Below are 72089 nucleotides of genomic sequence, written 5' to 3'. Positions count from 1 at the left end.
GACAAACCTCCAAATCCTTCGGTGACTGGGATATCATCATCAGCATCTGCATCGAGTGGAACAAGTGAAACAGAAAGTGGAGAATCTAGTGATGAAGATTATCATTTTATACGCGACAATGAAAATTCTTCTTCCAGTGACAGCAGTGCTAAGTTGACTTCATTTCAAGTGAGCATATTTTAAATTTAAAATATTTTGATATTGAGCTCTTTAAATTGAGTATACAAACTTTTAAAATGTCTCAAGAACAAATTAAACTAAAAAAACTAACATTGTTTTACAACACTAACGACTGTAGTTGTTGTTGTTATTTTTTTTTAACTTAATAATCCAGAACTGAATATCTGGCTTCAGTTTATCTTTTGAGCTATGTAGAACAAATCTTGTGATTTGAGATGTTCTGAAGATGAGAGTTAACTTTCTAAATCTTATATAATCAATCAATCAAATCAAACTTTACTTCAATAAGAATTTTTTTTGTTACAGGGGTTTTATATATCATAATAGTATAGAATAAAACTATTTAATTTTATATATAATAGGACCAACAACCTAGGTTTAAATAATGTTGACAAACTACTTGCTGTGTCAACATAAACACTAATTTTCTTTAACAAATTTAACAATTTAACAACATAAATTTAACAACTAATTTTCTTTAACAAATTTTAAAAAATAATTATACAAACTAAATATTATTTTTAAGCTTTACTTTATGAAAACACAGAAGGTGCATTTGATTCTCATCTTTAAAGTTTCCAATTTATTTAAATTATAATGCAGATGTAACTCATAACTGCCTTTACATGAACAGAATAAATGTAAAGATAAGTCATCAAAGATGCATAATTATATGACATTTATGACATTGACATAATTATGACATAATTATGTCAATGTCATAAATGTCATATAATTGACATAATTGACAATATGACATATGACATAATTATGACATTGGCCCTTTTAGAAAATCATACACACACACACAAATTATTTCTCTGAAAAACACTTTGATTTTCTGGCTTTTAAATAATTTTTATAAACTCTTGTTATCCAAATATGATTTCAATGCTTGTTCTGAATCCACGTTTCAAAACCAGTTTAAGCTTTGCTGTTTTCTTAATTTATAATAGTAACACTTGAAATCAAACCACTGTTGTTTAAATCATGGATTTTTAACACCCTGTAAACTTATAAAGCTAAGTACTAAACAGAGTAGTCAAATATGAATAATTATCTAATGAATTATTACCATATACCCTCAGTTTAAATTACCCCTCAGATTTGAATAAACCTCCATGGCAGTCTCATTTAAGAAAATAAATCCACAGTACTTGAATAAACCCACAAGGGTTTCAAATTACATTTTCTAAGCTATGGATTTTATAAACAACCTATTCAGAATTATAATTGTATAAAGAATTGGATCACATTTCTTGTTGTGTGTTAATTTTTAGAATAATTGTTTTTTCATTTAATGACCTATGTGGCCACTCACACCAATGTGCACAAATACTAATCTTGAAAAAATAAACCCAAAACAAACCCACAAATTAATATAGCCTCAAGACTTGAATAAACCTGTACTCTCAACAAATTTAAAAAACAGGTCCACAGCAGGTCTATTTGAGTATGTACAGTATCATTTTTTTTTGCAATCACTTCCACTGAATCTCTTTAAATTCCATTCAAAAACTTGATTATTAATGATTATTTTACTCTTTAAACAGACAATTATTATATTTATTACTTATAAACAGTTCTAGATGAATTGGATAATGACTTGGCTCATCTATATTCAGAACCTGCATTCTGGCACATCAATTTAGCAAAAACTTACAATACAGAACATAGTCTACAATTGATTTTTCAGAGTAGGAATGAAAAGTAAATTCCATTGGTGAATCTCCTGTTATTCTCCCATTGAGTATAAACAGATTATTTTCATGAAAAAACTTGATTTGTTTCAACACAAAAAAAACCTTTTTAATATCCCAGTATGAACAAATTTAAACAAAATGAATGTTTTCGACCATATGATAAAGACCAAGTTTATGGTCGAAAACGTTCGTTTTGTTTAAATTTGTTCATACTGGGATATTAAAAAGGTTTTTTTGTGTTGATTTATCTTCCCAGGAGTTGTGCGAGAGGTTGCTTGATTTGTTTCAATTTTTCTGTATTAATGTTTTCGTCTTTTGAACTTCTGTCATTATTAATAACAGAATTGTTACTCTTAAGTCCATAGTTTCATCAATTTGAGCATTAAAATCTCCAAAGACTACCTAGAAGCTGGTTATGATTAACTATTGAGTTATCAATTTTTTGTATTTCACTTAAACAGAACTCTCTACTCACCGACACAGGACAATAAACCATAAAAATTTCCATCTAACTCTTTCTAGAAATGTAAAAAAAAACATGTAATGGTCATATTCTAACTCCATACAATTTTCTTCTTTTAATAGTCATCAAAGCTTTTGCAATACCAATAATTTCCATTAGTTTTTTAGCAGAGAACTGTAGAGTTTATTTTGCAACATTGAATACTCCAACAACTAAGCCACTTTATCATATCATGTGCTGTAACTTATCAACTTTTAGTAAATCATAGCTAGTAGTAGATGGTAGATAGAATGATAGATGGTGGAGTGGTTAAGGTGGCAGCAGCATACTGCTTTGGGTACCTAGGATCAAATCTGAATGGATCAAAAACCCCAGGAATTTTTTTGGTATGGTCTGTCCAGATATACCAAGCTTCATCTTCACCACCCAGCTGCCCCATTGTGGGTCTGGCCAAACCCATAATGAGATTGCTAAAGAAGAGACTCTCTTAGTGCCCACAGGACAGGAAGAGTTAAAAAAAAAAAAAAACTTCAAGTAAACATTTAATACCACCACCTAAAATACAGTAGTCTTCTTTGCTGGTATGATGTTAAATGTTTATCTAAATTCTAATAAATATTTAACCCAATTAAAAGTAGGATCTATCAATAATTCTCTTCTGTTATAATTATTTTCATCATTTTGTTGTTCTCTGTTAGAGTTACACGAATTACTTTTCATATTTCCATTAACTCTACTTGTCCTTACAGATTTTGAGTAAAAAGTAATCCATCACAATAACTTGGTTTGTATTTAGATTATATGAAAACATCTGTTTATTCTTCATAAAATAATTTTTAAGATATGCTCGATTTTCACTCAACTTTTCTTTACACACTGTTGGGAGTAATTTCTGTCTACACAACCTTAATCTTTTACACATATCTGCTATAAGTATTGTTGATAAAAACTCTCCCTCCCTCAGTCCAGTTAATTTTTTTTTACAAAAGCACACTCAAAATTGCATTTTGGAGTATTTGGACTTCACTGAAAATTTTACTATTGACTTGATGTCTTTAGTTAGATTAACAATACTGTCTACCAAGAAATTTGTAAACTCTAGCATTGATTTTATGAATTGAACTAATTCAGTTAAATAATTTGATGAAGTAAAAGGATATTACAATATTTTTATAAAAAATGTTTATTATTCTATCTAGCTCAAATTCTAATATATCGTTTACTTAATTGTAGTACTTGGACATAATTTCCATATTATCTAACCATTTAGATAAGTTTTTTAATTCTTCACAAACAATTCATTTTGATCTCTTAATGACTGAATTTCAATTGAATTGATTTTATTTCTACATTTAAATGTGGAAATTATTGTGTATTAATTTAGACAATGACTTTAGAGAGTATTCAACCTTTGGCTCACCTCCTGTCTTCTTTTCTCACATAGAGGTAAAACAATCCTTTCAACTGTCTTGGTTATTTAATCTTTGAAAAAAAAATCAATTCTTTATAGATTCCATATCTGACATTTCTATCTTTTCCATCAATTTTTTCTGATGTTTATTTAGTCTACCTTGTCCCCTTCTTTGCATATTGGAAGATACCAAATATGCAACCAACTTCACAGAGGCTATTCAGTTCTGTTCCATCTTGAATTAGTAACATTTTAATTAATTTTAAACTTAAGTCATAAGTGGATTATCAACACGAGTCAACTCTTATTTAATATTTCCGTGTCAAAATATTGACTTTTGCATCCCATCTCATCACAAAAAGCTGCCAACACAATGACATCTAGTAACTCCCCAAATGCTATGTATAAATAAATTTTTTTTTTATTACAGTTGTTCATTAAATCAATTAACTTTTAATTTTGATAGTATTCTTTCTACTATTTTTATATGAATTATTCCACAACAAGCTACTTAATTCAACTAAAATATGATGCAATCAAAATTAACAAAAAAAAATATCAGTTTAGTAAACAAGTGAAGATCAGTTTTATATATAGAATTTTTGATGATATTAATTGAAATTTGTTTTAAATATGTTGAAATCTTATAGATATTGCTACTACAATTTCATAACACTGTGTTGTGATAAAACTACAATTAAACTTTGGAACATTTTGAAAAATATGATTAGAAATCATTTGACATGTTCAATTATTATTGTATACTGGCACAATGAAGTGACTTTTCTTCAGTCTTTCAATCTTTATTCAGTCTAACTGAATAAAGATTGAAACTTGCCTAGTGTTGAAGAAAAGTCACTTCATTGTGCCAGTATACAATACATAAATACAACATGGTTTCGACAACAACAATGTTCAATTATTAATAAAATTACTATTGATGATTTCACTTTATTTTTTTTAAATTAATGCTTGAGAGGAAAAAAGATTATCATATTTATTAATGTTTTTGATTTAGAATAAAAACAAAATATTTGTTTCAATTTATTATTTAGAGCTAATAATAAATTGTGAATAAATTTCAAACATGCAATTTTTTTTTATTTATAGTCACTGTTTCCTACTATGAAAGAAACTTATGGAACAGAAATTTGCAAACCATCTGATCCAAACATGAATCTCTACAAACAGTAAGAGTTTTTTTTTACTACTTATTTAAGTTTTATTTAATTCTATCAGGAAAAATGTATGATATAGACAAAAGAAAATTGGAAATATATAAGAAAATTGAGAGAGTTCTGATTAAACTATAATATTTTAAATTTAGATTAGTATCATTATATTAATATTGATATATTACCCTATAAATGTTATTGAATTACACTTTTAATAGTATATTTATTAGGAAAGTTATATTTAAACTCAAATATTATTTCATGTTATGTTTTGTTGTAAAGTTTAAACAATGCTAAAATTTTTTAAGGTGATTTTTGGGTGATCTTGTGTTTAAAGAATTAAATTTTGCCTACTGTTAAAGGTGCATTGATTAATTTTGTCATGTAACCACAGTGGCTAGTTTATCCTTCTTTATCTTTGAATAAAAATTTGTATTTAAAATATGCGATTATATTTGAATTAAATTTCTTAATTGTTAGCAAAATTGATGGTGATAAATAAATAAGATGCTAATACAAAACAATATTTCAAACTCCAAAATAAAATTTTTAATGTAAAGAATACTGATTCGTGATTTCAATTAAAACTTTTCTTATAAATAATATAAATACATGGTACTGCTTTGGAGATGAGCTAAAATAAACTCTGAGTGTGTGTGTGTATTTTGGAATGCAATGCATAAAAAATTTTAGAACAGTTAAATTTCTATGCTGTTTCTTGCATTCATTGTTAATTATTTTAAATTTCTTTCCTATGAGCAAAGTTTTACGTTAACTTTTGTAAAAACATGGTTAGTATCTTTAATCAATTCATAAGTATTCTGGAACACAAAAGTGAACAAAAGGTGACTTTATTCAATGGACTTTGCCATCAGTTTTAATTAATTGTTTTTATAATTTCTATACAACTTATCACTTATTTTAGTATTGTGTGTACCAATGATGTGCCGTGACATTTGATGATAGGGAAGCTGTGTTTCTGTAAAAAGCCGATTTCCATGGGCATTCAGTTAATTGCACATCAGTGATGGTCTAGGGTCCATTTGTATTCATTTGTTCAATAAGACAGTAAAAACCGTAGACTTCTCTAAATGCAATTTTAATATTACAATTACATTCTGAATCGCTAGCCACGATATAAGGGCTAAAATTATAAATAAAATAAAAACTTACTTGGTGAAATAAAATGTGTGGTGCATATACATACCTAGTACAAAATATTCTTCAATTGTATGAATATATCAATACTTTTAAAGAAAATTATAATTAAATATGGCTTTGTAAAGAAACGTACATAAAAATAACATAAAATATTCTTTACTTTTTAAATCTTAAAACAATCCACTTAGTCAAATAGCTCCCTACAAGTGGCTAATGGATGGAATCAGAGACGGTCCTGGTAGGTGTGCAGTGCATGCATGCATGCATGCAGGTTGCGAAATTTTGAGGGTGCCGATACTGGTCAATGTCAAATGCCTTTTTTGTCGCATCACTAGTATGTCTGAAAGGATGCGACAGGGTTGTTGTACATTTTAAACGTTTCTCACCATAGCTATAAAAATCTAAATATGTTAACTTAATAGATTGTCCGTGATTTGTTTTCTAACTAATTCATTTTAAGACCAGGTGTTGTCCACGGAAATTTCCAAAATTTAAACTTTTCGGTCACTCTCGTTGAACTGAAAAAATTTCTACCTTTTTTATCTAATATTACAAAGAAATCAGTCCCCACTGTACTCTGCTAGAGATTGGTTTGTTTAAGCTTTTGTTTAAGTAAAATTTCAGCTCTCAGCAGGATATTATTTTGTTCCTAATTCTCTAATCTCTTAATTATTTAACTACTTAAGTAGAAATAAGTTGAAATCAGTTACTTTGTACTTGAATATTTGTAGTCTTGGGAAAAAAGTGGAAAGACAAATTTTTATGACAACAGATACATAAATAAAAAATTTAAGGAAAATAAATTCTAGAGCTTTTTCTGCCCCTTGTGCATCTCTCTCATTCATTAAATTTAATTGTAAATGATGCTACCAAAGTAACAGTTAAATTTTTAACATTGTACTAGAATTGTACACGTTTTTTTCTACATTTCCTTATGGATGGATGGGACATACGAACTCATAATATCACTGGTTTAACATTGAAATCCATAAGTAATATAAGATGGGAGAGCAGAATAAAAATATAAAATATTTTAATGGATTTTTTTAAACTCCTGTCAACTATACAGAATTATCATAAAAACATACCAGTAAACTCCTATCAGTTGGGTTAAGTTATAAATCTACTCATGATTCACATAATGGGGGGAGGGCAGCCAAATATCTAGCATGCAGGCTGTCCTGTATTTGACAATACAGCGCTTCCATTCTGCCACTGATATTCGAATATACAATAACAATCTTATTGTTTTTTCACATGTAGTATAGAAATTTGTAATAAGATACATAATGCAGTTATAATAAAATATTAATTTTAATTAATTCAAAGTNATATGGGTGCACAGAAATCTTGGCAACCTTGTTTTTTTTATCTTGGATATCGGTTTGATACCTTGATTGCTGCTTCTATCTTTTCTTACTTGATTTCCCTGTATCAAGTGACTTTACCCACAGTGAGCAGGAAGGACAAAGATATTTATAAAGCATACGTACAAAGGGGAAAGGTTGGTGCGAATTATCCTTCTCGTAGGAACATCATTCTTTATCATGAATATGCAGCTGTTAAGTAATGAAATTTGACATTTTATTTATTTTGGTAACCACGTATCAGTTTGTGAGTAAATTTAACCAATTTATAAATGTTAATAAAGAAAAGCTGAAAATTTTGGATGTATAAAAGTTTTAAACTAAGTAAATATAAAAGCATTTAATTTATAAATTGCGTTTTTATTAAATTTGTAAACTTAAGTGCAAAGTAGTACTGTACATGGTTCACTTAAAATTTGGTGCATTTACAACAAGGTGGGATACAGGCAACATCTGGTGCACAAGTGGTGACTAACATACAATACAATTATAATTATTCAATAGTTTTATCAAGATAGTCATAACATAACAAAGATATTTTGTTTTTTAAAGATATAATTGTGCCATCCTTTGTCAATTTTAATTAATTCAAAGTATGTTAAAATATGAAAATAATTGCACAATATTGATTTATATTTTAGAAAATACAAGGGAAGCGGCACACCACTGGTATATACATTTTTGTATGACTATTTTATCATAGTTTATTAATTGTAATAATTCTGTGATAAACAGGTACAGTAATTTGGGAAAAATTGCTGGTGTATATGGTTTTGAGTTGAACAGTAATGAACTGCCTAAAAGACTGAGTAAATCAGTGAATTTGTAAGTTTTTTTTATCTCTATTTATGTAATGAAATATATAAAAAGTCTTNCTAGGTCAGTCTGCAAGCAATATTTGCATAAAATGCACTCCTTTGTACAAGTCAGTTCAGTATACAAAAATACATCATTTGTACAATCTCTTCATTTTATGTTTAGTCACCTTGTATGAAATCCAAAGTAAGAAACTTTTGGATTATAACTTGAATAAATTGCTTGAGTGACAAAACAAGATGAGGACCAAATATTAATTGTAGCAATATATGGATCTTATGAATTTTCATTAAAACAAACCTAAACATTTTGGAAATTTGTTTCTGGACACTCAAAGGAGGAATATTACCTGCTTTTATAATTATATAAGATTGTACCAGACTATCTAACGTGGCAGCTTTGTTTTCAACCAACTTTCATTTAATGCAAGCTCCCTCTATAAGTCTGAGCCATACTACATTCACAGGAAATGCTATAACCCATTAAAGTGTTTAGAAACCTTTTTAAAAGATTCAATTCACATGAAAGCCGACTAGTAGTTGTGTGCATCACTTTGATGTCTTTTTAAAGAGAAGTGTGATTGAATTGATTGCTAATGAGCTGCTGTACTCATCTCATCTATGGTAAGTTCTCGAGTATTGACAGATACACTATCTAGACTACACCCTTGAATCATCTCATGGACATGAGCTGTGACTATACAGATCATTTTTATACAATCTAACAATCAACGATTTGCAAGACATTGAATCTTATTAGCTTGCACATAATATATGATTCATATATTATTATTAACATTTAGTATTAAATTTTATTAATACATGCATCAATAAATCTGTATTTTATAAGATAAAAATTATAATTCTGTATTGATTAGGTGGAGCAATATAGCTGTTTTGTATGCAAAAACACAAATTTTTAAAATTGTTTCTGGCATTTGAATTATCATCTCAGTGAATTTTGACCTTAACATAAGCAGTTGTTACATACTTGGGATTATTTTTTAAGCTCAAACAATGTAAATTATAGTTAAAAAAATTTTAGTAGTTGCTTTTGAGGTTATGCTCGAATGTGACAAAATTAATGGATTAACCTAAACCTACTTCATCTGACTATGAACTGATGAAATAGATTAAGATCTTCATATGAAAGGTGTGGAAGTGCAAAAGCAGAGCGAATTGCAAAGTGAACTTCCATTTGTAATGAAAACCTGGTGGTGGCCTTAGTCACCTAGTGACATAATTTTAGGCAAATTTTATTTGCAATTTCTACAGGAATTTTTATATAAAATTTCTGAAAACTGCATTTGTTTGAGTAGTAAAAATTCATATTCAAATTAATCTTGAACTTTTTATTTTTTTTCTCTTGACTTTTGGATAATGCTGCAATTTTATAAGATTAAAAATTTGCTTTAAATTAATGCAAATTACCAAAACTACAATTTGTACTTTAATTTTCAAGTTAGTGTCAGATAGTACAAAACTCAAGTTACTTATTAACCTACATACTATTACCAAACTAAAATTGACTTCCACCGAAATCAGAATGGGGCAAAATTCAAATTTTGATCAACTTTTTATAAATGGACAAAAGTACAGATGACTGGAGATCCAGTCCGTAGATTTGTGTACAATTGAGAGCCACCCATTAGAGAAAAATGGGCACTTTTAGGTTAGAAAATTGATGTATTGAGTTTGAATGAAAATAAAAGCTAGATTAATAATTGAAAAAAAAAAACATATTTATTGAAAAAAAAACAGCGACGTGGAACAGCAAAAACAGATTTGAGCAAAGAATTCTCTACAGAGTGAGTACGGGAGAAAACATCACATTTAAACAAGCTTTGGTCTGCTCTTGGATCTTTGGAATGCAGACCAAATGGTCTTCTATAATAATCACTGGCATATGGATATGTTTTGTATATACACAACGTATATTATATGGGTGCACAGAAATCTTGGCAACCTTGTTTTTTTTATCTTGGATATCGGTTGATACCTTGATTGCTGCTTCTATCTTTTCTTACTTGATTTCCCCCAGAATTTATCATCCTTTCCAGAATCGCTTCCCGTTGTGAAATGTTGTTGGAAGAACGTTGTGCTGACTGCCCCGCTGGCACTTCCTTTCTGATCCTTCGATTTCCAACTTTTGCTTCCTTTCGATCTGCCGTGATTTATCCTACTTTCGTTAGTGACTTCTAACCAACTGGAAGTTGACGTACCTCCTTCGTTTTTCCAAGATCCGTTTCCTCCTCCTCCTCCTCCTCCTCCATCTTTTCTGTTATCTTTATTGGATTTCCAACTTCCGCCTCGTCCTCCATCTTTAGTCCAACTGTCGTCCGATCTGCTTCCTTCGCTTGCTGAACCTTGATCGTCTTCGTACAGATTTGCGTTCAGTTGGTAGTAATTTGGGGTATCTTCGCATTTAAACTTGTTCCACCAATCGCAGACGAAATATTTCTGATTGAAAATCGTTCCGACTGGGCAGAGGAAAGAATCTAAGCGTCCGTCGGCTTGACAAATATGAAACACCTGAAAAATCAAAGTGAAATTATAATTTTGCAAAGAATGATACTTTCGAATTCGATTTAAAGAAAATCTTACTTGACATCGTGCTTCTACGTCTCCGTAATAACCCGGATATTGGTGCTGTTGGCAATCGAAGTCCGTTTTTGGTATGGTATCGAAATTAGGATAATCTTGTCCCGCTTCTCCTGGTATAGCGCTTCCCCATCCTTCGGAAGAATCGTCCTCTTGATCGCTGCCAGCTGCTTCGTTTCCGATATCGTTCCAAGACTTCCCAACGTCTTTGCCTTTATGAGAATTTGTAGCTCCTCTAGAGGAATCGCTCCGTCCAGATGCTTGTGCCCCATTTGATTGCCAACTAGTCGTTGCTGCTGCTCCTCCTCCTCCTCGTTTCCAACTGCTGTCGTTTGAAGTGCCTGATTTAACTCTTCTTCCGCTTTCGTCTCCGCTCGAATGCCAAACGGTTACTCTTCCGTTACCTTTCTTCTGCTTTCTTCCGTTACTAGATCCAGTTTTCCATCTTCCTTCATTTCGACTTCTGCCTCCTTGTTTCCAACTATTTTCGTTCCTGCTTCCGCTTCCTTGTTTCCAACTTCCTTCGCTCTTATCTCCTCCTTGTTGCTTCCAATCGGCCTGCGCATCGCTAGCTCCTGCTTGTTTCCAGCTGTCCCGAGAATCGCTGCCTCTCCCTTGTTTCCAACTGTCTTCATTTTTACTTCTTCCATCTTGTTTCCAACTTCTCCCACCTCCGTTTGCAGCTGTCTGTTTCCAACCGTTGCTGCTTCCTCTTGCTGCATTTTGTTTCCAACCTCTTCCCTTATTCTTTCCATTTACTGCACCTTGCTTCCATCCTCCTCCTCCTCTTCCCGTATCTTGTTTCCAACTTCCTCCATTTCCATCCGAATCTCCTTGTTTCCAACTCTGCCCACTTTCGCTGGCGAATCCTTGCTTCGAACCGTCATCTCCGTTTGTATCCCCCTGCCTCCATCCTCCGTTTTTTCGTTTTCGTCCTTTACTCCAGCTGCTTCCCGCGCTTTCGTCTTGCTTCCAAGCTTGTCCGCTTCCTTTCGAACTACCACCACTTCCCGAAGCCTTCCAATCTTGGCCATTGTTATCGTCGAAGGACATCTGATGCCAAGCGATGCTACTTCCGCCTTTGTTGTTTTGCCACTTCGAACTGCTTCCCGACGAAGTGATTTTCGTTTTACTTCTTTCTTGACTGCCTCCATCTCTACCATTCGATTTCCAGCTCGATCTTCCGTTCGATGTTTGTTTTCCTTCATTTTTTCTCCAGCCGCTTTCACTTTTTCCATTTCTTCCGCTTCCTCTGGCAGCACCATCCGAATCTTTCCATCCGTTCGATTGACCGTATCCATCACCCGATGGTTTCCAATCTGTTCCGCTCTCCGAACGATCTCCTCCATCCCAACTTTTATCATCTTTATCCGATCCCGATTTATCATCCGTATCCCATCCATCGTTTCCTTCCTCTTTCCAGCCATCGTTTTTATCGTCTTTATTCCAACTGCCTCCGCCGCCGCTGCTACTACCACTACCACCACCACCACCACCACTACTACTACTACTACTACTACCGCTGCTGCTGCTTTCGAACCAAGACTTGACTACTCCCACTTGTTTGTTTCCTGTAGCAGAATCGTGACCTCCTTTATCTTTATCACCCGCTTGATTTGCGTCGTCTTGCCACCAATCTTCGTCCGTTCCTCCTTCGGACTTCTTGTCTTCCGTCTGGTGCCAACTTTCGCTCGTCGCGCCCGATTTTCGAGTTTTACTTGATTCTTGCCATTGCCAATTATTTCCGTTTTTATCACTCGACCACCCCCGAGATTTGGCATCTGCGCTTCGCTTGACCTACAAAAAAAAGCAAAGTTTTAAGCACCCACAACACAAAAGAATGCATATTAAAGTGACACACGGTTACACTTTATTTTATCCTTTCGCAAAATGAATTTTAACCCTTTTGAATTTCGTTATAACTATTTCAACAATGGCTTCCAATGATGATGTATAGATTAAGTTACAGTTACTCCAGTTACTAAGTAATTTGCTATAGTTTACTACGTAACAATCATCGAAGTGGGTCAACGAATGTTAATATTTCTCTACTTTCTAGAATATTGTTATTGGGATTTACCCAGTTAGCTCGAAGGGAAATTAAATATAGTTTCTCCGGTATCCACTTGAGAAACTAAACTAGAATTTTAAAAATTTGATAAATCTAGTTTCATTCTATTGTTCGTTTCGACCCGATGCGTTTGGACGAAAGGTGCTATTAAATTTCTATACGAGAGACGATTGCTTACCTTGTCAAGTTCTGCATTGGCCAGACACAATCCTATAAAGAGGGGAAAAAATATATAAAAATTTTTTAATATTTCCATAGAAAAATAATTAGTTTTAATGAATAATTTAATTTTATACCACACTATTTGCATAAAGATGCAGAAAAGCAACTTACCGATAGATTGGAGGTTAAAAATCCATTGTAATTTGCCACCGCTGTGGAAAATTACTAAAGGGGTTGCCCTTTTTATATTATCATGATCAGGATGTTAAATACGTTTATTCAACTTATAAAATTACTTAGTCAATTGAATATTCGCCTGAACGTTTTAAACATATTTCCGTATTTTTGAGCAGGGAAAGTCCCCCCCAATAGTCACGTGCATGGATATAAGTGCTGCGCGATGGCATGTTTTCCTCGTCTTATTTACGTATTTTTCTTTGTATTTTCGTCTTTTATTGCTAAAATTAAGCGAGTAGAAGACGAATACATCGTAAAATAGAAGCAATTTGTAGGAGTCGAGTAGTGAACCCGAACAAAAAAATATGTAAAACTTCAAAATGGCCATTATAAACTTTTTATATACTTTGTTTCCTAATGGAATGGCGCATCGATAAAATCGAACGACCTGACATTTAATGGCAGAAGAAAGGAGTAGATAGAAATCTTCAATTGACAAATTAGGTTAATGCTACGAGAATTAAGTGGTTAAAAATAACTTGCAGACGGTAAGCGTACCTTGTAACGACTTTTCTTATTGGTCTTTCTCTTCCACGAATGTTTTGTCTTTACATTTACGATTGTTTTTGGTATAAAATCGCGTGGCATCTCGTAATTTAAATGATTAAAACCACAAATTATTTAAACGAAAACCTGACACGATCGATCATCGTATAAATTGGGCCGATCGACCAGTTTGTCACCTCACAACAACGGCCATTTTTATTAAAAAAAAAAAAAAGTTAGTTGTTCGGAGGTTTGACTCTTCTGTCTGTTACTGTTTGTAAATGTATACATTTTAAATGGAAATTTCATTTTTCACCATGTTTCCCCAATTTTTAATGCAGATTTGTAGAATGGACAACTCGAACCGTAGACTCGTAAAAAGGGAGAATTTAAATTAGAATTTCTAACTAAATACTTGGAACCCTGCTTCAGGCGCACCCATGCCACTTCCAGCAGCGACGAGGGAGTGCAACGAGCGAGATGTATGTAGGAAGTTCTCGTCTTGGGTAATCCCAGTTGAGGTTTCTATAATACTATTAGTATGGTCACTCGGGGATGTGAAGAGCAGCCACGTCACAAAGTTTCGATGGATATATAAAGTTTAAATTATACGAATAGAATTAACTCGCGGTGAGCAGATGGGAAGGAAGTAGCTAACCGAATACATGATAAAATAATAATAATAATAATAAAAAGCAGAATTATGGGAAATATTTCGAGGACATTTTCTATCTGTTACGATTTTAAAGGAAATGGCGAATAGGCGCCGTAACAATGAAAGGAAAAAAGTTACTCACCCACGACGAAGACCGTTTTCCATCCAAGGCTCCACATCTATCATTAGAAAAAAAGGGATGACATTATTAAGGAGGACGGAACTAGAGTCACTTATAGAATTGATGCAAAGTTTATGGGAACAGATTTAAAATGGACGTTTATCACACGTTCTAGACAATAGCGACGATTAAAATATTTTATATATTTAATTAGATTTTAATCTAGATTGCTTCATAACGAAATCTTTATAGAGGAGGAGGAGGTCAGACCCGAAAGGTGGCGAGTTGCCACCTTTCGGGTCTGACCTCCTCCTCCTCCTTTCGGGTGGCGAGTTGCCACCTTTCGGGACCTCCTCCTCTATTAATATTTGATGTGTTTTATTATTTAGAAAAACCTTTTTTCTAAATAATAAAACACATCAAATATTAATTCCTGTATAACTAATACGTAACATAACCTATTAAATGAAAAATATAATTAATACGTAATATATTAAGTTAAATTGAACACTACGAAACAAATTTTAAGTGTAGAATTCCAGCTTTAAAATCTTCGAACTTAAATTTAGGGAGTTAAACAGACTTCGAAACAAATAGGAAAATGTCACACTCATCTAAAATAATTAGTTTCAGATGAGAATGATTCTGCAAAAGAGATCCACTTCTCAAGCTTAAGTATGTCAATATTAATTTATAGAACAATATCTTTATCTTTTCGTATAAGCTTCGTCTTTGACAGATGGCTCACCAGTGGATAAAACCACTTAACGGTTGTCTCGGGTTCGTGCCCGATCAGAGGTGGCCGCGTGGAGTTTTCCGTATTTTCTCCACTTGCGTAAACACCTAAATAGAGGCCAGTTTCGTATTTTAAAAAAACCCTCCTGGGAGGCACCTCCTTGGCAGATAGCCTTTCTTATCCCATCGAATCGAGCTTCAACAGATGGTCTAACATTTTTCAGATCTAATACTTAATCTCTAAATATTCGATTAGAAAATTGATTCTAATTCGTGTTCTTGTAAGTTAAAAATAGTGTATATGTATCTGTATACATTATTTAGTTTTCAAGGACAGCGAATCAAATCCATCGTTTCCTATCACCAGAGAATCAAACCTATGAGTGGCAGACAACCTTCTCAGTTATGTCTGGACCCTCCCCAAACGGACAGACCGTTATGGATAATCCACAATTTACTTACATATCGGATCTCGTGATTTACATAAACTCGTGAAAATTTATGAAGATCCACTCGATCTGTGATTCCTTCCGGGTGATTCCGTATACGAGGCCCCTGATTCAAATTCGCGTGGGCCTCACGAAGCTATAACGCGCTACTGCTGTGCATTTATAGAGATTCAGAGATGACGATCGGATGGCCGAGCGGACGAACAAAATTCCGGGAAATCACCTGCGACTCGCAAGTAATTCCTTCCGGAAGAACTTTCTATTTATGTGTTAGAAACATGAAAACCCAGAAAACTCCGCGTGCCATCCCGTTAGCCAGGCGTGAACCGACGACCAACCATCAGCATTCGGTACCCACTTCACCACCTGTCGGCTTAGACCTAGCATATAATCTAGCAGAATTTCGAGCGGAATTTTAAAAACTAAGAGAGAACAAATCATTAAAAAACCAAGGGCCTTCCGGATCCATTTTCGACAATACTTTAAAAGCTTCTAGTCTTTAAGATCCGTGGACGAAGGATGGCTCAAGTTCATCCGGAGGCGACTGGTGGACACTTGTTTCACTTACACCCCAGGCATTAATACAAATCCACTAATCGTACAGAGGAGAGAACCTACCTGAATGGTTGGAAGCAATGATGTGTTTGGTTTGGCCCCACGAGGACCCGCCATATATAAGGTCGAGCGCGCAGTGATCCGGAAAGCGATTCATCCATTTGGGTCATCGCTCCCTCCGACTGCGGATGCCACTTCTCCGCGGGTCGACCCGATCGCTATCTTCTTCTCCGCGGCGGCCGCCACTTAATTGGTGAAAGGGGGTGCAGTCGAGCGTGCGACTTTGTCGACCTCGGCCGAGCCACGCCAACAAAAGGTGACAGACATTCATACAGACCGAGCTTTCACCGTTTCCTTTCAACTCTCCTCCTCCCTCGTAGATGCTTATCGCCTCTCTTTTAATCAGGCATCTGGGATAAAACGCCAAAGGCCGGTTACTCCGACTTTCGCTCGGGGGGAGGCATAAACCCAGATTTTTAGTATCGGTTGCTGGTAATGCTCGCATAAAATCCGCCCTGGCGACTACTGAAGAGCATGAAAGGCAAATTTAAATTCTCTCTTTTGTAATTTTGGTTTTTTATCGTGTGATTTTTCAACCTCGTTATTTTGTATTTTTCCACTGTTTTATCGTGTTCGGGAAAATTTTAAAGCCAATTTAATGTTTCTGCTTGTTTTACACACACAATTTATTTTTTGCTTTAAAAAAATCTTAATCTGAATCTCTCTCTTTTTTTGACTCTTTCCGCCCTGTGGGCACTAAGAGGGCCTCTTTTTTGCAAACCCATTATGGGTTCGGCCAGGCCAACAATGGGGCTGCCGGGTGGTGAGGGACGGGGCCCGACATATCCGAACGGACCAACCCCCGAAAAATTCCTGGGGATTTTTCGACCCGTTCGGATTCGAACCCGGGTCCCCCAGAGCGGTAGGCTGCCACCTTGACCGCTCGGCCATCCGGCCGCAGGCCCGACGTATCCTGATGGATTACCACCGAAAAATTCCTGGGGATTTTCGACCCGTCTGAATTAGATTCCGGGTTCCCCAGAGCGATAGGCTGCCACCTTGACCGTTCGGCCATCCGGTCGTCGTCTCTGAATCTCTATAAATGCACAGCAGTAGCGCGTTATAGCTTCGTGAGGCCCATGCGAATTTGAATTAGAGACCTCGTATATGGTGTTGACTTCATTTTTCTTCGGGGGAATATATTACAAAGGATTGGTTTGAGGCCTGTTAATGGAGGCAAAAGGCAATTGCCCTTTTTACTTTTCCGGCTGTTATATATAACAGAGGAAAGGTATGGCGACTGGTTAAAAAATGACCCCCAGATTTTTACATTTTTGGACTCGGGACACCTTGAAACGGCGAGAAATGCAAAAAAATTCGGGGATTTTTTCTGTATGTATGGATGTTAGTGTGTGAAGGCACGATTTTGTTCGTCTTCTTTGAAGCTTAATAATTCCCATGCTTTTTGTCGAAAATTTCTGAAATTTTGCGGGCAGGTTTATGTATTAGGGGTATTGATGCTATTAAATTTTGGTGGTTAAAGGTCGAGGGTTGGAGAGATAAAGGGGTCGTGTGTATCTCCGGTAGGGTCGGACTTAATGACGATTTTACTCGTTATTAGCATTTACAATTTTTTATAAAGCTCATCCTTACCGTCAAAATTTAGATTTTTGCCATTATATAATAATTAACATTTAACAAGATTTAAAAAATAAAATGTAATAACAGATGGAACCCCAAATGTTGTCGGGAAGGTTAAGCAACTTGGTGCTGGATTTTTTGCCAACAGGATAATGCGCCATTGATGTACAGTACACTGTGTCTTAAAAATTGTAGTTCCGCCGTAAAACTACTACGGTAAATTAATTACTCGGAAGCACCGAGAAGCAGTGGAAGATCCTCATAATTTCATAAATATTTTTTTTTATAGATTATTAAGGAATAATTAAAACACCAGGCGAAGAAATAAAACGCCGAATAATTGACGAAAAATTTTCGTCTCGTCCACCTTCTGCCGATACTGAAGCGTGTAAAATGGAGATTCGACGAGCCACATTTGAGCCATTGATGGTTTCCCTTTCAGTACGTTTTCCTCCGATTTCAAAAGTGGTATATTTAGGTGCCCGTGATGCATATGCAATTTTAGAAAACACGCAACATTCGCATCATTGTTATAACAGGAATCGCGTGCAAATTGCCTGCCGAGTAATCCTCCCCACGCGATCTAAATAGCCAAAAGAAAAAAAGTTTCGATAAACATCGACAGACCTTGAACCGTTAATTAGGATTTAAAATTTGGCAATTGAGAAGAAAATCAGCTCGAATTACTGCAATAAATCAACCCAATAACCACGCAGAGATGCGCATGTAAAGTGAAGTTTACTGCTCAAATATTGCATATTATTGCCACCTTAGTTAAGAAAACACTGCAGAAAAAACAAAATTATTTCTTTTTCCATAAATTGCAACGGATTAAACATAAAATTGATTTATTTTTTAAAATTACTTCTTACAAATCGATGTGACATAACCTACTTATTTTTTGCCATCGAATTGACGAAGATTGCTCGATTGTTTTCATACAGAAGTAGATTTTTAAATTGCCTTCTTTAAAAATAAATATTTTAAGTTAAAAATTAATTAAATTAGAGTTAAAAAATGATCGTAGGTCATCGCGCGCAAGTGCCAATCTTCCTCTTGAATCTTCTGTAGATGATGAACGTGCCTGCGGATTCACTTTCGTACCAACTGATCCGAATCGTTTGACGCCATCCGATCGTCGTTTTGAAGGATGATTAATGTAAAAAATAAATTTCTTGGACAAGATATGATACAATTTCACAAAATCAGGATTATCTAGAAAACGTAACTCATCTTGCAACATAGAAAATTCAGGTTTTGTTCGAGCGACAAGTGCTTCAAGAAGCTTAACTACAAGATGATGGCTTTATTCTCTCTGGAACATTGAATACTCTAAAATAGAACTACTAAGCTATCGATTTTCATCGTTTATCATAATAAGGAAACGGGATTTTAAATTAATTCCGAGGGAGAAGGACAAAATACACACTTCAATCGATTGTCTGTGAGTGTTAGGGTTAAATTGAATCCGTCCGGATGAGAATCTATCCGTAGACATTAATGCTACGGCAATGAAAGGACGTTACAACCGTGGGAAGTATGCTAAAGAAGAAATGCGGAAGACATCACAAGTCTCATGTCCCATTTTTTCGGTGCGAGGGAAATCTTACTGCGAAGTTTAATCGTTTTCTAGAGATGCAACCGAGCGAAACTCTGCAAGAATTTTCCGGAAATCCAAGAGTTTACCACTTCCGGAACGGGAGAAACCACTTTCCCCCGTTAAAAATTTGGGGTGGAACGGAAACCGGAATAGTAAAGAGGTGGGGAAGACTTAATGACATCGTGACAATCAACCACTTTCGGTGGGAGGATGCGGATAATATAGGTCAAAGGCCGAGCATTGGGGTGTGGCATTCTTAAAGATCCAATTTTTTTAGTGCCTCGTGGTCGTTTAAGCGTGGCATAAGTTACAAAACTTGCCAACCGACCGTCAATTAGTTGCACTTGTATGCTCCTCTAACGAGCTCCTCCTATTGTTAATAATGATAGTTGTTAACTACCCCCTTCACACTACCGTTTGACGTTCAGTTTAAGTGCACATTAACAGGTTAATTTAATGTTAAGAGTAGATTTTTTGTTATCGAAGCGATTTAAAGCACAAATTTCAGCTTAAAACATTAAAAAATGGAGTATTATTAGTAACTCGAGCAGGTAACACTTGCGATAACGGCCACCTGTAAACGGCGGTCATTTTTTCCAAAAACTATTTTTGTATAGAAATGCGTACAAAATAATAAATTGTAAAAAATGGCCATTGTTTGGAGGTTATTCCCGTCGGTGGTCGTCGTTCGGAGGTTTGTCTGTATCCGATATTATACCTGGCTATAAAATAATAAACGATCGTGCCGTAATATGGATATAAAAGTCTACTTTATGATTTAAGTCGAATTCACTTTCATAACCCGTTGTGTGCGTCTGCGTGTCTGTCCCAATTTCCGGGAAGCAGAAAAAATAATAATAAATCTCTAGGCCTTTATTAACATTAATTGAAAGTTCTACCCCCTTGACATTAGCTAGTCTAGTACCAGTTATAAAAAAATATTTTAAATGGGTCACTTCGCTGCTAGAGTGCTATACTTAAACTTAAGAACATGAATTATTGACGGTTAAAGATCATCCTACAAAATCTAATTTTCTTTCCTTAACATCGCCTTAATCTTAAATTTAAGGGGAAAAATACCGAATTCAGCTTTTAAGGCTAATTTGGCTATTTAATTTCCATTTAATTCGTGTGTTAACCGTGAGAGGAACGTCCAACCCGTATCGATTTAAAATAGTAACAATGGCCAGTTTTTAAATATATTTAATTATATAATTTAAAGAGAAAATACTACGCTGCATTTATATAAAATTGATTCGAAAGAATTTGGATGATTTAAGTGAATTTTTAAGATGATTTTGTTGCCTCGTGTGAATCACTCATCTGATGCGTGCGGACATACACTGTACTTTAGAATTTAGGGCTTATAGTATATATAAATCATCAGAATCTTCTTATAATTAACTCATGATATAAGAATTATCATTTTCACAATTAACAATGCATGAAATTGTTTTATATTTATAATTTTTGTGTAACTGTATACTGGTCATTAGATCCACAATTATTTCAATAATTCACGTTTGCAAGTATTTTAAACTTATTTTTGTGGTTTTTTTTCCGTTAATTTTTCTTTATTGTTGATTTTTAATGTTTTAAAAAGGAGGATGGGGTAAGATGACGAACCAATGCTCTGTTCTGTTTCTTGAATGTGTACGCAGACGGTGATGACGCGTACACGTCGTGTCTGTAATTCAATTTTATATACAGTATGTATGTAGTGTGTGTGCGTGTGTGCGTGTTTATGTAAAATAATTAAGAAGTGTAAACAGAAATTCTCAAGATCTACGATTTAATTTTCAAAATTTATTCATAATTTATCTTTATGAATACAAACTTTATAATATACTGTAGTGTATGTGTGTATATCTATGCACGGAGACTGAGACACATTTCGAGGGCCTTTGTTTCTACAGATTTTCCCTTCCCCTTACTAAGAACCATAAAGTCTCAGAGTAAACGAGGATGCTCCTCTCCCTTAACGCATCATGTCCTTACAAATCCACACCACGGACCATAGGATCCACTATAGGACCAAAATTTATCAAAAGCTCGTAATCCCCCATATGCACGATAAAAAAAGGTGTAAATGAAAGCACATCATCTCCATTTTAATGCTAATAAACGAAAGCAGCTATTTAAAAAAAAAATGTCAGTCGATTATCGACGGTCACAATCTACACGACATGCACAGTAATGACGAAGAATGGAGAATTTTTGTAAGCTATATCCTATGAAAGAAGCTTGTTATGCGGAAGTACCAATTGTTCGATATCTTTTATATAAATTAATTATGGCCGTGAAAAAAATCTAGAGTATCGAACAGTTTTTATGTCTAACTAACTGCTTTATTAAAAAAATTCACTCATTGCTTTTGCTCGTTTGTCTGCCTATAAAAGCTTTATTTCTGAATATAACAGAGCAAAGAATTTTGGTTTTTTTTTTTTTTTTTGGATAAATTCCAATTATAAAGCGTAAGCTTTGTACCATATTTTATTTCTTTTCGTCACTTTTTCCGGAATTATAAGTCGATTCAATACTTTTAAATGGTAGAAAATTAAATTAAATTCGTTTGTCAGGAATATCTCGTCACGTTATGTATTTCATACTGTATTACGTTTCGTCCAGAAAAATGTACGCTTTAACGTCAGTTTGACGTCATTTCTCCGGTTTTACAACGAAGTTTAAAAATGTCGTCAAATTGGCGAAAAAGTATGTACTGTCTTAAGAAAGTAAGAAAAAATGGCATTAATTTAAGCCATTTTTTCAATATAAATTTAATTTAACGACAAATAAATCAAGAAATCAATAAAAATAAACTAATTTCTAAAGAAAATCGATTGAAAATATATTTTTGGATCAACTTGGATCGAAATAATAAAAGAAATATCTAAGAAACACAGATCTACGGAATCAAATAATCGTAATTTATCAATATTTTTCAGCGTCTGATAAGAAAAATCGGTAAACTCGCATGCCCTATCAATTTGCATATAATTTGTATACCAAAAGAACCAGAAGAGCTCTATTATTAAAGATCTAATTTCAATTGAAAGTCATTTGATTGGTTTTTTCATATGAAATCCTGAAAAAAATGCTCGATTCATTTGCATAAGCAGAAGCAGCTCCAAACATTATTGCAGGTCTACAAAACCCATTAGTTGCTTGATGATCCATATCCGATTACCAGTAGGTGCCATTTAATTTGCATTCGAAGGAAACGCCTAGATTAACTAAGAAACAAAGAATCTAATAAACTTGTATTGATATTTTATTGATTTTTCATAATCAGATATTGAAAAAAGAAAGAAAAAGAAAAAAAAAAAAGCTTTAAATGTTCTCAGGATCCATTTAATTTGCATACGAGGAAGGCGCCAGAAGCTTCGTTATTGAAGGTTCTGTCGATTGACATTTCTCGTAAGTCTATACATTTCGCCAGTGATTTTTCTTTTCGATCTCATAAAACACCGGATGAGACGTGAATAAAAGAAACAAGGGCGAATTATATCTCATCTCTCATCTGCTTTCTTCATTTTTGTAAACATCTCTTTGTTTGGAAGTCAACAAAGCTTGACCTCATCCCCTCGAATTTTTTTTTTCTTTCATTCAATTTCGTTTTTCTCTTTGATAAACAACCAGTTTCTTCTTAAATACTAACGACAATTTGTAGGTCGCCGATGGTAGGTCTTTTGAGTAAATAAAACGCCTCTTTCAATTGTTTCGTGTTCGAAATACAACGGATTAAATCCTGATATGGAGGACCAACATAGCGGATTGCTATAAAATTACTGAGATTCTTTCACGATTTAAGGAATTTAGCGCATTTTTTAGAGATTAACATGGATAATGGAGGTTTTAGAGCGTTCGGGGGCCTAGCAGAAACATTTTTGAGGCCCCCGCTTTCGGAAACATTAAAAAAATCATTGACATTTTTCAATTTGCATATCCATTTATGCGCTGCGCCAGTTTCTAATCCATGGCCTTTCCGTGAGCGAGGCCCTAAGGAGGCCCTTCCTGTTTCGCTGAATATAGAGCCTCGACGAGTTTCTATAATGTATCTTAGTACTATTTTGAGCATAATTATAATATTAAATTTGTATTTTTATGTCCAAATGAATGAAGAATGGAAATTATGAATGAGTAATGGAAAATCCACCATTCAGATTCTTGTTTCATTCGGGAATATCATCGTAAATATGAATTGAATAATATGAATCTTGTCTTGTAAGATTCAAAACATAAAACGTCATGTTTATTAATTAGGTTTACGAGGGAAATTTACAATAAAAAAAATACTGTTTTCTTTCTATTTTTAGTCTCCATTTTGGGCCAACACGAAACCAATTTATCGGTTTATTTTCCATCGAAATTATTACTTACGTTTAAAGTAATTATAATTAACGCGCAATATAAGAGTAAGACGTAATACTGCTTAATTTTGTGTGTCATTGGCCAATTTACAGGCATGAAAAATGCTAACTTGTATAAACTCTTTGAAATTTTTGACAGGAAGTAAATATTTTGACTTAATTCAATTAGAAGGAAATCAAATTCTTTGTTTCTTATAAGGAAAAATGGAGTTTAAAGATAAAAATCAGAGTGAAAATGTTTCCATTACCCTTGCTTTTAGGATGAAATATTTGAATTTCATTAACATTTAAGCAATCATTAATTCAATTATTTGCTACACTTGAACTAAAAATTGCATTCTTAATCAATATATTTCTCAATTAGCACCTGTTAATGCCTTTAAAAACCCCTTTGAGAGACCCCTCCAAACAGGGCTTTCATCCATTAAGGTCACGAATTAAGTCCATTTCTCGAAGCATTTTAAAATTTAATAACGTTTTCTTAGGGTAATATTAACAAAGAGGAGGGATAATCTGTTTTCATTATTGTTTAACGAAGAATTAAACAGAAAAAATATTATTTTTGTGAAGAAGAATGCCTGTTGTAAAGGAATAACGGTATTATGGAAGGAAGAAGAAGAAATTTCACTAACGCTTTTTCAATAGGTTGCAACATCTATCGCTCGAGTGATTTTCATTCATAAAGCTGTTCCCAATTTAATTTGCCTTTCTCGCTTGACAAAAGACGACCGAAAGGATACTTCAGTCGCGCGTGTCATACTTGGACAGCGATAGTTGTCGAGTACCTCTTCAACTGCAATAAACAGTTAAGTGAAAACCATTCAGCAATGGTTTTCTTCTCATCATCATCCTTTGTTAAACATTCTTCTTTTTCGGATTTCTTAAATAGAATGATGATTATCGACGGTTTTATAATTAGTAAACCATTCTTTAACTCCACGAGATAAGACAATTAAAGGACACATACTAATTAGCTGTCTGTAATATGTCCTTCGAGTAAAAACGAGCGTTTAGATATAAAAAAAATAGAATTATGCAAATCTTGGCAGGCGGAGCCGCATCTTGTAGATGTAAAAGGAAATTCTACAGTTATGGATTTACGAGTAACGCTCTTCCTTGGTTTAGCGCTGGTAATCATTAAGGATAAAACGTCATTCAAAACAATAGTCGGATTTGACCATTGGCTGATCGTCGACATTTCCTTTCGGGAGCAAACAATGAGACGAACGTCGTTCGATATTTTTGGAAGAAAAATTGTTATGACCCGACGTCACAGTCGATAACCCCTGACTATTGTTTTTTTTTCGAATTTTCCTCGGCTTTTTTTTTTTAGGCCAAGTCCGTTGCTCCGCCTGAAAGATTCGTTGATAGTTTCGTCGATACCGTTTGTCCGTCCTTGACTTCACTTTATTCACTTGGCTCCACGTTCATCAGAATTACAAAGTGAAATATACCTCGAAATTACGTTCACAAATGATCGTACGCTTAATATATTTGAAACTTTTTATTATATTTGCTGTTATTTCGGGGCTAGTAATTAACAAGACACGAAAAAATACGGTTTGCGTGTTTATTAATTTTCTTTAAGAAGAGTGATTAACACGAATTTAAAGCCGATTTCCAGAATTATTTTATCAATTTATAGCGTAAAATAGGTTTTAGAAGGTATTTTATAGTAAGAAAATCTCAGGAGAAATGATAATGCGCATTTATCTTTCATCAGAAACGAACACTAGATGAGAAACACATGCTCTGGTTATTCAAAACATACAAGTCGTGATCCTCAATTGAATGATACTGGTGATGTTGTAACGGTTGATATGCCACGATAATCAAAATAATAATTTATAAAACAGATTACATACAACTTTACAATGTAAAATGTGTGTTTTTTAGTGTGCAAACTTTTGTAAAAACACAAGTTCTCATGTATCGGTTCCAACTCTTCGTTTTCTTGAAAACTCCGAAGTGTGGTATCAAAGATTTACGATGGATTACTCATGATGATACCGAATACGAAAGCGAGCGTCACAATTTATTTAAATACTAGAAAATATTATAGATAACGTAACTTATAGGGCGATACTGACAAATTAATACAATGTATCTCTTCTTCAAGAGGATCTCTTCTTTACTAAATTCAAAATTACGTAATTTGGATGAATGAATATGATGTAAGCCATTTCCTTTGCCGGTTACTTCTCTTCTTAATTGCTTTTCGATTTGTCGCCAGGCACGTTCGTGAGTTCTAATGGGGATGGAAAGTGGGTCTCGCTATTGTATAACCAGCGATAACATCTTTTTGTTTTGGTCATCGTGGGAATATCAGCAACATTCGCCTTCGAAGCCAATACAACAGAAATCATTCGCATATCGTTTAGTCGAGTGCCCATTTTCTCCAGAGAGAGATCGCTCCACCGGTGGCAATTGATAAATGACAGGATGCTTCGTATCGAATTGCTAAAGCTTCGTTCCAGAAGAGGTACGACGTCATTGGCGCGTGAATTCTTACCATTTTTTTTCCTGCTATTAAATCTTTCCTGTTGGCAAATTGAGAAATTCGATTTCCAAATTTTAAAGCACGCGAAGATCGTTAGTGCCGTAAATATGAGCGAATCGTGATTCGGCTCGCCCCTTAATTATAGTTTCATCTAGATCGTTATCCCAATTTTTCTACCCCCTCGTGAAGTATTATAACAGAAATTATAAGAGAGGCGTTTTAAAACGGGAAAGTCTTACCGTACGAATAAAAGAGAGAAAGTGATGCTAACAATAAATTATAGAGAATGTAGGAAGTGAACAATGACGATAAGCAATGAAGGCGTGTGCATCTTATATAAATGATCATCGGAATGCCTAATGGAAATATCCCGTTACGGGTGAATTTTTATTATTATAGAGTTATTTTCAAGAAAATTATATTTCTAACTCGTTGCTGATGAATCTGATATAATAACACAACTAACGATTCGACGAATAGCGTAACAAAGGATCTTTTAGATCAATGGACCTTAACTATTTGCTCGCACCTCTTGAATTTCTATGATGCGCTCTCGCACCCCCATAAAAAATTCATCAACTCATCATTTTAAGGGGATAGATTCGTCCCATTTTCACATTTATTTTGTTCGTTTAAGTAAAGCTTAAGAGATTGAGAGAGAACTCATTGGTGCATTCAGGCATAAGTTAAAAGATTTTGCAACAGGAAGGAAAAAAAATCAAATTTAAAATGCATAATTAAAATCTTACTTTAAAAAATACCCTGTTCTTAATGAAAAGGTGGAAATAATTTTTTTAATGCGAGAAACACGATAGAAGAGTGATATAAATTAAAATTTCATTGATAAGGGTGAAAAATCTGTTTTTATTCATTTTATTCATCTATTTTTATGGCTTTCGGTAAGGCGCGGGGTCCTATATTTGTAACTGGTTCTGGCCTCATCTTATTTCTCTCAGACTCTGTACATATAAATTCAGTTTTTTAATATGTATTGAAAATAAACTGATAAATGCGTCGATTCAGATTTTAAAAAATTTTTATCGCCTTGCAAGCACTCACAATGCCCTCAAGGACTCGAGGATCAATTATTGATTCGTCCAGGCCCAATACTGAACGACTGAGATAGTGCGAAGGCGGACATACAGAACAATCCATCCACGACAATTTCAAATTCCCTTCTTGACTTGTTCCCCAGAGCGATGGGTTACCTTAGAACCTTAGAACGATAGATTAATTCCTTTACCGTTTCGATCATATTTATTACAGAGTACTAATTGGACTCTTAGATCTTGTATAATGTCAAGTAACGTGAGATGCGGGTTTTACGTTATATAAACTGACGCAAGGGAGCAAGTGCATGAAACCTAAAACAGTTACCAGTTTTTCGTAAGAAAAAAACTACAGAACTTTATAATCATGCCTTTTACAGTATACCTTCTTAACCGTGTTTCATCAACCACGGTTTGAAAATATTAAAAATAAATTAGAAACTCATAAATTCAAATTTATAAATTTCGTGCGCGCTCTCCTCCCCGCATCGTCAATAACTGTATCTTTGTCAACTGTTTTCCCAGTCTTTCGCTCATACAATTAGTCACGCTATAGAATCCACGATGTAAACAATACACACGCTCGCTCTATCGCTATAAACAGTGCCGTAACTAGCCTTTCCTGTGCTCTGTGCAAGAATTTGCAATTAAGCCCCTTAATTAATTAGGTTTGGGAAAATAATAAAACAAACACGTGCATTTTGGGCTCCCCTTCCAAGTGGGTCCTGTGCGGGTGCACCTGTTACACCTACCTAGTTATGGCACTGGCTATATATACTGTACAGTGCTTTATATAGCTTAATTTGCTTAATATAGTTGAATAATTTTTAAATTAAACTGTACCGCAGGTATGTATGCATGTTAAAAAAGTATATTATATAGGGTTCGATATTATCTAAGGTTTTAAAATACATTGCCATCGGGGGTTAGGTATGTCCTCAAAGTTTCAGCCTCCTATCTTAGAAGTAAATTAAATTGAGTTGCAAGATTTGAGAACATGATACAAAGCAAGTTTAATAAAATCATATAATAATAATTAAAAAATTGGCACAACTACAGTTTTTTCATTTTTGACTGTTTCCATCCTGTGAGCACTAAGACGGCCTTTTAAAATCATATCCTTCGTGGATTTGGCCAGGACCACAATTGGGGTGGCCAGGTGGAGGAATGGGGCCCGACATATTCCTCGGTGAAAAATTTCTGGGGAGTTGCTCGCCCAGATCGATCCCGAAGATTAAGTCCGACCCTACTCGAGATACGACACACGATCTCATCTCTCTCTCTTCACCCCTTCGATCTTTAACCACCAAAATTTAAACAGCATCGATCCCCTAATACGCAAACCTCCCAAAAAAATTTCAAAATTTTCAACCAAAGACACAGGAGTTACTAAGCTCAAAGTGAGTGAATAAAATCATACCCCGCACACTAATATCCACACAAAATAAATTCGATGTTTTTCCCTGAATTTCTCGACGATTGAAGATTTTCGAGTCCAAAAATTTTAGGGGGCCATTTTTTAACCGATTGCCGCACTCCCTCTGTTATACAGTATATAACAGCATCAAAGTAAAAAGGCATAAATGTGACTCTGCGAGAAAGGCTGATTTTGGAAGGGTTAATGATAGGAAGGATGGTTATCCCTCCCCATCCTGAAAACCAATAAGCATACACCATGATTAAATTCTACATCTGTGTGTGTGTAAATAAATGCACAGTAGTGATGTATATGGTGGGGTGTCCTCATCCCCACCATTACTTTCCCCAATCTCGAAAATCGTGGCCAATAAAAGCTTTTTTGTATTGTTTTTTTTTAAATATAGACTATTAGAATTATTCATACAACCAAGATGGTATACAATATGTTTTGAAAAAAATCAATCAACGAGTTACGCATCTTTCCCGGCAACAATATTTATAACTGCCTGTAACGCCATCTGTTATGATATTTTATTACAAGTAATTTTTTTATATAATTAATTATTATAAAATTGCAAAAACCCTCATTTTGAGGATAGGAATGAGTTTTATAAAAAGTTATAAATGCTAATAACAAGTAAAATCTTCATTAAGACATCAGCCTACTGCTCTGGGAAATCCGGAATCAAATCGAGCAAGCGACTCCCAGGTTTCTGAAGTTTATTTGAAGTCGTACATTCATTTCGGATGACTGACACAACTTGTAGAAATGGTTCTGAAACGTTGAGGCTCCTTAAGATACGGCTAAATGCGCCACAAATATAATGAAAATGTATTTTTAAAATGAGAAGAAACCGAATTGTACAAGAATTTATTACATCCATGATAAACTAATGGCTAGATTAGGCCTATTGGATAACAGTTAGGAATAGCTGCATATTATAATTTGTATACGAAGTGTGCCACGAGCCAAAAAGATTTAAAAACCGCTGTCTTATAGTGTGGAAAAACGGCTCGTTGGACGTCCATACAAAACGTGGCGCTGGATCATTCTGTGCCACGAAAATGATGTTTAACAATGTAACAATGTGATAAATATAACAAAATACATCTACTTAGTATCTTATGTTTATTTTACTACAATGCATACATTATTTTACTACAATGCATTATAGACAACTTGCATGTAACGTATTGGAGTCCGGATATACGTGTTACGCACGCACTGTACGTTTTGCCCGGCGCCATGTTTGTGACGATTTCGTTCCGTTTTAACCTCATGACTGAGTAACCAAACTTTAAATGGGGAAAGCGTAATCGGTCATGAACTACGATTTTCTAAGAACGAATTCGTTATCTTCTTACGGATCATCTCCACTATACGTTACAATTGTACTTCTGTACCAGCATGGGCGTAGCGAGGGGGGAGCCTGGGTGGGCACGGCCCCTCCCAGGGAACCTGGTGCCCTCCCCAGGAAATCACAGCCGAAAAAGTGTTGAGTCGATTTGTAAAAACCTAAAGCTAAAATAAAAGTTTTGAATACTAAAAAAAGGTGAACGGCTTGCTCGGTGCCCAATAATGAACAATAATTTGAAATAATTCAATTTTGTGTCAGGTTGGCCTCCACTAGGCCCCCCATAACAAAACTCTGGCTACGCCCATGTGTACCAGTCGGTGTCTTGACTAGTAAGAGTTGTTAAATAACCTAGTAAAAAATTATAGCAACGAGTTGAGTAACTTATCCGGCTGTTATGAGATCTTAATTAAAAAATAAATGTGTGTGTGGCGCCGTTATTTATGAGAATTTGTTATAAAAACATTTTGATATTTATAGTTATTATAAAATGGCAAAATGCTTAACTTTGAAAATAGAGATGAATTTTATAAAAAACTGTAAATGTTAATAACGAGTAAAATCTTCATTAAGTCCAACCCTACTCTAGATATGTTCCACCATTTCGATCTTTAATTACGAAAATTTAATAGCATCGATCCCGATATACAAACTTTCCTGCAAAATTTCAGAAATTTTCGACAAAAGTCATGGGAATTATTAAGCTCCAAATTGGGTGAACAAAATCTTGCCCACCCACAAACACACACATACATTCATATATACAGAAAAAACCCTCGAAATGTTTCAAGATTCTCTGAGTCCAGAAATGTAAAAATGTTCCCAAACTTTTCCTATGTTATATATAAAAGAGCCGAAAAAGTAAAACGTATGTTTTGCCATCTTCTACACGTGATAAACCTTCAGATGCAAGCCAAACTATTTACACCTCAGCGAACAGAACGGCACAAATATGGCGCAGGAGGCGGAGCTATGACGATTTGGTCACTTGAGATGACGTTCATACAACTATAGAGGCGAGAAGATGGACGAGGCCGAGCGGTTAATGTGGCAGCTTACTACACTGGAGGATCGGAATTTAATTTGGACGAGTAAAAAATCTAAGAAATTTTTCGGGATAGTTCTAGTGCTCCTGTTTTTATGATAATTTAAATTTAAATTAATTTTTCTCATTTAAACACCATTTTAGACGCGTTTCCGATTTCCAGAACAATGGGCTCGTTGCCCGGTAAAGCGGATTTAATACAGATGGATAAGCAAACCAATGACAAAACTCATTTCAAATGAAACGGGTTATGCCATTGCTCAGCCAGCTGTGTTAAAGCCGCTTTATCAGGCAACGCGCCAATATTTCTTACATTTAAACAGCAGAATGACAAAAAAGAAATGTTCCTTTATATTTTTTTGTTAACTTTCGATAATAAATCATCATGCTTGAACTCGCAACACTATTTTTGGAAATTGCACTACAAAATAAATACGTTTAAAGGTATAATCTGTATGCTAACGACGAATTGAGTATAGAGAAAACAATCCTCCGAATCTACATTTCCTTATTTAAGAACGAAATTGAGTTATTATATGATTGCCTCAATTGAATCATAAATTATTCGCTTTATTGGTTTGATTTTATATATATTTATAAACACAACTACTCAATTGTTTTTATGCAAGACTACTTATTTGTCTGGTTAATTTTATTTTTTCAATTCGATTTTATTTTCTGACTAAACATTTGATCCGGTTTGTGAATTGTTTCAATTGTAATCTTTTACATTGAATCCATTTAAATATTTTGTTTCTTGTGTGATTTTTCACGTTTTAAATTTAATATAAATATTAAATGAAATCTCTAGAATAATGGCGCTACTTATACATTAATTTACAATAAGTGAAACTATTCGAAATTTACATTTACTTCAGTTTGGATTAGATTGATAGGATACGGCAATGCAACATGTGAGTAATCTACCAAGTGTCCAAGCATTTGGTCCCAAATTCTCTTAGAAAGTCCTCCCGTTTCTATTCCTAATTAGGTCAAGTGAAGTCCTTGCCTGGAGGACTTTTTATGTGAATTTGTCTCTAATTAGGCGTTAGACATACGAAGAAAACGACCTTTGTTGAAACCCGAATCTGAGATCAACTACAATGTTCAATGGTTTTATCCACTCGGCCACTGGAAAGAGCGTTCAGTCCGGTAATTGCAATTTTTATAAATAAATCCAATGTAAAGATAAGGCGTAAGCTTTAAACTGTTCGTAGTTATTTTCATTATTATTTCTACATTTTTAAAATTCCTCCACCTACAGTAGGCCTACCGAACCCATGGACTTGCGTAAAAGAATATCTGTCCAAGAGCGGCTCGATGTTGAGAAATAGGACCAAATATATCGAGCCAATCCACTTCTAAAAAGTCTTTTACCTGAGATGATCGGGTTTGATGCTGGTCTCCCAAAACGTCTTTTATCTTCTCTATCATTTCATCACGTACGGTTAGAGAACGAGAAAATTATTCCAAGAAATAAGAAATTCATTTGCTTTTTCGATCCTATCAAGATCCTCTTTGATTTGGTTTATTTGGTAACGGCAACGGACAATAAACTAATTGATTGATTAGTACGAGTCGTCGGCACTCTTTAAACTATAAGACCTGTCTCAATTGTATCCATTCTTACGATTGAGACCCATAATAGAGCCATAACGCAAGCGTGAAGAATGGAAAATCGGTTAACCTCATGATAGTTCGAGTTGAAGTCAAGCTCCAACGATCTATATATTCTATAATAAACTATGAGGACATTTCTAGTTTGAACGAATTTCCTGTTCTTGGACTCAAATTAATTGATTAAACTTAAATATGCTTATTCATAAATTTTGCTTTAAAAAATTTTAAAATATGCCACAATTTCAGTAAAATTAATTGCATTTACTTCATATCAGAAATTTATAAAAGTCCTTTACAAGTTAAAAAAAAAAAAAAGTAGACAAACATGTAGATCAGGGGTGTCCAACCCATGGCCCAATAAACGTGTAAACAAAACCGACAAATTGTTTTATATTTTGTTTATTTATTTATTTCAACGGCATAAACTCAAAAAAAGAAGTTTCACAAAGCGGTAAATTTTTATACATATTTTATTTTTTAGTGAAAAGGAAATACTGTACTTTCAAATACTTGACGAAGGAATCTATATATATAAAAATGAATATGTGTGTGTGTGTGTCCTTCATGCATTACCACACCGTTTATCCAGTGGTGATATTCAGCGGATTCGCACAGGTTCGGCCGAACCCGTTGTTAACATTTTCAAAGTTTTCCGAACCCGTTGTTAAACGCACGTAACTCAGTGATTTTGTTTCTTTTAAAAAATATATTAAAATATACGTATTATACTCTGTAACACTACTAAACTAGAGCCTTATACTCTGTTCGCCTAGTGCAACCTCCATCGAACGTTTCAATCTCGACTAAAACGAGGTTCAATCGCGATCGACTCGAGAGTTCTCGAAACTAGATCCAATCATAAGAGAGATCCCACAATCCCACGCGCGCGAAAAAATACAAGATGGCTGCGGAGCACCTGTTGGACTATCAACAGCGAAATAAGAAAGATATTGTATTTCGAGAGACGATGACATCTATTATTATAATAATACCTAACGATAAAATAAATGATTTAGAAAAGTTTTTCTTGTTTAACTGCTTTCCCTATGACTTTTTCTGATTAAAAAAAGCCAATTTTTATGTTTATAAAATATTTTGAATGAAAAATATTAAAATATGTACAAAATAAACCATTTTGAACACTCTTTTTNAAAACAAAAAATATCGTGTATCCACAAACACTCCAATAAATAAATAGAATTGAAACGACACTTTGAAATGTTTTCCCGATGAAAATGAATAATAATAATAAGTTTCAATAAAAATAATAAAATGTAAATTGAATTTTATCATAACAAGTTTGCTTGAATTTCCTTTCTTCTGAGATCGCAGCAATGCGCGACGGGTAAGCTAGTACTAAATAAAGCTGAAGTTGTGACTCAAAGGATTATAGACCCAAATTTGAGAAAAGGAGAGAAAGGTTAAATAGACCTTCCGTTATGCAAATATTGACCCTTAATTTTCCAACCTTCCTCACTACTTTTTATCTTTTGTTCTTTCTCTCCTTTTCTCAAATTTGGAATCCTTTGAGTTCCAACTCCAGCATTATTTAGTATTCTTTCCAGCGTTGCAAGATTTGGCTACTTTGCGTCAAATTTGGCTACCCCTTTTTTTAGTTTGGCATAAAAATTATCATTTGCTCATTGGCTACTTTCTGGGCTACATATTATTTATAATATTAGTCGAATAAAAATGCACTTTAAAATGGTGTTTCGTCCTTTTTTATTAATTAGAGACCCAAATAAAACAAATATTTGTGTTTTTCAAGTAAATTTTTGTTTGTCTCTTTTATAATAGATGAATTTATTTATTTCTAAGTAAAAATTGGAAGTCTGTAGAAGTAATTTTTTAAAATATCCTTTTTCGTGATAAAGGTTTAATACTTGTTTATAATCTAGACATGTTAATTACTATAATCTAGATATGGGTCACAAATATATTATATATGCTTGTGGCTCAAAACTCCATGACTTCTTCCAATGTGGCTCAGAGGAACAAAAGTTTGGACACCCCTGATGTAGATGATTGACAATATTAACTTTAACATGGATAACACACTTTATACATTCAAGTCAACGAACTTTATATTTTAAAAGAAAATCTCGTAGAGAGGGTCGTCTTCATTCGTTTTTCTTATAAATAATGTACAATATAAGGAAGTAAAAAATTGAAAACAATAAACTCATTTTTCAAAAATATTAAAAGCAAATAGGATAACCACGAGGCTATATTAAAATAATTATTTCTCTCAATTGTTCTTAATGCAGTGCGTGTCTAGCAAATTACTAGACACGACTTGATACTTAAGTCAGATTTTCCACCATGCTGCTACTTACTTAAGTAGCAACATGGTGGCAATGGTACTAACTTAAGTAGCACCATTCTAAAGGTTGGCAAATACTTGCCAACTTTTAGAATGGTGATATCTGGGACGTTGGTAGAAAAATGCTGACAGCATAAAAATCGAAAAAAATTCTTTATTAACACTGATATTGCACAGTGCTTATATTAAATACACTTAATAAACAAAACTGAATGTTATCTCTGCGTATGATATCTTATAAATCTATTGCCGTAAACACTGTCGAGAGTATGGCAATAGCCTTTAACAACATAGTTTAAAAAAGATCAAATATTTGCGGGACATATCATAAATCTAGATGTAGATTTATGTGTTCCATCTTGATGTGTCATGAGTCTTGATATTGCATGATGCAATATCAAGACTCATGACACATCAAGATGCTATTGCTTTGTTAATAGCGAGGTTGCTGCCGACGTTTTCGCGTTAAAAATTTCGGCCGCAACCTCGGTAATAATTTATTTTCTTATGGTACAATGTTCTATGACAGTTGCTATCAGTCAGTTTATTCACTTTAACTGCAATTATTAAGGACCATAATTTTTCTGGTTGTGATTTACTTCCTATCTTCTCCTTATCCATACTGAATATCATTTCCTTTTGCCACTCAGCAATGCACGGAAGTCAAATCTCAAAGAACCATCTAGGTTTCTTCTTGAGAAAGTTCATATACGGTTTGTATATTGTTAAGTGATGAATTAGATGTTTCTTCCTTTGGGCGGAGAAACTGTAGCGCTGCTCAATAATTTCGTATAACTGTAAAAGTAAGTCGTTTCCTTTCCCCGATGCGCCGGCCATAATTGATTTAACCGCCAACACGAAGGCACTAAAGTTTCCAGACTTGAAGATGTAATTTATCTTATCTGTCATTTAAAATCATCAAATTTGAGCTAAAATTCTCATACATATATAAAAATATTAATCTTTGTTCTTTTCCAATTGAAAGAACTCTGGTTCTCTTTAGTCGTTCGTAAAATACGTAAATCTTCAGCATATATATTGGTATTAGACTCGTTAAATGAAGTGTTTGTGATATCAAATTCTTCAAAAACGCTGATGGTTTGTAACTATGTCGTACTTTCATCAAAAAAGTCAAATATTCTCACTGAGAAACTCCTTTATGTGGTTTTTCTCTACGCTAAATCCATTTCTATGTATTGTGTGAGATGCAAGATGTGATTTATAGTCTTATAATTTTATCTCTAAACTATAGGACCTGTCTTAATTTTATCCATTTTTATGAATTTGATCCACAATAAAGCCATAAAGCACATGTGAAGAATGAAAAATCAGTTATCCTGCTGATAATTCCAGTTGAAGTCAAGCTCCATCAATTAATTAATTTAACTTTAAAAATATGCTTATTAACAAATTTTATTTTAGAAAAATTTTTAAATATAGCACAATTTTACTTAAATTGTGCCATATCTAATATTAATAAATAGAAATTCTAATAATCTAATCTTTCTATTAGATTATTAGAATAAATATTGGTATATGTCTTATCTTTCTATAAGGCATATACCAATATTTATTAAAATTTATTTAAAGTGTGAAATTTTTCTGTTTTTTACTTTCAACTGATAAAACAAATGTGATTAATCACTGGAGTAAAAGAATGCAACTAACAGGTAACAAAGCAGTGTAAAAATCTGGATTTCAAGTAGGACTTGTGACCAACACTGTCACATCCTATCATCAATTAACTGAGCACTACTGCAAAGTAAACATCCATGTTTGGTTTTGTTAAGTGTCAACACACTTTGCTTTCTGCCCAGTACTTCAATTGACATAGCTTGTGGATCTTTTTCTTTGTGCACTGATACAATCTTTGAGTTTTAACAGTTCAGACTACAGTGCAGAGATCACATTGACAACTGACAGCTCAGGATCCTGTATAGTTGCTGTTTCAGATGAGAAGGGTTCTTCTATTTCTTTCTCTATAGTTGTTACTTGGTAAAGTGTATCATGCAAATCTAATGGTCGATAAAGAAACATCAGGCAATTAATTAATGTTAAAACAGATGTAAGGGAAAGTGGACCACAGATAGGTAGTTAAGGTTTATGATATTTAGTGCTAGACAAAACCATGATTATGTATGTGATAAGAAATTGTTTAGATCATAATAACAAGACACTTCCTGAAAAAAATTAAACCTACAATAAATAAATTACTAATGACTGGCTCTTCAAAATGATATCTAGTTCAGTTGAGCAAGCAACAAGCTTCCAGATGGGCATATGTCGATATATTCATGCAGCACTGAATATGGTGAAGGTTACAACAAGAGGAAGTTACAAGGGCTTAAGCCCAACCCATCAGAAAAAAAAAAATTAAAATTTATTTGTTTGAACTTCAGAACAATGTTTTTAAAAACATTTACAATGGCAAATATGGTTTATCAGACCTTCCACAATACAATCATCATTGCATCTGTTAATAAAAAGGTACTTAACTGACCGACTAATGCTATAGAAAATATTGAACAAATGCAATGCAGTAATAAATTGCAGTAATGTAATAAACAGTGCAATAATAAATTGCAGTAATGTAATAAACAGTGCAGTAATAAATTGATTAATTACACATACAAATTCTTATTAGGGAATTAGGGACATAAATAAAACCCTGCTGAAAGAGCCGGAATATTACTTAAACAAAAGCTTAACCGAACCAATCTCTAGCCAAGTACAGTGGGGACTGATTTCTTCTTAATATTAGATGTAATAAAGACAGAAATTTTTTCAGTTCAATGAGAGTGACTGAAAAGTAAATTTTGGAAATTTCCATGGACATCTGGTCCTAAAACAAATCAGTTAGAAAACAAATGACAGACAATCTACTTAGTATTAAGTTTAACATATTTAATTTTTACAGCTATAGTGAGAAACATTTAAAATTTACAACAACCCTGTCGTATCCTTTGAGGTATACTAGTGATGCAACAAAGGAGACATTTGACAATGACCAGTATAGGCATCCTCGGGATTTGGCAGCTCACATGCAGGACCATCTCTGATTCTATCCATTAGTCACTGGTAGGGATGTACACCCACCATATGTTTTATTTCACCAAGTAAGTTTTTATTATTTCATTTTTAATTGTAGCCCTTATATCATGGCTAGCGATTCAGAATGTAATTGTGATATTAAAAATAAATTTAGAGAAGTCTATGGTTTTTACTGGCTTATCAAACAAAGAAATACGAATGGACCCTAGACCAGGGGTCGGCAGGAGCAGCTCTTTGCAAAGACGTTTGTGGCTCTTCAGACATAAACTCCAATTTCACCTCATCTCAAGCAGCCTAATAACTAATGAGTTTATGAGATAAAGCCGCCAAACAAACTTTGATTTGTACGGCATACTCTCTAGCACTCTTTAGCCCGTCCACACATGACCACACTCGCGTTGATCAATATGAGTCACATGTGAGTGGTAGCATTTGAAGCATATCTATATATATAACCCACTGAACGTGTGTCTATCCGTTCGTGTAACGTTATGCCAAAAACGGCTACTACAGGCACCCCTGTTGTGTGTCATATTTCCCACATTTAAATTAACAATATAAATTATTATTTACATTTACAGTATAAATTATTATTATTCATTTGGCTATTGAGAGCCACATATATGTAATATACATATGTATAATAATTATAATAAATGAATTTATTTATTTCTAAGTAAAAATTGGAAGTCTCTGTAGAAGTAATTTTTTAAAATATCCTTTTTCGTGATAAAGGTTTAATACTTGTTTATAATCTAGACATGTTAATTACTATAATCTAGATATGGGTCACAAATATATTATATATGCTTGTGGCTCAAAACTCCATGACTTCTTCCANTCCCACATTTAAATTAACAATATAAATTATTATTTACATTTACAGTATAAATTATTATTATTCATTTGGCTATTGAGAGCCACATATATGTAATATACATATGTATATTACATATATGTGGCTCTCTGGTACTTTTGTTATCCTGTTTCCATGACAATTTTGCTCTTCTCACTTGACAAACTGCTGACCCCTGCCCTAGATCATCACAGATGTGCAATTAACTGATTGCCTCTAGAAGTTAGCTTCTTACAAAAACACAGCTTCCCTATCATCAAATATCATGGCATGCCACTGAGAGACAGTATTTTGTATTTAAAGGATGAAGAAAGCATACTAATGTAAAAATGAATAGAACACATCAAAGTATGGAATCAAAGCCTGCTTTTTATTGTAGTCTTGCACTGCACATGCTAACTGCATGCATTTTGCACGCCCTCATGTTACCTGTGATGTATTCTTCCTGCATACAAATCACCTTTCTACTGAAATAAGTGTTCATTGTACTGATCACAACAAGCCCTTTTCTACAATTTCATGACTGTCTGCTTAAAAATTACATTGTTGCTTAAGTTTTGCACACAACTGTATTACTTCTAATACCTATTCAAGTGCTAAAGACAAAATACAGAAATCACTGATTGCCTAATTAGGAAATTTCTATTGTATAAAGTACAGAAAATTGATTTGTCTAATCTATAGGGGTGATCAGTGGATGGGATGAGTCCCAATATATTCGTGTCCAACCATACGCAAAAATTTCAGAGGATCTGATCTGGAAGACAATTGGTTATCTAATCATCAGAGATTTCTAACATTAAAATTTGAATTTTACACCAATTTCTTGATTTTTTGATTCTTTCCCCTTACTAAAAATAATGTCCTTACAGTCTGGTAAATGCCTTTTGACAACTTCAAAAATGTTATGTTTTATACAATAGCATATCCTTTCTTTGAAAATGTATTGCCATAGTTATTTGTTTTTTGTACAAGAAAAAATTCAAACTGTTACTAATTTCTAAGATATACTTTTTCTGTTTTCTTTATAGTCTTTAATTATATTGATGAAACTGTATCTTTTCACAAAAAAATAATAATAAGCTTACACCCTTGACAATAACATGAATTTGAAGAGATATCTTGAAATTATTGTAATAAAAATTAATAGAAACCATTGCTATTAAGCCTGCAAGCATCTATTTGACATATAAATGCATTTCTCTTAGTATGTAAACATTTTTCTATACATGCAAGTATATCTTCTATATTAGATATGTTATGTAGAATTAATTTTTTAAATATTTTATACATCCTTGCATACATGAATATATGAATACATCCATGAGTCATATTCCTGTATGACTCATGGATATCCACATATCCATGAGTCATATTCCTGTATGACTCATGGAGATGTGGATTTGTTAAATAAAGTGTGTTACAGTTATTGATATATTTAAACTTTTAATTAAAGTAATGTACATTTCATTAAAATATAAACAAATTAAACAATTAAAAATTATTTTCAATAAAGAAGGATAATAAAATATACTATAATTAAACCTGCATGTAGAGAAAGTATATGTTTTATTGTCTATTTTACAACATTACACATATGTTTTTCCTTTATATTACCTCTTTTTATATAAACATGGCTTCAGACTGATAATTGGTGCTTTTCTGTTCTTCTCTTTTTTGATTTTCTTGAAATCAAGAAAAATGAACATCTTATGGCTTATATCCTGAAATCACAGTAAAACAAATTCTTAAATATGAAAATCAAAATATAATCTAACTTTTAAAAAACGCATTATTATTATCACAATGTTAATTTTTTAAAATACAACTAGACACCTTAATGGTGAATGATTATATTTAAATAAACGTTTTTGACTTGTTTAACAAGTCATCATCTGTTTTTAGGGAATTATCCAAATCCAACAACTTGGTTATAGTTTACAAGCAGAATCTTAAGAAACAAAAAACACATCTCTATTACACATATCTAATCTCTATTACATATAAATCTGATGTATATTTAGTTCCTGCTTGAAATACCAATACAGAAACATTGATACAGCCTTTATTGAATATAAGCAGATCTTTCCTTACAAAACTGTGAGATTATATGTATGATGCTTGCAAATGTACAATCTCACAGAGCATGGCAATGACTTCATTCACAAAAATGAATCTGAGATGCACTGGAACATAGCTAAAGTTATTAGGGCTGTAAGATGCACAGTATAATGAAAATATCATTGACAGGAATGAAATATACAAACATAAAATGACAGGAAATTATCTGAATCCCTCAAAATAAGATTGTCTACTTGTCTCATGGAAATTTGCATTATAGCAACTATTATAAAATTACACATTTTTTTTTTTTTTTACATTCAATTATTTTTATTCTTAATTAATTACTTTTTATTTAAATTTATAAAATATCATTTAACCATTTATGATTTAAATTTTTGTTCAACTTTTTGTAACTTAATACAATCTATTCTTTATCTTGTTCTAATGTTGGAATATCTTGAGTTTGTAATCTAATGACAACTCATTATGTGGGTTGAAAATATCTGTTTAAATATAATTATTCATTTTTAAAGTGTATAATTCTGTTTGTTTTAGGCTAGTGAATATTTTTCTTTCTTTATTATTAACATTTAAAAAAGTTAAACCAATAAAAACTGTCAAACTTATCATTACTCAAATGTTAATAATATTTCTGTATATGATAAAAACAAAACTGGTTAAATTTGAGTGACCAAAAAGATTTATTAAGAAATGTTTTAGGCCATTCACTGGACTCTCAGTTTACGAACTGAATATCCTAAAAAGAAGTAAAACTTAGAACTTTTAAAAATAACATTTTCATATAGAAAAATAGATATTTTCTGACAATGCTATTCAAATAAAGCAATTGTGCAAGCTAGGAGAATCAAGAGAAGTAATTCAGAAAACTTTGCATTTCAAAAAATAATACAGTGGAACCACGGTTAACGAACTTAATCCGTTTCGTGACTCCGTTCGTTAACTGAAGCAATTTTTCTCATAGAAATTAATGCAAATACAATTAATCCATTCTAGTCTCCGAAATTTTTGTGATTTTATTTGTAATACATAGTAGATTTTCTTTGATGAAAATGTAGGAAAACGTAGTATCTATCATTACAGCAACAAACATGTAAACTTTGTTTAATAAAATAGCACTGTACATACCTTCGTTTGTTGTAGTTGGTGGCAGAAAAGTAGAGATATATGAATCTTAATGCTTAGAAGGGAAATCCCCTCCAGAAAAATAATGGGTAGCACTTCATCAGAAGATTCTTTGAGTCAAAGTCTCTTTCGGTAAGAAAGCCCACCAGTGGCTAAGCGGTCTTTGTACCCTGAACACGGGGAGTTCGTTTGTGGGTTCGCACCTTGCTCAGACAGGCTGGCCACATGTTTTCCGGGTTTTCTCCACGTCTGTAACACCTAAATAGGAGCCAGTTTCCCTTAAAAACACCTCTCAGAAGGCATTCCCCCTAGGCAGATCACTCAAGTGTTGCGTTGCCATAACTTAAAAAACAAACGAACTCTTTCTGTAAGGAACAAGAAATTGATCTAAAGTTGATTGTCTTACTCTTTTAATCAAAATTTTTCTCAAATGCGATAGCGCATTGTCGTTCATATTGCGTTGTCGTTTCCTATTGTCACTATGACTTTTTTCTTTCTTGGATGTCATACTGATTAAATATATAAATCACAAAACTGAAAAAAGAAGTATAACACAAACACTCAGAAAAGCAATGCTTAACTCGCACATGCCTAACACCAACTGAAATTTGACACAAAATACCGTTACATTCGTTATCCGAATTTTGTTCGTAATCCGAGACAAAATTTCTGCAAAATAAAAGTTCGTTAACCAATTTGGTCGTTAACCAGGACGTTCGTTAACCGGGGTTCCACTGTATTCTGTAATTGGTGAGATATGAAATATATAAATTATAAGAAACTTTATAAATAAATAAAATTATAACTTTAACTGTCTACTGTTTGTAATTAGATCAAAGTAGTAATAAATAGAATATTTTAAAGAAACATGACTATTTCTGTTCGGCAGGAAGAGAACTTTTTTTACCATATTAATAATTACTGCACATCTTTTTGATGATGTAACAAAAAACAGAATTTAAACTAAGACATATAACACTTTGAAGAAGTCTGAGGTTGATTAATTAGAAAATTTTCAGAGTGATCTGCTCTATTTATGTCAAGTCTGCACTCTGACTACAAAGTTATCCCAATGGAGGAATAGTTAAACTAATGATACGCACAAATAAAAGCTGTTCTAGTGTCCAAAAAGAAGAAAAAAAACTCTTTGCATGTTTTTAAAAAAAATTGAGATAACATTTTTCCACTTAATAAATTGATCTGCTCAAATTGACTCAAACCAAAGAAAGTATAAAAGAATAACAATAATAATTAAACTTTACAAATTTTTATATAAAACGATTTTGTTATTTTCTAACATAAACAGACAAACTATAAACTAATATTTAACAGATCTTACCTTATGAATGTTGGAAAATCCAAACTGGTTTATATCATCAATAAATTTATCAATATTGTCAATCCTACTTGAAACTTCAGCTACCTTCAAGATACCACTTTAAAAAGAAAAAATATCACAATTTATGAAATATATATGTAAAATTTATTCAATAACACATTTACTATAATTACAATATCTTTTAAATGACATAATATACAATGTTATCCAATTGAAATTTAAGGCATAAAATGACCCTCTTATTGCCAGTTTGTTTCATGAATCTTGCTGGGAGCTGTAAATACCTGAATAGGATATGGGATCTGGAGTCTTTAAAGAGAGTATGTGCTGGCAACCTGAGATATATTTCAGATGCTGTTAACTTTATATAATCTGTATTCTTCATGTACTGTACATTCATACACATTCAATACATTCATATTCTATTGCACATCTTGCATGACCAAAATTCATAAAATATACTGTAGCTTAGAATATTCTATTAGTTGAAACTGCTTAAAAATGCAGTATAATAAATATTATTTATATTTTCTATATATTATCTACTGAATTTTAAAATGTCTGAAAATTTCTTTTATTGCCTTTGTTACAGATGTAATTTTATAACAAGGCTATAAAATGCAGTTTAATGTAACTGATTGATGTGTATTTTAGAACCATTAATACATCAAAGAAAAACTTCTACATTAATATTTTGATAAGAATTGAGATGATGTTCTGTGATGTTACACTAAAGATCACAACAAAATTAAAAATTCTTCTTAGTTTGTAGAAAAATTAAAAAGTCAATATTAAATATTTATTTGCTTTCTGTATAAAATATGTCACCCTATACAATTGATATACCCTATATGTATAAGTGATTGCATAAATTTTTCATCTAAAACAACAGTCTTTTTTTCAATACTCAGAATTATATTAAATAACCTAAGAACAAACACAAATCTTTAAGCAATAATTTCTACTGTATATAATTTTTACATTAATAGGAGATAAAATAAAAATACAGAATTAAATCTTTTTTAAAGAAAATACTTAGTTCTTTCACAGCCTATGATAACTACCATACCAAATACTCTCTCCACTTCTCCAGCTTTATTTAATGGAATCTCCCAATAAATGGCATTAACAACAAAAGAAGGTAATTCAAAGTGCTGTTTTAGGTAGAAAATAAGACTAAAATATATGAAATTTAGACAGAAAATAATTGTTATTTAAGTTTACACTAGATTTAACATGCAACAATTCACTGTTCAATATCATTTTGTTTTTGACAAGTATCCTTCATGTAAGGAAATCAAGTTGTCACATTCTAGGCAGTCTATATGGAAGTATCCACTAATGATTACATAAAATAAATTAATACTGTCACAAATAAAAATAAGGAAGCATCTGAAACTTCATTAATTAATAATCATTTGTCATAATAATAATTAATAATCAAGATGAGCACAGTCCAGTCAGCTTCACTGTCACTATTTCTCATAAAAGAGCTTGACTTTGAAGTACTCAAAAGCTTATTTTACTAAGACTGTAAAATGCAATAAATTCTGCTTTGTTTCCTTATTATAAATAACATCTTATTGCTATATTACATTATAGGCTTTACAGCTATAATTTAAGTTAACTTCCAAATAAATACCAAATCGTCAAAGAATCAATCAAAGCACAACTGAAGATCTTTGTATTTATTATTTAAATGTATTTAATGAAAGATTTTTTAAAATTTATATTTAAATTATAAAATACATTTGTTATAATTTACATAAAATTTAATTAATAATAGCGAGGTTGGGTCCGAAGTTTTAAACGCGAAAAACATCGGACGTCCACTGCTACTTTCCTGTAAGCCTAGAAGTTTGACAATAACGTTTGGATAGTCAGTGGAATCATACTCGACATTCCAAACACCATTGTCAAACTTCTAGGCTTACAGGAAAGCGGCGTTGGACGTCCAATGTACATGTTTTTGTGTTTATAACTTTGGCCTCAACCTCGCTAATGCTAGTACTTTCAACCTTAAAAGTAGATTATCTTCAAGCTACATAATTTGTAGCTAACCTGTTTTTAAAATTTGCAAATTTATAAAGCTTAATTTCCTCATACAACAGGTTGAATATAATATTGACTTACTTAAACCAAATAACCAGACCGTTTATGTTCTATCATTGCGAACATTTTTGATGCCCCTTCTGGGCTATTCCTCAGGCTTCTACATATATTCGTTCCAAGCTGGCCATTAAATTTCAAACTTCATTCGAAAGGTATTCAATTCTGGATGCCAAATGTGCATGCGCTCCAAGACATTCAAATATCATATAATATGACGAGTTTCGAAATGTGTTCAAGTTTCAAATTAAATCCAATAGAAAATCATATGATGTCGTCCAATAAGACTTGCCATGCCATAGAAAGGGATATCGCCTCTAAAATTAATGCAGGTAGTCTTGCATCTCGCCTTAAATATTTCCAGACTTTAACAAAGCTCGTATTATCCTCACCACTCCACATCCGGATCACCTCAAATGGTTGGAGGCAATGGAAATATTTAAGGCGAGATGCAGACCACCTGCATTAATTTTAAAGTGGAGATATCCATTCTATGGCATGGCAGGTCTTACTGGATAATAACATTTGATTTTCTATTGTAAATTGATTTAATTTAAAACTTGAGTGCATTTCGAAACTTGTCGTATTATACAATATTTGAATGTCTTGGAGCGCATGCACATTTGGCATCCAGAATACCTTTCGAACTTCATTCGAAAGGTATTCTGGAATTGAATCTCGAATGAAGTTTGAAATTTAATGGCCAGCTTGGAACAAATATATGTAGAAGCCTGAGGAAGAGCCCAGAAGAGGCATCAAAAATGTTCACAATAATAGATAACCGGACTTAAACCAAATAACCGGAACATAAATGCTCCGGTTATTTGGTTTAAGTAAGTAGATATTAAATTTATAAAGTTTTACAAATGCAGTATAGCTTCTTAAAATTAAAACTTACTTCATGGAATATTTATAACTTTTATTAAATTTAGCATCAAGTTCAGACTGCAAATACCACAATGCAGCCACTTGTGAAAATATTTTTCCAATAATAGTTAGCATTACAGCTAGTGGTACAGCTAGTAATTATCACATGCCACAGTTCTTTGAAAAATAAAATTCATTCAAATTTTTTTTTATTTCTCAAGAAAAACTGTAATTAAAAATTTAAGATTTTGGTACCTAACACAATATTGCAAATTATTTTTATTTTATAAAATATGATAAAATACATACTTTGGTTTTAAAACTCTATGAGCTTCATGCAAATAGTCATTAATATTTGTTCCCATTAAAGCAAGGCAAAATACAGCAATGTGAACAGATTCCTTACCCAAAGGTACCTAACAAAAAAAAATGCAACCAGTTAATAAATGTTATGAATTATATAGTATTTTTACTCAATTAATAATAATAAATTTCTTATACAAAGAAACATATATTATCATAAGTTACACTTATGTGTTGTGGCATTATGAATGGTGACTGTTAAGAGTTTTGATAAGTTCACAAGCACTTTCGATAACATATAGTTACTGTAGAGTATTGACCTTTTAGTAGAGAGGGAACAAAAGAAGCGTGATCTTGTCAATTGGACCCACGTGCGGTCGGGCAGTATACCACTTGTAAGGTGTTGACTTGTAAAATTGTAAACAGAGGAAAAACAAAGGGAGCGCTGACTTTGTCAATTGGACCCACCTATGGTTAGATGATAGACCATTTGCCAAATGGTAAACAACTAAATGTAAACAAGTGGCGGATGTTTATGTAAGCTTCACTCTCATCGGATGACGGCAGACCCAAGTGTAAACTGTTCGGGTTAGAAAGGGTTGTGATTGGTCAGAAGTCCCCATCCAAAAAACCCTTAAATTGTAGGGCAAACGGGAGAGAGAGGAGAGAAGGGCAAGAGACTGATACACAGTATTCTCAGGCACTTGGGATACCTGCTGAGCGCAGAGAGAGTGTTCTCCTCTGGTAATCATCTCAGGGATGGGTTAGTGCAGAGACTGGACCAACCGTGCAGTTGAGCCAACTCCACAAGTTGACGGAGGCCTCTACAAAGTTTAACAGTTCCTGGAAACCAATCTAGTACGTGAGTCACCACGCATTGTTATTCTGTATATATATTATGTTTTCGAACTTGTACTTTCTGCATATAGAATCTGTAAATAAACTGTAAATATTATCAATTTGGTGTGGAGGTGTTCTTTCCATCAAACCTGGATCACTATATCAAATCGTGATACACACAGAAACCAACTCAACGAGACGGAGTTTGGGGAAGAACATCACATATATCTTCACTGTTACCATCTTCAGGTGAAAATTAAATACAACAGTTTCTTATTTTTAAGCTTTCAAACTGCTTGTTGATTTAAACAAAGAGGCTAGATGGAACACCAATTTAAGCTTTCAAACTGCTTGTTGATTTAGAGCAAATGGCTACATTTTACCGCTATCTACACAACCAACACTAAGAAGATTGTTATATAATGACAGAGACACTATTAAATTAAAGGAAAAATCGGGAGTTTATCTAATTCTGTTAATTAATTAAAGCATGATCGATCAGGGAAAGAAACTAGCTATATAGGAGCCACAGCTAGAACGTTAACATCTCGCATCACAGAACATCAAGATGACATCCAAAATAACTGACCATCAACGGAATTGGCAAAAAAAGTCCTTGATCAGGACTATCAGTCGCTCTGGGCCCAAACAAAATTATTAAAAGGGTGTAACAATCAAAAAGAACTATTTATCTGGGAGAACCTTTATATATCGATTCTAACACCATGTAATGCAACAACTCTAGAAATTCCGCAAATATGGACTATGTTATTTAAACATTATAATCTGCATTTCTAGAGCAACAGTGTCACATAGCAACCATTGTTTGTGATTTCTACATCATTTCTTTTCTTGTTCAAAATATTTTCGAACTAACTACATTCCAATTTTAGTTTAAAAATTGGTGTTCCATCTAGCCTCTTTGTTTAAATCAACAAGCAGTTTGAAAGCTTAAAAATAAGAAACTGTTGTATTCAATTTTCACCTGAAGATGGTAACTAAATGTTATCAAAAGTGCTTGTGAACTTATCAAAACTCTTAACACTCACTGTTTGTAATGCCATAACACGTAAGTGTAACTTATGATATTAACAAAGTCGGCGTGAAGTGATTATTATATTTAATATGAAACATATTATTCTTGTTTGTTCTAATTCAATGTCACGACTTGGTGAATTTATCGACACTTGGCAAATAATTTCATCATCCACTTTTAATTCATACAGATACGCGTTTCGGGCTTTCACCCCTCTTCAGTCTGTTACATACATAGGTTGTATCTTGTGTATACAGTATCTTCAGGCACCTTCTGTACTTCCCACTCCCCTTCCCTTCCCTCCCCTCCCAACTTGACGGCTTCCCCCCATGCCTCGTAACTTGTAACGTCTCACACCCCGAGTGCCGCACACAGCCTCGCCTGCGACTGTATAAACATTCTATTTTAATAATTGTAGCCAGTTTTTATGAATGTCAATGCTTAGATTCTTGTTAATATTATTTTTGTCTTTAGAAATTTCATAGCTTTCCTTAAATTTTCTTTTGTACTAATTTTTTTCCTTGTGTACTATTATAACATCATTCTTATCTATTTTGCAGTTGTGGGTTGTGCAATGTTCATAAAAAACAGAGTTGATTCTATTATACTTCAGGTCCGTGATGTGTTCTTTTAATCTTGTTTCTAATTTTCGTTTTGTTTCTCAAATAAAATTAAAAACAAGATTAAAAGAACACATCAAGTTATGAGGCATGCGGGGGAGGCCGTCAAGTTGGGAGGGGAGGGAAGGGAAGGGGAGTGGGAAGTACGGAAGGTGCCTGACAGATACTGTATACACAAGATACAACCTATCTATGTAACAGATTGAAGAGGGGCGAAAGCCCGAAACGCGTATCTGTATAAATTAAAAGTGGATGATGAAATTATTTGCCAAATGTCGATAAATTCACCAAGTCGTGACATTGAATTAGAAGAAACAAGAAGAAGACATGGTTTCGACAAATAAATAAAAAAATATATTATTCTGTTTATCTATAATGAAAACAATAATACTATATAAATACAGTGGTGCCTCGTATAACGTATGCCTCGAATAACAGATGCTGCGAACAACAGACTTTCTGTTTGGCCGTTATGTGACTCAAGCAACGGACTGGCTGCGAACAACGAACTTTCCATTCAGCAGTTACGTGAAGTGAACAACAAACTTTCTGGGAACAAGTGTGAATGATGTTTTCACTCTTTTGCCATTGCCAATGACAATCTGCTATTTTTATAATATATTAGTATTATTAGAATACATTATTAGTATATCTGAAGTACAGAGCTCCCGTTGGGATTCCGCTTGCTCCCTTGTTTATTAACGTACATCACCTCAGTGCAGGGTATTTACATTTATTCAAGTGTTGTGCAAATCATGGCTTCTAAAAAACAGAAAAGTGATTTCAATTGAAACAAAGCAAGACATCATCAGATGGAGTGAAAGTTGACAAAAACTTCCTTGTCGAATGGGGAGAGGTTCAGGAGTTTACCAACACTCATTATCCAAACAGAGCTGAGGCCAAAGAATCAATGACCTCTACAATGACACCCTTGCCTGTCATTTCTGACAGGTGTTGAAGAATAGAGAGAAACAGACCATCTTAGACATGTGTTTCAAGAAGCCAGCAGGCAAAAAACAAAGGATGAAACAAGAGGAGTTGACCCTGCAAGCTCTGGTAGCTTCTCCTGAATCTGACTCCGATTAAAAAACAATAAAAAGAAACCTGCTGCAATGTGTAAAAAGTCTGTATCTGTATGAATGTGTGAAGAAAATGTTCCTCCAACTCCTCCTCACAACATCTGACTACCCATCATAATTGGTGACTGCTCCATTTTCATTTTTTTATGGTACAGTATGGTTATTTTATGCTGCAGAACGAATTATGTGTTTTAACATGTATTTCTATGGAAAAACGCGTTTCGTATAACGGACTTTTCACTTAACGGACGTGCACCTGGAATGGATTAAGTACGTTATACAAGGCACCACTGTATTTTATAATATAATCATACTTACATTAGCCATATTACAAGCAGTGACATATTTATTCATACTGAATAAATCAAATGAGTGCACAACTCTGTCTGGAAAAACCTGAGCTATTTTTGCATTTCCGCATCCAAAATCAGCTATGACGTGTGATTTTGGTCTGCAAAATATATTTAAAAAGATTTTAGCAATTAATAAATTCCAACTTCAGTTCATTATACATCTATTTTTAAAATATATTAATATATTTCTACTCTGAAAAACCTGTACAAATTTTTATTTAAAAATAATATCATACACAGTCTATACTAAAATTTTCTAAATTGATTAAATTACCCACAATAAGATGGAAGATGGCTTCATTTTTTAATTAATAATATCATGGTTTAGGTTAAAGTTCATGCTACAATTCATCTTAAGTTTTGGCACAATCTATATCATACACATTATTGTAGTATAAGTTAGCTGGCTGATCTGCAGAAAATGCCCTTTTTTTTCTTATTTCTTGATTCACAAAGTCATTGCCCTTTGCAAATTTTTGGTGAAAAAATATTATGGTTCTTAATCATCTTTGCTACTCATCTGATTTGTCACATGTGATTATTGTTCTTTCCTACACTGAAATTCTAAATAAAAGGTATGCATTCTGATGACATTAAAGACATTCAAAAAACCATAACTGGAGTTCTGAGGGTTATCCCTAAGAAAGATTTTTAGAATGTTTTGATATATTTTATGTCCATTAAGATAAAATAAATAACCTTTTATTCAGCAAATAATTAAAATTAAATAACAAACATTTTCATCCATCTTCATAGCCCAAAAAAAGAAAAGCAGTTACAAAGAAGAATGTCATATGCTTAAATTCAAAAAATTATAATTATAAATTATTATTAATTATCACAGCCAATATAATTATAAATTCTGATATTGGCACACAAAAGCTTTACACTATGTTAGCACAAATTAAAAGATTAACTAGGATTAACTAAAAATGAAACAAGGTTAACGTATGTAAATTATATACAAGTTATAAAAACTAGGATAATGTGTGAAGCATCCCCTATACTTCCACATCACTTGACCGAAGGGTTGACATCACGTTGGTGATGACTACCTCAGGATGACACCACTGTGTCTTTTCTGATTGACACAGAAGCCGCAATGGCTGTTTATTTATTGGGTTGTTTGGAAAGTTATTTCGTTTTTTTTCCATGGAAAAAAACACAATATTTTTATAATAAATAAATATTTTATTGAATTATATATCGACCATTTTGGTCAAATACCTGTTGTCATCATTTCTGGTAGTAGCATGATTTCACATTCATAAAAGTTTTGATCGTTGCTTACAAAAAACTGATCCAAATGATTTTTGACATTGTCATTTCAAGTAAATGTCTTACAGTTGACAAAAATTTGTATAGACCAGAACAAGTAATAATCTGAGTGTGCTCGATCTGGCGAATATGGTTGGTGTGATAGCACCTCCTATCTAAGTTATAACAGTTTCTGATGAGTTACCAAACTTGTATGAAATTTAACATTATCGTGGTAAAACACTACACCTGTTTTGTTGATCAATTCTGGCCACCTTTTCTGTTTGATGATATTACTCAATTTGTTTACTCAATGACAGTACACTTTCAAATCAATTGTTAAATTGTCTGGTAAAACCGCAAAAAAAAAAAAAAAATTCCTTAAAATCCCACCAAAGAGAGCATCTCTCTTTAAGAACATGTGAACCCATATATCAAGCTTTGAAACAAAACCAATTTGTTTCAAGTAATCATAAACAGTTCAATTTGACAAATTTAATCTCTTAGTGATTTCAGGTGTTGTTATTCGGCAGTTTGCTTCAATCACTATCTTTATTTTGTTTTCATTGGCTTCAACTGGCCATCCAGAATGTGGTGCATTTTCAATATTGAAATTGCCAGAACAAAATTTTGTAAACCAGTTTTGACACTGTCATTCTGTTTAATACATCTTCTCCATACACGTCACACAATTTTTTTCTCACAGCATTCTTACCTTTTCGGTAATAAAAGAGCAAAATATGCTGAAAATGATGCTTTAAATCTTCCATATTTGATGGGACACAAAAAATAAACAATTGCACAAAATCAAACAAAATTTTTTACAAATAAGCCTTAAAATGCTAGCTGTCAAAATATATAATGATAATATGGTTTAGAATGAAAATGGCGGGAAAAATACGACTAATCCGTCTAGTGGTTAAAAAAAACGAAATTACTTTCCGAACAACCCAATAGGTTATTGTTGGTTCACTTGAGCAGTTGTATGCATAGGCAGTTGGATTGAGTGAGGAGTAAGCAGACATTAAGGTTGTGTTAGTGTGTGCTCTCCAGTTTTTTGGATTTCTCAGCAGAACTTTTTGTGATAGTGTTTTGCAAGGGGTACCACTGCACTTGTCTCACTGCTCTGAGGAATTTGGTATGTTACTTGTTTAATTATGCTAATTGGGGGAGGTAATTAAATTTTAATTCCATAAATTTCGGCTGAGCCTAGTGGGTGGCAGACAAATTTCTGGGGGCAGCACTAGAGGGTTCTTTACAGGGGACATAAATATAGTAGTACCTAAATTTTGGTGGGAATAGGTAATGTTTTTGAGGAGTTATCCATGATTATAGTTCAATACATTAAGTTAAATAGGGAAATTTGAATTCTAACGGTTATTTAACGGGACCAACGGTTTCCTAACAGATCTAATGGTTGTTGTTTTTGGTTGCTGCACCTGGCTTTTGTTTTTTGGTTACAATTTTAAACTTTTCAATTGTTGTAATTGCTAAATTTTTTGCATTGTTTCAACTGTCATCAGTTTTTTAATTGTTATCAGTTTCTTTGATGTTTTAACGTGATTTCAAAGTAGACTTACACTTAATTTCACTCTAGTTCTTGGGTTTGTTATTTAACATTTTTTTCCAGTTTTGCATCTTAAAGGGTTTTTGATGGGTCCACAGTTTATTAGGGTGCAGTTTGGGGGATATTTTAAAATTCACCTTATTTTTATTTTAATCATAGTGCTTAACGCATTTTTGGTTACTTTAAGGTTTTTTTTGTTTTCGGGTTTTCAACACTGGCAGTTTTAAGGTACCTAAACATATTAATATTTTACCGGGGCTTTTTAAGGTATTTTGGATTGGGGTTCTTACTAGTTTACCATGGACTCTAGTGCAAATACCAATTCCGAGGATAGTGGTGGTGGAGTGATAGCAGGGGTACTCATGGAACCACTTGAGAAGGTTGTTAAAAAAACCTCATTCCTTTTGGAAAAGGTTATGGGGCTCTGCCCAGCCTCTTTGAAGACTGGCCCAAATACAAAAGTATGACAGGAAATTCGCAACACTGTGTCAAAGCTCCATGAATGTGTTCATCAAATGTATGGGGTTTTGAAGGAACTGAAGGATCAGAGGAGCAAAGCTGAGACTACAACAATCACTCCAGTGGTTAAGAGCTATGCAGAAACAGTTAGAGCCCTGAAAAACCCTAGCACCACTATAGGGACATCACAAAGGCAATCAAACAGAAGTACAACAAAGAAGGGTCAGGGGAAGAAGAGGCCCTCCAGTTGTATCCAAAAGAGGCAGAGGGAGAAAATGCCACAGACATGACAGAGGTTACAGAAATGCTCAAGGAAAAAATTCAACCTAGCAAGCTAGGCATCGGTGTGCACTTAATCAGATCAGTCAATGGAGAGGGAATTTGCCTAAAAGTTGCGTCATGCAAAGATGGGGATAGTCTCAAAGAAGCAGTTGAAGCAATTCCCAAACTTGCTAATAACGTTAAAACAAAGGTCTTGTAAGTGAGGTGTCTGAGGATTATTATGATCAATGTTCTGAACTACATACAGGAAGACACTATTACCAAAACACTTTATGAGCAAAATATGATATGGCAGGGGACCAGTCTGCAGGAATTTCAGCAAAAATGCAGAATAAGTACAACTTTAAAAAAAAGGAAATGTAAAGGAAGGCAGTAGGCATGTCATTTTAAGCATAGTCCCCCAGATTAGATGAATACTGATAACAAATAAGCATGTGGCACTTGCATGGAGTAACATAAGGATATATGACTTTGTCTATATTCAGAGTGCTGTGGCTAGCCACTACACAAAAGATTGTACAAATAAACAATGGTCTAGCCACTTTGCCAAGTGTCAAAACAAGGACAAGCAACTAAGGTGCATGAACTGTCAAATAGCAATTAAGAAACAAACAAGAACATATAACAAAGTAAAAGAGGCATGCTCCAGACCACAATGCATTCCAGACAAGGTGCCCAGTCCTGCAAAAAATTAAAACAGCAATCATCTTACAGACCAACTATGGAGACTAGGCATATCAGTGCTCATAATACTGTCACAACTACTTGTCTTTTGGGCAACCAACAACAGCAGAACCAACACAGCTTCAGACCACAAACTTAGCTTCCTCCAGGTAAATCTGCAGAAGTGTAAGGCAACTAGCAGCACTCAACTAGTCAGTGAAATCCAGGAAAAGCCAATAGATGTTATTAAAATTCAACAGCCATACATAATTGGCAACAATCAGTGGCGTGCAGTGACATTTGATGATAGGGAAGCTGTGTTTCTGTAAGAAGCCGACATCCAGGGGCAATCAGTCAATTGCACGTCAGTGATGGTCTAGGGCAGGGGTGTCCAACCCGCTGCCCGTGGGCCGCATGCGGCCCAAGGCAAGTTCCAATGAGGCCCAATAAACATGTAAACAAAACCGACAAATTTTTTATTTTATTTTATTTATTTATTTCAATGGCATAAATTCAAAAAAGAAGTTTCACAAAGCCGTAAACCTTTAAACATATTTAATTTTTGAGTGGAAAGGAAATATTTTCAAATACTTGGAAATGTGTGAATGAGAAAGGAATACTAAATAAAGCTAAAGTTGAGACTCAAAGAATTATAGACCCAAATTCAGGGAAAGAAGAGTAATGCCAAAAGATAAAAAGTAGAGAAAAAGGTTATATAGANTTTGAGTGGAAAGGAAATATTTTCAAATACTTGGAAATGTGTGAATGAGGAAGGAATACTAAATAAAGCTAAAGTTGAGACTCAAAGAATTATAGACCCAAATTCAGGGAAAGAAGAGTAATGCCAAAAGATAAAAAGTAGAGAAAAAGGTTATATAGACTTTCTGTTAAGCAAATATGGACCCTTAATTACCCAACCTTCCTCACTTCTTTATCTTTTGTCCTTTCTCTCCTTTTCCCGCATTTGGGTCTATAATCTTTTGAGTCCAACTCTGGCTTTATTTAGTGTTCCTTCCAGTGTTGCATGATTCGGCTACTTCGCGCCAAACTTGGCTACCCTTTTTTTAGTTTGGTGTAAAAAATATCATTTGGCACATTGGCTACTTTTTGGGCTACATCTTATTTATAAATATTAAAATATATTAGTCGAATAAAAATGTACTTTAAAATAGTGTTTTGTCATGTTTTATTAATTAGAAACCCGAATAAAACAAATATTTGTGTTTTTCAAATAAATTTTTGTTTGTCTCCTTTATAATAAATGAATTTATCTATTTCTAAATAAAAATTGGAAGTGTCTGTAGAAGTAATTTTTAAAATATCCTTTTTTGTGATAAAGATTTAATACTTATTACTATAATCTAGACATGTTAATCCTTAAATATACAAGTATATTTAAGGATTGGGCACAAGTATATTATATATACTTGTGGCCCAAAACTCCATGACATCTTCCAATGTGGCCTAAAGAAACAAAAAGGTTGGACATTCCTAGTCTAGGGTCCATTCGTATCATTTATTCGATAAGCCAGTAAAAACCGTAGACTTCTCTAAATGCATTTTTAATATCACAATTACATTCTGAATCGCTAACCACGATATAAGGACTACAGTTAAAAATAAAATAATAAAAACTTACTCAGTGAAATAAAATATGTGGTGGATGTACCTAGTACAAAATATTCTTCAATTGTATGAATATATTTTTAAAGAAAATTATAATTAAATATAGCTTTGTAAAGAAACGTACATAAAAATATAAAATATTCTTTACTTTTTAAATCTTAAAACAATGCACTTAGTCAAATAGCTCCCGACGAGTGGCTAATTAATGGAATCGAAGACAGTTGCAAAGTATACATACACGCGGACTGCCAAATCTCCAGGGTGCTGATACCTGTCAATGTCAAATATCTCTTTTGTCGCATCACTAGTATATCTCAAAGGACGCGACAGGGCTACTGTAGATTTTAAACGTTTCTCACCATAGCTGTAAAAATCTAAATATGTTAAACTTAAAAGTCATTTGTTTTCTAACTAATTCGTTTTGGACCAAGTGTCCTCAGAAATTTCCAAAATTTACAACTTTTAGTCACTTTCATTGAACTATAAAAGTTTCTGTCTTCATTACATTAATAATATAAAGAAATTAGTCTCCACCGTACTCGGCTAGAGATGGTTCAATTAAGCTTTTGTTTAAGTAAAATTTCGACTCTTTCGTCAGGGTTTTGTTTATGTCCCCAATTCCCTAATCACTTCTTAACTTAAGTAGTAGTTAAATAATTATTTAACTACTTCTTAAGTAGAAATAAGTCAAAACCAGTTACTTTGTACTTGAATATTTGTAGTCTCGGGAAAAAAGTGGAAAGACAAATTTTTATGACAACGGATACATAAATCGTAAATTTAAGGAAAATAAATTCTAGAGCTTTTTCTGTACCTCATGCAACTCTCTCATTCATTAAATTTAGTTGTAAATGACGCTGTCAAAGTAACAGTTAATTTTTTAACATTATATAAGAATTGTACACATTTTTTTCTACATCCTCTTGAAGATTGGACATATGAAATTGTAATATCACCGGTATAACATTGAAATCCGTGAGTAATATAAAATCGGAGAGCGGAATAAAAATATCAAATATTTAATGGATTTTTTTTAAACTCCTGTCACTATACAGAACTATCATAAAAATATACCAGTAAATTCTTATCGGTTGGGTTAAGTTATAAATTTACTCGTAATTCACGTAATGGGGTGAGGGCGGCCAAATATCTAGCAGGCGGCGGCTAACAGCCCAGAATCGGTCCTGGATAGAAGTGGAAGCGGTATAAATGTAGCATCCACCCAAGGTCCTAGGCTTCCGCCAGCTAAACCAGGTGAGGTTGGTGCTCTGTAGAGCGCATCTGGCTTTTTTGGACGCTGACGATACAGCGCTTCCACTCCGCCACTGATATTCGAATATACAATAGCAATCTTTTTTTTTTTCACGTGTATTATAGAAATTTGTAATAAGATACATAATGCGGTTATAATAAAATATTGTGCAATTATTTTCATATAATTAAAATTAATATGTATTTACTTTTTTAGAAAATACAAGGAAAGTGGTGCATCCACCGCATCCAATGACAGCACGCCCCTGCTGGCTAGCTTTACTGGGAAAGCACAACATTTACTATCATCAAGGAACAACTCAAACCCTGACAGCTATAGTGATTGTCAATAAAAACATTGATGTCCAGTACTGTACCTGCCTAACTACAGCAGTCAATATCCATTGCACCATCCAAATCCAGACCAGGGACTTCTACTGTTATGTGATGTCTGTCTACCTTCCTCCCTCTGAAGACACAGAGCCTCCTTTTAAATGTATAACAGAAAGCATCAGGCAAATATCACATGGCAATATTTTCATAGCAGGGGATTTTAATGCAAAATCCCCAATTTGGTTTGCTCCAAATGAAGACCCTAGGGGGACAGGTTATCAGGGACTTTATGGAGGAGATACAATTATATTCTCTTAACACAAGCAGACTCCCCACATTCTTTGCTCCTACTGGATTGATATCTGTCTGGCCAACAGCTCTCTCCTTGGTGACATCTACTCTTGCTTTACTGACAACAAAATTACCATCACTATATAAGGACCCTTCTGCCAGGCAATGTCATTAGGAAACAACACACAAACTGGGATCTTTTTGAGTTACTAGTCCAAGATTATGGAAGCCAGCCCCTTTTATCAACCTACAAACAAAAAAGAGCTTAAACGCTATAATAGAGGAACTTTCAGTGATATTACATCAGGCATACAACAGGGCAACTACCTCAAAGCACCAAATCAACAAAGTCCCATGGTGGATCCTGGACCTCCAGGATATGCAGAAAAAAGTCAGAAAAATGAAAAGGAATTTCTGCAAAATGATAGATCCCGCTTGAAGAGAGGTGCTTTGTCAGGATCAGAACTGTACTTTAGAATATATAAAGTCTTTGGAAAATAAAATATGGATTACAGAAAACTATTTTTACCAATAAATGAAACAATCAATTTTTTACGCAATTATTTACATATTTTCTTTTATTATGTAACAGCTAACTAGAGCTTAAGAAATGACTAAATCAAGTGATTTTACATTTGTTTACATTCTGTCTCCAATGACATAGCAGGAATGTGTTGCTATGTTAGGCTGATTTCACACTATGACCGACTGAACATACTCCAAGTCATGCTGACACGACAACAGAACAGCAGTCGGTCAGCCAACTAGTAGTACCAGTCAGACAGATTTAAAAAGTTAAATAAGTTAAATATTTGTAGTCGGGTGGGAACAGTCAATGAGCTATCACCGAGAGCTTCAAAACTACAACCAGACTTTGGATATATGAAAACTATCAAATTAATCAAATATAACTTTACATTATAAATATTTCTAATTTTTTAAAGTTTTCCCTTGTACTCTGTTTCTTCCAGAATTGCTTTACATTTTATATAGAAACACATAAAACAAAAAAAACATTATCAACATAAATGAGAAAAGATGGCAAAATTTAGACTTTTCAGAAGACTTTATAAACAAAGTAAGGTCATATCCACGAATTTTAACTGGGCAGATTACAAAAATATTTTTAAAAATTATAAAAACTTAAAATGATTGGCTGGTGTTTTTATTTCTAACATCTGTTCCAATTGGTCGTAATGAATCGGCCACCAACGTATTCAATGTGAATGGTTTTGCTATCAGTCAGTCCAATTATATGAGCCGTTAATTTTGAAAGTGGGGCAAGTCCATTTTTTTAAAAAATGGAGATAATGGTAGTTATAGATAAAACTTGTTATGATCTTTTTATGGGTAAACAATTTATAGTAAAAAAAAATTCAGATTCTAGTATTTGGGAGATGGAAGTTTAAACTCTTAACAGTATTGAAAATAAGTTTATTTTGAAAGTGGTGCAAGTCCATCTTAGATTGAAATTATTTTTGACCGAATATATTACGGCAAAATTTAGCTCCGGTTGCTGTATGGCGAAGCAATGTGGCCGTTTGACATCATTTCTGAAATCTAGGGTGTTTCTATCTATCTATCTTTGATATTGAAAGTCGGTGGTTGTACAATATTTCATTAAGAACAAAAAGTATATCTTAATTTTGTGTTTCGATAATAATATGTTTACTTCCAACACCGAGAAGTATAACTGGAATATGTATGTATTGAATCAAGACTTCCACAATTTTCATAATGATGAAGTTAGCATGTATGTTTGGGAGGAAACTATAGCATCCCGAGGAGCACAAGAAGTAGCATCTTGCTGTTTGAAGTACTTACAGACTGTGACAACCCAAAAACACATTATAGCTAGCTTATAGTGACTTGTGCACTGGCCAAAATAGAAACATAAAGTTGGCCTTAATGTGGATGAAAATTGTTCAGTCCAGTGACAATGAAATAAATATCATCGATTACAAATTTTTATTTTCAGGACATTCATTTTTACCAAACGATCGTGATTTTGGAGTGATAGAAATAACAATCCAGAAAACCAGTTCTTTGTATATTCCCCAGGATTACTGTAAACTAATATGAAATTGTCGAAAACATAATAAATTTTTAGTACATGAAATGAAACGCGAAAATTTTTTTTCAATCCAACCTCTGGGGAAAGCAGATTTAAAAAGAAACAAAAATACCGATGAAGAAACCGTGAATTGGTTAAATATATGCTGGATCAGATTTACAAGGAATGCACCATACGAAATGTTCTACAAAACTTGGATAGAATGAGATGCTGAATTTAAAATTATTGATTTGTCACCACAACGAGGAAGACTAAGTAATTTTGGAAATATAAAGTTATCTTTTCTGTATGAAAACAGGAGATCTATTACATCTGAAAAATGCAAGGACATGATGGATTTATTAGCATATATACCTTCCGTTCATCATGAATATTTTAAAATGTTAAATCCTGAATAAAATTCATTTAATTATACCTACGAATAAACTGAAAATGTATAATTTCATTGAAATTCTTAATAAAACTGAATTTTTTTTTGTTATGTTATATTTTCTACTAGAATATTCTTTGTTTTGTTTCACTTTTTATCAAATGAATAAATATTTATAAAAATTTGAATAGTATTTTGTTTTTATTATTAAAAAAAGGCTGATGCAACTGAAAAAATTTCCAATTAAATGAACGATTACAATAATTCATTAATTTTGAAAGTGAGGCAAGTCCATTTAGTTATAATGAAACTCTTACTTTTTTTAGTCAGCACTGTAAATACTATTGGATTATAAACTTACATTATCTGGTACCACAAAATATTAAAAATATATCTATTAATACTTACCAATATTTTTAAATTTATTGAAATGCAAACCTTTAAATATCTCGCAATAACAAAAATTGGACTTGCCCCACTTTCAAAATAAACGGCTCATATGATCAGTCGAGTCAGTCCAGTTGGTTCCATTGGTCATAGTGTGAAATTGGCCTTAGTCACATTCTTTTTTTGTGTCAATTTTTTTAATTATCTATTTTTTAATTTTCCAATAGATGGTGATACATGTAAATCCAATGTAAACTGAAATTAACTAAAATATATAGACATCCAATCAATATTTTGGGTGGGATGTAGTTAGAAGCATATGAACGTAACTACCAAGTTTTGTAGCAATTGGTTGAATGGCCTAGGAGTATATAGCAAACAAACATTCTCATTTATAGATATACATTTTAATGACATTAATTAAAATTAATTACATGTTCATATTCTATGATAAGAATTCATTATTTTAAATTACCTTTTTTGAATATCTTGAATAATCACATCAACTGGATTCAAAGGCCATTTAGATACTTGACTATTAAAGCCATCATGATAAAGTTGGAAGGCATCAGGATCTGATTTGAAAAATTCCAATGCTTCTTTACTATTTGAAGTGTATAACTTTTCATTAATATAACGAAATTTAGCAGCTTTTAATCTTTCCATGGCATTTTCTTTCAATGCACTGGAAAATAAGTTTCGTTTTTCTTTTTCTAGAATAAAAGTTCCACTTTTAGTTACATTTTTTTTCATTTCATTAAGTTCTGACTTTGATGTAATATTGGGTTTTGAAGCAGATGTCAGTATCTTTTTTAATTTTTCAATATTTGGTAGACTTTTAATTGGACTTGTTTGTTTTAATCTTTTTACATTTATATCAAAATTTGTTTCTTCTTCATTTTTCTCCAAATTATCTGTTACTGATAAATACTTTTTAGAAAATTTCTTCTTCACTTTATTTTTTAATATTTTCTTTTTATTGATAGGCAAAACATTATTATTTTTATTTGATTTTGTTTTTTTATTTTTATCATTTGTTTTATGGTCTAAATCATATTTGTAATGGAAAGATTCATTTTGTAAAGGAATTACTAGTTTACATTCCTCTGTTTTATTAATTTGATTATTTTTTGATTTAAATTTCTTGTTCTTTATCTTTGGTTTAGGATAATGATCTAAAATTTTAATTGTTCCTTTATTTTCTTTTGGAAATGATGAGTTTTTTCTTTCCTTTGGTAATTTTTTCTGTAAAAATTAAATGAATAGATTAGAAAAATGATTACAAATTACTAATATTTAAAATTATTATTGACACGATCATTAATTATACTTTAAAGGTTAGGTTAGGTTATGGTTGTTTTATTGTGCAAGGTCTCATGGGCCTTTCTGTGCCAGTCAAATGGCAAAACATCTAAAACACAAAAAAAAAAAAAAAAAAAAAAAAAAAAAAAAAAAAAAAAAAAAAAAAAAAAAAAAAAAAAAAAAAAAAAAAAAAAAAAAAAAAAAAAAAAAAAAAAAAAAAAAAAAAAAAAAAAAAAAAAAAAAAAAAAAAAAAAAAAAAAAAAAAAAAAAAAAAAAAAAAAAAAAAAAAAAAAAAAAAAAAAAAAAAAAAAAAAAAAAAAAAAAAAAAAAAAAAAAAAAAAAAAAAAAAAAAAAAAAAAAAAAAAAAAAAAAAAAAAAAAAAAAAAAAAANTAGTCTCCGAAATTTTTGTGATTTTATTTGTAATATACAGTAATTTTCTTTGATGAAAATGTAGGAAAACGTAGTATCTATCATTACAGCAACAAACATGTAAACTTTGTTTAATAAAATAGCACTGTACATACCTTCGTTTGTTGTAGTTGGTGGCAGAAAAGTGGAGATATATGAATCTTAATGCTTAGAAGGAAAATCCCCTCCAAAAAAATAACGAGTGGCACTTCATCGGAAGATTCTTTGAGTCAAAGTCTCTTTTGGTAAAAAACCCACCAGTGGCTAAGTGGTCTTCGTACCTTGAACACGGGGAGTTCGTTTGTGGGTTCGCACCTCACTTAGACGGGCTGGCCACGTGGAGTTTTCTGGGTTTTCTCCACATCTGTAATGCCTAAATAGGAGCCAGTTTCCCTTAAAAACACCTCCCAGAAGGCATTCCCCCTAGGCTGATCGCCCAAGTGTTGCATTGTGATAACTTAACAAACAAACCCTTTCCATAAGGAACAAGAAATTGATCTAAAGTTGATTGTCTTACTCTTTAAATCAAAATTTTTCTCAAATGCGATAGTGCATTGTCGTTCATATTGCGTTGTCGTTTCCTATTGTCACTATGACTTTTTTCTTTCTTGGGTGCCATACTGATTAAATATATAAATCACAAAACTGAAAAAAGAAGTATAGCACAAACATTTGGAAAAGCAATGCTTAACTCGTGCATGCCTAACACCAACTAAAATTTGACACAAAATACTGTTATGTTCGTTATCCAAGACAAAATTTTAGCAAAATAAAAGTTCGTTAACCAGGACGTTCGTTAACCGGGGTTCCACTGTACTAGGTTGAAAAATATGAATAAATTCCTTTTATTTTGCCTCTCTGCCTAAGTATTTTTAATACTAATCTGTCTGTAGTTTGCCTTTAACAATTATGGTAACCCTACTTATTACTAATATAAAAGCCGTTGTGTGTGTGTGTGTGTGAATTCCTTATAACTCCTGCAATTTTTGTCCAATCCAGATGAAATTTTGATTATATTAGTTTCATGTCCTAGCAGAAAGTATGGGCTATTTATTTTGCAGAAATATTAGCTATAGAATAAACGTTTTATCAATTTCTGATTGCAAAATGCAATTATAGCTGGAGACCTTTTGCTTCAGTTCTGATGGCAGAGTACAGAACAGCCAATATCTGGAAAAGACATTAATGTTGTTACAAAGTAACTTGGGAAAAACTAAATGTTAGTAAATTTTTAATTTTGTTTTAAATAATATATAATACAGTAGAACCTCGATTATCCGGACTAATTGGGTATGAAGGTAGTCCGGATAAGGAAAAATCCGGATAATCAAAACAAATACTTTAATTTGTCTTTTAATGATAATACAACACGTTTTCTTTTCGATGAGATATCAGTAATATTAAAAATAAATACTGTATTTAAATTGTGATCAAATTTTCAAGAAACAAATGTTTGTATTGAATTTGGTCTACTACTGACCAGTGCTAACAGACTACCTATTGTTTAAAAGGCCCTCTGGTGGCTCAAGAAGACGGATTTTATAAAATAAAAAGCAGTTTCAACTGCTTTTTATGAATAAAAATTTGACAAACTATTTATCGTTTAATGATGAGAAAAATTTTTTTGTCGCGTTCTCGGCTTTTAAGTAATGCATAAACCTTCAAGGCGCGAGGCATAGGCGGTGGCCCACGTTGCCCATGCCTTACACCGCCCTTGGTCATGAAAATGATGTAATTTGAATATAAATTATTTATAAATACGTATGTCAACTTATATTTTTATTACGACGCAAAATATATTTAAGAGTTTACGGCCACTGTGCCGGGTGAGACGTTGTTGAAACAAAAAAAAGTTATGCATTCCATCACGTACATAAACAGTATCATAATTCGCCAAGTGCAAATCAGCAAATTCGTAAAATTTTTGTTTATTTTGAACAATCCGGATAATCGAAAATCCAGATAATAGAGGTCCGGATAATCGAGGTTCTACTATGATTATATTTTTGTATCAACTATTTCTGTTACTGCACATGTGTGTGTAGGGAATTGTGGGAGTGACGTCATGCTCAACATGTTCCCCACCAGTCAGGGAAAATTTCTCTGCATCATTGTCCCTACACTCGTGTCATGTTCGCAGGCTAATGACACCATTTTGGCATTTTTAATGTCACTTTTTCTTGTAGATGGAATGTATTATGGTGAATTAAAGTAATTTGTTTTGTTAATATCGATGAGTGCCTGCGTGTTTCTTAATAAAGTTGTTTTTAAACGAAGCAAATAGCCAGAAATAAAAAATCGTTCGTAACTTTTAAATGGTTGATCGTAAGTAATTTTGTTTTAATACCAATTGATTCAGCGTGTCAAATTACATCTAGATATATCTGTCTACTTGTTAATATTAAGTTTAAGATGTTTTTTAGCTGGATACCTTTTGCTTCAGTCTAACCTAATTTTTTACTTGGCACAATTTCTTTTACATCTCAGAAGTTTTTGTTTGGAGACTATAAAAAACATCAAAAACAGTTACTACCATTGAAGGCTACCAATAACGCAATCAGCCTGAAAATAGCATTCTTCAAGACTAAAAATTTTGACAAATAGATGAAGAAAAAACGATAAATCAAGGAACGAGTGATACAGGTTTAATTTCCATAACATGTAATCTATAACATCGATTTCATTTACGACAATTAATTTTGACTACGAAATTCTTGAAAACTTCTTATTCGAAAATAGTTTAAAATCTTAATAAAAATTTTTATTTTTGCAATTTAGTTTATAAATATTTTGCAAATTTAATTCACATATTGATCTTCAAAAATATGGATAGATATTAACTAATAAGACATACCGGTACATTACATTCGAAAGTCGATTTTTCACTTTTCAGAGACCTGCAACGTTTATGAGACTTTTTCTTTATTTCAATTTGTTCTTCATTAAACAATTTTTTGTTCAAAATTTCAGTTTTTCTATCAGCTTCCCAATCATTATCGTCCAAAGAAAAATCCATGTTGCGCGGTTTATCACGTGTAGTTTGTTTTGAAAGATAAGTGTTGCCAGACCAAATAAGATATATTTAGTAATTGAAAGAAAAATAATCAAATTTTTAATTTTATAACTTTTAAAAAATTTACTATAATAAATTAAATTATTAATGCACTTCTTTATTCAGATATTTTTAAAATATTAAAATAAAATAGTTTTTTTTAACTTTTTTTCACAACCGAATAAAAAGAAAGTTTTATTTACAAAACAAGAGAATTTTTTTTAAAACTCTTTCCGTTTTCCGCCCTGTGGGCACTAATAAGAGGCCTTTTAGAGAAGGCCTCTTATGGGTTCGGCCAGGCCCAAAATGGGGCGGCCGGATGGGACTCGACATATCCAGACGGATAAACTCCTGGGGATTTTTCGATCCGTCCAGATTCGAACTCGGGTCTCCCAGACCGCTAGGCTGCCATCTTGACCGCCTAGCAATCCGGCCGTTCAATACAAAAGAATAAGGTTCGTTGATGTTTTCTTGGAAAAAACCCCGCGTTTCTTTATGCGGCGCTTGAGAAGCGCTTTACTGCGAACACACTAAAACTGGTTTCTAATTGGCCAATACTGCTCGTGACGTCATTTCGCTACACTCTCACTGCATAAAGAAACGCGGAGAAAGCCATATGGGTTAAGCTGCGCCACGTCAAATGGTAAAACGGTAAAAATAAATAAATATAGATTATATATAAAATTGAATATACATAATATAAAATATTAATAAAATAACAATAACAATCATATAAAACTCTACAAATAAACAAAGAATAACAACATGGCATTTAAAAATAAACTAAAATAAATACAGTAGAACGTCGTTTATCCGAAAGTCGGTTATCCGGAACGTCGGTTATCAGAAAGCATTCCAGTCGGCAAATTTAAATTTTGGCTAGTGCTGTGGCGCTGCAATCTTTATCTTGGGCAATTCCAATATATTTTTTTTTTTTGTTTGTGTGTCTTTTAGCTGGCAGACTGGCACTTTTGTGTGGTGTTTTTCTGATCAAGGCCACTTGATCGCTTACTAGCGAAGCGATCAAGTGGCATTGTTCTGAGGACTGTGTGTGGTGCTGAATCGAACGTTTTTGATACTAGATCAACTTCTAAAGTATAATTTTTTGGTTTTTATATTTTTCAATATATTTATTTTGTTTGTACAAAATAAAAAAAATAATTTTTAACGATACAATAGCCACGATTATTATTTTAAAAAGTTTTCGTTAGGCTTAACATCGACGAAAATTCAACGCGAAGCGACACGCAACGGAGAAAGATTTCAACATGGGATAGGTTAATATATTTTTCATACATAATCGGTTATCCGAAAAATAAGTTATCCGAACAACCCCAGTCCCCAATTGATTCGGATAAACGACGCTCTACTGTAATCAAATCTGTTTATACATGTTAGTGACTTTCAGAAAGTCCGGTAGCCTATCGAGATTTGGTCTCGGGCCCAAAATTTGCAACAAACTTGCATTTCTAAAATGCTGCCTACGACTCCTCTCAAGTGCTGAGCAATTACAGTTTATTCAATGCCTGTTGAACGCGGCGACTTGGAGCCAGTGGTTAAAAAACGACTAGCAGAGATATGACAGAATATGTGGAATGAACAAATTCACAACAAACTATACACAATCAAGCCTCTGATAGCAAATTGAACACCTAATGAAGTTTACGACAGGAGACCTGAGGTAATTCTTACTCGTTTGAGAATCAGACATACCGGCTCACCAGTGACCAACCGGTCTTCGTTCCCTGAACACTGGGAGTTCAGTCGTGGGTTCGCGCCTCGCTCGGATGGGCATTCTCCAGTTTTCCAGGATTGCTTCACGTCTATAACGCCCAAATAGGGGTCAGTTTCCTTAAAAAGACTTCCCGGAAGGCATCCCCTAGGCAGATCGCCCAAGTGTTGCGTTGCCATAACTCAAACAAAACCGAAAAATCAGTCATACTCGGTTGACTTATCAATACCTTTTGAAGGGTAAAGACCAACCCATATGCTAGTACTTTAAGTGTTGAAACACATACTATACAATTGCTCTGTAATTGAGAGAAGTCGTAACCAGCATTTTAGAAATGCAAGTTTGTTGAAAATTTTGGGCCCGAGACCAAATCTCGATAGGCTTCTGGACTTTCTGAAAGTCACTAACATGTATAAACAGATTTGATTATTTATTTTAGTTTGTTTTTAAATACCGTGTTGTTATTTTTTGTTCATTTGTACAGTTTTATATGATTGTTATTGTTATTTTGTTAATATTTTATATTATGTATATTCAATTTTATATATAATCTATATTTATTTATTTTTACGGTTTTACCATTTGGCGTGGCGCAGCTTAACCCATATGACTTTTTTCCAAGAAACATCAACGAACCTTATTCTTTTGTTTTGAACGGCCAAATCGCCAGGAAGACAAGGTGGCAGCCTAGCGCTCTGGGAGATCTGGGTTCGAACCCGGACGGGCCGAAAAATCCCTAAGAGTTTATCCGTCTGGATATGTCGAGTCCCATCCGGCCGCCCCATTGTGGGTCTGGCCGAACCCATAAGAGGCCTTCTCTAAGAAGGCCTCTTATTAGTACCCACAGGACGGAAGGCGAAAAGAGTTTTAAAAAATTATCTTTTATTGTAAATGCAACGCAGCTAGTCGGCAACGAGATTATCCAATCATCTTGGCTACTCCATCGCCTTTTGATATATAACGGGATGCAGTATGTACAGTACAGTTGCACATATTATCGTAATAAGAATTTCTGTAAAATATGAGATTGAATAGAAAAAAATTTTAAAAAATCATCCGTCGAGGCGGATTTGAACCACCGACCTATGGATTTCAGTAAGATAAACCTCTACAGTCCACCGCTCTACCAGCTGAGCTATCGACGGAACAGAAACGAGTTCTTAGAAAATTATATATTATATATACATTTTTAATGAGGTCATTCCTTCGCTTGTATAAAGCTTCTGTGTATTTTTCGGGGAGAGTGATCGACCGGATACGTCGACTCCCTCACCGTCCCTCACCACCCGGCCACTCCTATTGTGGACCTGGCCGAACCCATAATGGGCTTGCTAAAAGAGGCTCTCTTCTTTTTTTTAAATTCTTTCCGCGGGGCGGAAAGTTTTAAAAAAAAGTATGTTAGAAAGGTTATAGATTTCTTAATGGAATGAAATTTGCATTTTTACTGCAATACATAAAGCAAAGCTTTTATCGTACCTTAAAATTTATACTTTGTGTATCTGTGATGTTTTAGTCAAATTTGCATTCTACCGTTCATGACACTAAAAAAGTACAGTTACAATCTTCAGTGTTAATTACGACCCATATATTATTTGATATCAATGCAGAAACATTAAATAATAGAATGAATGACCTCATTAAAGATTTATATATTATTTTCTAAAAGCTTGTTTCCGTTCCGTCGATAGCTCAGCTGGTAGAGCGGTGGACTGTAGAGGTAGTGCTTACTGAAATCCATAGGTCGGTGGTTCAAATCCGCCTCGACGGAGGATATTAATTTTTATTTTTCGCCTTTTTTAAAGTCCGATATTTTACAAAAATTTTCTGCATTATTTACTGTGGTGTATAAATAAGACATACTTAGCGTACATATGTTTCTTGAAATGTGACGTGGACGATGGATCAACTTTATTTATAGATAAAAATTCTTTTATAATTATAGCANAGGGGAGTGAAGTAATGTTTCTTCAGAAAGGCATACAGAAATAATTAAAACTGTAAGAATTTTTTTAAATTTATATTTTCATATTTTGCAAGGAGGTATGTGTATTAAGAGAAAACGTTTTTAGAAATGTTCAGGAAAATTGGACCATTGGTTCCGGAAATACGGTCCATTATCCCCTTAAATTAATATCTCCCGAACTAACCTGAAAGCTTGTAAAGGTAATGGTAAAATTATTAGGGATGAAAAATAATAATGCGGAAAAGTCCAACAACAACACTGTCAGCTTTTTTATTATTTCGTAAATTCATTCACAATTGTTTTTGTTTTTACGAAAAAACGATAACATTCACTTCCCTTGCTTTCCGCTAGAGGCAAAACCATCAACTTCAATTACAGGTATCCACCGTATAACGCAGTAGATACAATTCCGAAAAAGTGCCGTGTTATGCGAATCCGTGATATACGAAACACAGGACTAATGCAAAATGTGGGATTAGATTCCAGAAGTTAGCAAAAGCATACTATTCTTTTTCGTTACACTAAGAGAAATATGTTTATTAAATCAATCGATACTTTATTTTCAATCAATAATTAACTAACAAGCACAATTAAAAGTACTGTTAATATTAACTAGTTAATCGAGGACTTTTCTTTTACAAAGTATCATCATCTTACAAGATTTTTAGTTGATCTTGATCGGAAATATCAGCAATGTCTTCATTTTTTTATCATAAAAGTTTTTTATGGATGACAAAATAAAAATAAAAATGTTATTAATCGAAAATGTGTTCTAGAGGATCGATAATTTCTATGGTTTCTTTAAACTTCCTGTTGTACGTTAATTTTCCTTTATGCAGTATTTCTACGTTATCTTTATCTATATTACAGTTGTTTATAGTACAATGTTCGTAAAATGCAGAATTTATTCTATTGTATTTTAGGTCTGCTATGTGTTCTTTCAGTCTAGTACTGATTCTGTATCTCTGAACTTTCCGAGAATAAAGAAACAACCAAATGGAGTCGACTGCGGTATATACAGAATCGTTTTTGCTGTCTCCTTAGCATTTGGTATCATGGTATGAAATTCGGTACAATTCGGTACGATCATAGATAAATGCGTTCTCATTTGTTAAAATATTTAATTCGTCTAAATTAGTTATGTACTTTACAGTGGTGATATTCAGCGGGTTCGCACAGGTTCGGCCGAACCCGTTGTTAACATTTTCAAAGTTTTCCGAACCCGTTGTTAAACGCACGTAACTCAGTGATTTTGTTTTTTTTTTTAATATATTAAAATATACGTATTATACTCTGTNTTTACTGTGGTGTATAAATAAGACATACTTAGCGTACATATGTTTCTTGAAATGTGACGTGGACGATGGATCAACTTTATTTATAGATAAAAATTCTTTTATAATTATAGCAAAAGAAAAAAAATATATGTTTAAAAGAAAATATCTAGAAAAGATATAAATAATTAGTCTAATAGAATAGATATAAACTGTATAAAACAGAATGAAATTGTAGGAAGTAGTTCCCTGATTTAGATCTATCCGTATGTATTTGAATTGAAATCCTATTACTGTGATGGATCTCTGAAAAGAGCTGTCTATATATGTCACAGCCGGATTGTTAATTTTGCGGCTAAATTAACAATCCGGCTGTGCGTTACAAAGCCTCTAGCCGTTTGATTAGTACTGATTCTTTTTTGATTTTCTTTTTGAAACCGTGTCCTGTTTTATATTTGTGGCGTAGTAAACACTAGTATTGTGTTTTATTCCAAAGACACATGGCAAATTTTCCATCAAATTCCTTTATTAGTTGAGTTGATACGGTACATTGTTTTGTACTCGTTTCGGGCTTTGCCCCTCTTCAGTCAACTAAAATACAATATCTATATTTAACTTATTACAGTAGAGAATTTACATAAAACAATGAGTACATAAACGATATATAGACGTACTGTACCTTTTGGTTACACTTTGTATAATTTACAAACATGTAAAATCCGCTTTAATCTTTGTAAAACTAGTATATATTATAAATTAAAAGGTTAAAATATTCTAAAATCTTCTCTTATAGGCATATTTCGATACAACACAACTGTAAAAAATTTTTAGCTGTTTCCTCCCCCTTTTTACCTTCCACCCCCTTTTT

The 72089-nt window shown here is 33.1% G+C and overlaps 4 protein-coding genes and 2 non-coding genes across 6 annotated transcripts in view; 2 read left to right on the top strand and 4 right to left on the bottom strand.

Moving 5' to 3' along the window:
• Positions 1–8289, top strand: part of LOC111618610 (polyphosphoinositide phosphatase-like) — a 72618-nt gene extending 64329 nt beyond the window's left edge. The window contains exons 19-21 of the mRNA XM_023360166.1: positions 1–168; positions 4868–4947; positions 8196–8289. The exon at positions 1–168 is cut by the window's left edge and continues 85 nt beyond it. Of these exons, the coding sequence (XP_023215934.1) occupies positions 1–168; positions 4868–4947; positions 8196–8289 (342 nt within the window). The remainder of the gene's footprint in view (positions 169–4867; positions 4948–8195) is intronic.
• A 1999-nt stretch (positions 8290–10288) lies between these two features.
• On the bottom strand, positions 10289–11668 carry LOC111618609 (uncharacterized transmembrane protein DDB_G0289901-like; the record flags this gene model as incomplete). Its single annotated transcript, XM_023360165.1, has 2 exons — positions 10289–10807; positions 10880–11668. Coding segments are annotated over 2 exons (1308 nt in total), but the record flags the coding sequence as incomplete, so codon positions are not given.
• Positions 11669–11670: 2 nt separating this feature from the next.
• Positions 11671–14666, bottom strand: LOC111618608 (protein RNA-directed DNA methylation 3-like; the record flags this gene model as incomplete). Its single annotated transcript, XM_023360163.1, has 4 exons — positions 14630–14666; positions 13126–13157; positions 12181–12673; positions 11671–12128 (listed from the first exon to the last, which is right to left on the bottom strand). Coding segments are annotated over exons 1-4 (1020 nt in total), but the record flags the coding sequence as incomplete, so codon positions are not given.
• A 26060-nt stretch (positions 14667–40726) lies between these two features.
• Positions 40727–66244, bottom strand: LOC111618618 (ribosomal RNA-processing protein 8-like). Its single transcript, XM_023360172.1, has 6 exons — positions 66055–66244; positions 61965–62734; positions 50895–51027; positions 47008–47114; positions 43723–43819; positions 40727–40900 (listed from the first exon to the last, which is right to left on the bottom strand). The coding sequence occupies exons 1-6, from the start codon at positions 66214–66216 to the stop codon at positions 40790–40792; spliced, it is 1380 nt and encodes a 459-aa protein (XP_023215940.1). The 5' UTR covers positions 66217–66244; the 3' UTR covers positions 40727–40789.
• A 2795-nt stretch (positions 66245–69039) lies between these two features.
• On the bottom strand, positions 69040–69129 carry Trnay-gua. The gene is given in 2 exon segments: positions 69040–69075; positions 69093–69129. It is a non-coding gene; the product is annotated as a tRNA-Tyr (tRNA).
• Positions 69130–69662: 533 nt separating this feature from the next.
• Trnay-gua lies at positions 69663–69752 on the top strand. The gene is given in 2 exon segments: positions 69663–69699; positions 69717–69752. It is a non-coding gene; the product is annotated as a tRNA-Tyr (tRNA).
• The last annotated feature ends 2337 nt before the right edge of the window (positions 69753–72089 follow it).

This window comes from Centruroides sculpturatus, unplaced genomic scaffold (assembly GCF_000671375.1).
Source record: "Centruroides sculpturatus isolate CEXI.00-Female unplaced genomic scaffold, Cexi_2.0 scaffold94, whole genome shotgun sequence".
NCBI classification, from domain to species: domain Eukaryota; kingdom Metazoa; phylum Arthropoda; class Arachnida; order Scorpiones; family Buthidae; genus Centruroides; species Centruroides sculpturatus.
The sequence above is the reverse complement of the archived record's forward strand: the minus strand, read 5'-3'. Positions and strand labels throughout refer to the sequence as shown.

Bases quoted from the DNA above. Each gene is read 5' to 3' on its own strand.
- LOC111618618 (XM_023360172.1), bottom strand. From the start codon at position 66,216: ATGGATTTTTCTTTGGACGATAATGATTGGGAAGCTGATAGAAAAACT. The intron at 51,028-61,964 runs GTAATTTAAAAT...TATATTTTGCAG, and splicing joins ATTCAAGATATTCAAAAAAG to ACCAAAATCACACGTCATAG. The intron at 40,901-43,722 runs GTAAGATCTGTT...CTGTGATTTCAG, and splicing joins GATTTTCCAACATTCATAAG to GATATAAGCCATAAGATGTT.